Raw genomic sequence first — 70,294 nt, forward strand, 5'->3', positions numbered from 1 at the left:
ATCCTTAAATTCCTGGACTGAACCCTGCCTGGCGTCTTACCTTAATGCGTTGCTGGCTTTGACTTGCTAGTGTTTTATTTGAGATTAGTTCCATCTGTTTATATGAGATTGGCTGTAACTTGCTTAGGGTGTCTTTAACTGGGTTTTAAGTCAGGTTTGTGCTTATTTTAGAGAAGCTCAGCCATAGTAATAAGTAAGACCTTTCGACGGTATCTGTGACGAGGAGGCATAGAGGTAGGTGGCCGCTGCTGTGCCTCTGCGTCCCCTTGGCCGCCCAGCCTTGGGAGCAGCCGGCCCCCCCAGCTCCGGGCGCCAGGGCCCTGGCAAGGACAGCGGAGGAAGCACCGGATGACTGTCCGCGTTGACTGCGAACATATAAACACTTGCCCTGGGGCTCCCAGAAAATTTCTGCTTGTGTTTCGTTGACCAGAACGTCCTACGGGAACCTCCATCTTCAAAGGAAGAAGAGCAAGTGAGGAGTTCATCTTTCCAGCCCCTCTCGGTCGTTAGATGGGAAAGGAGGGGGCTCGGGACAGCACCCAGTCCGTCGGCCAGCGGACTCGGCGCGCTGCCCTGTTTCCGTGTTCCCCAATAAGGTGCATGAGGTGCTTGGGTAGAATCCAGCCACAGAACCAACCCGTCCTGGTGGTATTTCACACATAGGTCTTTGGTTACACTTTCAGTTTATGTGAAGCTGATTGAGCGCTTCAGATTGTCTGCTTTTTCTTGGGCTGATTTTTATTATTTACATTTTCCTAGAAAGTTGTCCATTTCATTAATCATCTAAAATGTAGTGATAGTAACTGTACAAGACATGTTCTTATGTTTTTTGAAAATCTCCTCTTTACCTGAAGTTAAATTCCATTTCTTCCTGAAATGGATTTACATTCCCCATATTCCCTCTTGCTTACAAAGACGGGCCAGGGGCCAATTTTGTGAGTCTCTTGAAAGCTTTGGTTTTATTGATAAATACCAATGAAATTTAAAAATACAAAAGTAATTTCCTCTCTTATTAATTTTTTCCTCCCCTTTTTGGCTATTTGCTGTTGCTGTTCATTTTCTAGAGTTTGGGGTTCATGACTTAGTTCATCTATTTTCTTCTTTATTGTGAAATATCTCAAAACACTGAAAAGTGAGGAGAACAAGATAGTGAGTATCCATGTACTTACCACTATAATTTGGCAAATTTAACAAGCTTTATTATTATGCCACAGTTTATTTGAGATTGTTAGAAGCTATTACACTTAAACTCTCTTTTTCCTCTTGAATCTGTTTCCTCCGTGTCTCCTTCACTGTTCTAACCGCCATTCAGTTTCTCCTTCCTTTTCTTACTGTGGTAAAATACACATAACGTAAAATTTACCACCTTATCCATTTTTTAAGTGTCCAGTTCAGTGGTAGTAGGTGCATTCACGTCACCGTGTAACCATCACCACAATGCTTTCTACCTTGTGAAACTGGAACCCTGTCCCCGTCAACACTCACTTCCCATCTCCCCCACAGCCCCTGGCCCCGCCATTTACTTTCTGCCTCTACGGATGTGACTCCTGTAGGGACCTCACGTAAACGGAACCATACGGTATTTGTCTTTCTCTGTTGGACTTATTTCACTAAGCGTAACAACCCCCAGGTCCATGGACGTACCACATTTTATCCGTCATCCACCCATGGACACGGGTTGCTTCCGTGTTTTATCTATTGTACATAATGCGTGTGGGGGCTTCCCTGGTGGCGCAGTGGTTGAGAATCCGCCTGCCAGTGCAGGGGACACGGGTTCGACCCCCGGTCCGGGAAGATCCCACATGCCGCGGAGCAACTAAGCCCGTGCGCCACAGCTACTGAGCCTGCACGTCTGGAGCCCGTGCTCCACAACTACTGAGCCCGCGTGCCACAACTACTGAAGCCCACTCACCTAGAGCCCGTGCTCCGCAACAAAGAGAAGCCACCGCAATGAGAAGCCCGCGCACCGCAACGAAGAGTAGCCCCCGCTCGCCGCAACTAGAGAAAGCCCGCGTGCAGCAATGAAGACCCAACGCAGCCAAAAATAAATAAATAAATAAATGATGCTGCTGTGAAAGTGGGTTGTACACGTATCTCAAGACCTTGCTTTCAGTTCTTTGGGTTATATACCCAGAAGTGGCATTTCTGAGTCATAGGGTATTTCTGTTTCATTTTCGAGGAAACGCCACACTGTTTTCCACAGTGGCTGCATCATTTTGCATTCCCACCAGCAGTGCCCTTGGGTGCCCGTTTCTTCACGTCCTCGCCAACACCTGTTATTTTCTGTTGTTACGATAGTATCCATCCGAATGGGTGTGAGGTGATATCTCATTGTGGTTTTGATTTGTATTTCCCTAATGTTGAGCATCTTTTCATGTGCTTTTTAACCATCTGTGTATTTCTTTGGAGAAATGGCTATTCAAGTCCTTTGCCTATTTTTGAATCAGGCTTGTTTGTTGTTGAGTTTTAGGAGTTCTCTATACCTCCTGGATATTACCCTCTAGTCAGGAAGTGATTTGCAAATGTTTTCTCTCCTTCTGTGAGTCATTCAGTTTTATACTTTTGCCAAATGCGTATGCGTCTTGTAAACAATGTATAGAACTGTTTTGCATCGTTGAAACTTTATATTATCGGGCTGCAAGTCTCGTTTCCTCGCCCGCTGTTCTTCACGGTATGCGGATGGCGATACACCGTCTGCTGTCTCTGCTGCGCGAAAGTGCACAGCTTGTGACACGTGTCTGCACTTTCCTGTTGATGAACACTTCGCTGGCTTCCGTTTTCTTACTATTGTTTTTTGCCATTACAAAGAGGGACCATCCTTGTCTATCTGTCCTTCTACACGCGCGTGAGGGGTTCTCTGGGCTGATACCCAGCAGTGGGGCGTCTGGGTCATGGGACGTGTGCACACCCGTGACCCTACGCGGCAACACCAAGGTGCTCTCAGTGCCTCGGTGCCAGCTTGCGCCCCCCCCGCCCCCCCCGCAGAGCCTGGCGGTCCCCGGTGCTCCAGACTCCCACCAGCACCGATTTATTGTCACGCTTCATATTTGCCACTAAGGTGATGGCTGTGGAAGGGCATCTTATTATGGTTTTAATATGCATTTCCTGAGTTTTCATGAGCTGTATTATGTTTTCGTGTTTATTTATTTAGATTGATTCTCCTCTGAATTCCCTGTTCATATTCTTTGCCCGTGTTCTATTCGGATTTTTGTCCTTTTCTTGCTGATTTGTGGGAGTTCTTTTTAAAGCTAGATATGAATTCTCCGTTAGTCATGTGCTTCGCACAGATCTTCTCCCTTCTGTTTGCTTTGTTGATGGTGTCTTTTATCATCTAAAACCTTCATTTATTGCAGTAAAATTAATTAATCTTATCCTTCGTGCCTTGTTCAAGCAGCTCTTCCCTTCCCCCAAACAATTAAAGATATCTTCTTAGTTTTTCCCTAATGTTAAGGATGCTTCTTTTCAGATTTACGCGTTTATTAGTCCATTTGGAATTTATTCTTGCACATGGCATGACATAGGGAATTCAGTGAAAATTTCCATGTGAACAACCAATTTCCCAGCACCATTTATGTCCTAGTCTGTTGTTTCACCAGCAATTTATTATGGCTTCTCTGTGGCGTCACACTTTTCCCTTAGAGGTTCAGGGCTGTTTTTGCATTGTCTGTTCTATTTCATTGTCTTCTGAAAAACTACTACTCTGATAACAAACTGTCTTTAATTACTCTCGTTTCCTAATAAGTCTACATGTTTGCCAGAGGGTGCGCTTTTGTGGACGTCCAGGTGAACTTCAGGGTTTGTTTCTGTTACATCCTCTCTGGCATTTTTTTGTTTTTGTGGTTGGAGGCCCATCTGTGTTATTTCCTTTCTTATTGCTGCTGGTGTTTAGGAAAGCTTTGGATTTTTGCCTATTGATTTTGTAACTGGTCACCTTGTTAAAAATATTTTAAGGCTTTTTAATCTCTTCTCTTGGGTTTTTAATAATTAGTGTGGGCTAAGGACAGCCGGGAACCTTCCCTTGAGTCTTGCAAGAACTCCAAGGCAGGGCCCGCCACACTCCCATTGTACAGATGACGACACAGAGGCAGAGCAGAGCTGAAGGACTTCCCAAGGTCACCAGTTAGCAAAGCGGGGACGATGGAAATCAGTTCTAGGCTTAATAATCAGACCACACTGTCTCTTCAAAGTTGGGATTTAATAGTCCACTGAACATTTACATCTTTCTTTTTAGATTATTGAACCATGTTTCCTCTCGGTAAATGACTTTATCTCTTACTCTGCAGAGAAAACACAAGCCTTTATAAGTCCTTGGAGGCTTTTTCCCTGATACTGGCTCTGGTTTTCTGACGCCAGCTGGGTGTCCAACAACCCGTTCGGACGCCGAAGATGAGAGTTGCTGTCAGGCCCCAGGGTTGGGGGTCGGTCACATAAGATGACCCCCCTCCCCACTCTTCAAAGGCAGCTGCAGGTGGGGAAGCCCGGCTGCCCACGCTTCCGCCTGGCTGACCGCGTGCTGGGGGCTCCCCCGACCCCCCGCCTGGGGACCTCAGGAAAGCAGTTGGCCTACTAGGTGACCGGTTTATCATAAAGGACACAACTGGAGAACAGCCTAACGGAAGAGACGCGCAGGGCGGTGCAGCCGGCTCGGGGCTCGGGGCTCCCACGCCCCTCTGCGTGCAGCTGCCCGCTTACCCTGCAGGCCTCAGGACCCGCCAGCCTCCAGAACCGCGTGAGGCCATTCCTTGTCATCATTTTCCGTCCCTCTGTCTGTCCGTCTGCACCCTATTGGCCGTGCTTCTCTGGAGAGCCCTGACTCATGCAGAACCTTCCCTTCCAGCCTTCTCTAAACTTCATTTGCATCCCTCCCGCTGCGCCCTTTTGGACCCGGACCTTGCCCCACACTACGGCAGAGAGAAGAGAAGGTGGCAGGGAAAAGATGTCACAGCACGAGACCCCTTAATCCCAGTATCCCCGCCGTTTTAACGGGATTGGCCTAAAACAGCTGAGCCATTCAACCAGTAAGTTTGGCTTTGTGCTATACAGAGATCTACACTCCACACAGACAGAGAACACACATCCTTTTTGAGCACACACAAAAGACCGGCCATTGGTTAGGCCGCAAAGGAGGCCTTGCTCCCCTGAAGTCACCTTCATAGAGGTTTTGTTTGGCAACACAGTGGAATAAAATCACAACTTAATGATGAAAAGAAGCCACCAAAGAATCCCGTGTGGCCAAAGACTAAATTACACATTACTAACTACCCCTCGGTTTAAAACAGAAAATCTGAAAACTATTAAATCTTCATAAATCAACAATCTGAAATTGTTGTGGTCACACACAATTTACTAGGAAATTTTTGGTTGTTTTTTTTTTAACATCTTTATTGCAGTATAAGTGCTTTACAATGGTGTGTTCGTTTCTGCTTTATAACAAAGTGAATCAGTTATACATATACATATGTTCCCATATCTCTTCCCTCTTGCATCTCCCTCCCACCCTCCCTATCCCACCCCTCTAGGTGGTCACAAACCACCCAGCTGATCTCCCTGTGCTCTGCAGCTGCTTCCCACTAGCTATCTGTTTTACGTTTGGTAGTGTATATGTGTCCATGCCACTCTCTCACTTTGTCCCAGCTTACCGTTCCCCCTCCCCGTGTCCTCAAGTCCATTCTCTAGTAGGTCTGTGTCTTTATTCCCGTCTTACCCCTAGGTTCTTCATGACCTTTTTTTTCCCCTTAGATTCCATAGATATGTGTTAGCATACAGTATTTGTTTTTCTCTTTCTGACTTACTTCACCGTGTATGACAGACTCTGGGTCCATCCACCTCACTACAAATATCTCAATTTCATTTCTTTTTATGGCTGAGTAATATTCCATTGTATATATGTGCCACATCTTCTTTATCCGTTCATCCGATGATGGACACTTAGGTTGCTTCCATGTCCTGGCTATCGTAAATAGAGCTGCAGTGAACATTTTGGTACATGACTCGTTTTGAATTATGGTTTTCTCAGGGTATATGCCCAGTAGTGGGATTGCTGGGTCGTATGGTAGCTCTCTTTTTAGTTTTTTTAAGGAACCTCCATACTGTTCTCCATAGTGGCTGTATCAATTTACTTTCCCACCAACAGTGCAGGAGGGTTCCCTTTTCTCCACACCCTCTCCAGCATTTATTGTTTCTAGAGTTTTTGTGTGTGTGTGGTACACGGGCCTCTCACTGTTGTGGCCCCTCCCATCGCAGAGCACAGGCTCCGGACGCGCAGGCTCAGCGGCCATGGCTCACGGGCCCAGCCGCTCCGTGGCACGTGGGATCCTCCCGGACCGGGGCACGAACCCGTTTCCCCTGCATCGGCAGGCGGGCTCTCGACCACTGCGCCGCCAGGGAAGCCCTCTAGATTTTTTGATGATGGCCAATCTGACCGGTGTGAGATGATCTCTCACTGTAGTTTTGATTTGCATTTCTCTAATGATTAATGATGTTGAGCATTCGTTCATGTGTCTGTTGGCAATCTGTATATCTTCTTTGGAGAAATGTCTATTTAGTTCTTCTGCCTATTTTTGGATTGGGTTGTTTGTTTTTTTGTTATTGAGCTGCATGAGTTGCTTGTAAATTTTGGACATTAATCCTTTGTCAGTTGCTTCATTTTCAAATATTTTCTCCCATTCTGAGGGTTCTCTTTTGGTCTTGTTTATGGTTTCCTTTGCTGTGCAAAAGCTTTTAAGTTTCATTAGGTCCCATTTGTTTATTTTTGTTTTTATTTCCATTTCTCTAGGAGGTGGGTCAAAAAGGATCTTGCTGTGATATATGTCATAGAGTGTTCTGCCTATGTTTTCCTCTAAGAGTTTGATAGTGTCTGGCCTTACATTTAGGTCCTTAATCCATTTTGAGTTTATTTTTGTGTATGGTGTTAGGGAGTGTTCTAATTTCATACTTTTACATATACCTGTCCAGTTTTCCCAGCACCACTTATTGAAGAGGCTGTCTTTTCTCCACTGTATATTCTTGCCTCCTTTATCAAAGATAAGGTGACCATATGTGCGTGGGTTTACCTCTGGGCTTTCTCTGCTGTTCCATTGATCTATATTTCTGTTTTTCTGCCAGTACCTTACTGTCTTGATTACTGTAGCTTTGTAGTATAGACTGAAGTCAGGGAGCCTGATTCCTCCAGCTCCATTTTTCGTTCTCAAGGTTGCTTTGGCTATTCGGGGTCTTTTGTGTTTCCATACAGATTGTGAAATTTTTTGTTCTAGTTCTGTGAAATATGCCAGTGGTAGTTTGATAGGGATTGCATTGAATCTGTAGATTGCTTTGGGTAGTAGAGTCATTTTCACAGTGTTGATTCTTCCAATCCAAGAACATGGTATATCTCTCCATCTATTTGTATTGTCTTTAATTTCTTTCATCAGTGTCTTATAATTTTTCTGCATACAGGTCTTTTGTCTCCTTAGGTAGGTTTATTCCTAGATATTTTATTCTTTTTGTTGCAGTGGTAAATGGGAGTGTTTTCTTAATTTCACTTTCAGATTTTTCATCTTTAGTGTATAGGAATGCCAGAGATTTCTGTGCATTAATTTTGTATCCTGCTACTTTACCAAATACTAGGAAATTTTTGGTTTTAAATAAAATGACTAGGAATAAAAAATGTAGAAAAAATGCACTAGACATTCAAAGAAAGATATTAGACAAAAATCAACATAGCAAACCCACAGCAAGAAGGAAGGAAATAATAAAGATCAGAATTCACTGAAGTAGAGATCAACAGAACTGACTATACTCAAAGCAGAGAGAGGGCAAGGGAGAGAGAAAAAATATAAAAATATATACTCACAGAATGAAAAAGGGAAATTAACTTTGGATACAACAGACTTTTTACAACAATAAAAAGGTATAATAAATAATTATTTGCTGATAGATTGGAAAGCCTAGTGATGTAGATAAGTTTCTAGGAATATAGAAAATGAAAAAAATGGTGCAAAAATAAATAGAAAATTTGAATAAACCAATGATTATTAAATAAATCAAAGTCTACTGTTTCCCTTCCCAATGAGCCCCCAACCCAGACTGTTTTATGGGGGATTTCTACCAAACTCTTAAGTGGTAGTTAATTCCTATCTTATCCAAGTCATTTTAGAATGTCCAAAAAGAGTAAAAACTGCTCAGCTCATTTTAGGAGGCTGGTGTAATCTTGATTCCTAAATTGAATTTTTAAAAAGGAAAAGAAAAGAAACTCGTATTACTTACAAAGTATAAATGCAAATGCCTTAATAGAGTATAAATGTATTTTAAAATATATGTTATAACCTGGTAGGGTTTATCTCAGGAATGCAAGGATGTTTTCACGTTAGAAAACATATTAATGTTTTCATGATTTATTAAAGGAGAAAATTCATGATTATTTCAATTGATTCTGAGAAATCATTGATAAAATTCAACATCTATTTATAATGAAAACATCAATTTCAACAACAACAACAACAACAGTAAGACTTCTTGATGAAGTAGGAATAGAAGGGAGCTTCCTTAGCTTAATAAAGGTAATACACCAAAACACTCTACTTAACGCAGGAGCTTTAGACACATTCTCTTAAAGGTTCTGTTAGAGGCAGAGGTGCCTTCATTCATTACTGGTGTTTAACATGGAACCGGAGGGCCAGGCTGACACCAGGAGGAAAGAAGCAGACCTCAGAGGGGTGAGGATTGTAAAGAGAAGAGATGAAACTGTTATTATGTCTTATGTAAATATACACGTCACTTCATTCATTATACTTGTATGTCATTTACATAGATGACGTTTTAGACATATGTCATATAAAAGAAGCATCACAATATAAATGTTACAATCTAATAACTGAGCACGGTTGGTGGATACAAGATCAACTTATGAAAATCAATAGCATTTCTCCACACCAGTTAGAAAATGTAATAAATATAATGAATTACATATTATTCATCACAACGACAAAAAGTATAATGTCTAGGGATTGCCTTAACAGAGAGCGTGTAAAACTCTGTGGGGAAGAAACTCCAAAGGCTAAAACACGCGGAAGGAGAAAGTCCTGTGTGTAAGAAAAATGCAAAATAAAGTGCAGGGGTTCACGTCTGCTCACCAGGTTGGTAAAAATAAAAAACTGGGTAACGCCTGCATTGGTGGTCCTTCTTGGCTGGGATGGTGGACCCGTTGCTGACCAAGGGGGTTTCTGCAAGGCAAGGGCAAGCCCACCCTGAAGACCCCATGTCCCCGGACGAGCTCCCATGCTGGAGACAGCCCGCAGGCCCGTCTGGAACAACCGGCTAAGGAAATGGGCAGGTGAACGCCGTGGAGTAGCTAATTCGCCAGTGAGATGCCTCGTGGAAGGACCCTAAAGCAGCAGGGGGTGAAGAAAGTTAGAGCCAGATGAGCCCTGGATAGTTCAGTGTGGCCCGCAGACAGGACATCACGGGGGCCTGTGAGAAAGTCGCCATCTCAGCCCTCACCCGGACATGCTGAGTCACAGTCTGTCTTTTAACGAGACCCCAGCGTTAAGAGAAGGCGCGGGGGTCCCGCGCCCGATCAGATGTCACCGCTTACTGGGGTCGGCGTAGGGCAGACAGATACCCGAGTGGCCGGGCTGCGAGGACCCGTGTGGGGCCTCACGGAAGTCAAGGCCAAAGCGGACCCCTGTTTGCCGTGAGATTCCGGGGAACTGGTCAGCTGCCCAGGACCCGGCTCGGAGGCATGCCTCCCGCTGCAGCTTAAGGATTGCTGGTGGGTTAAAAGCTGCTCTTCTCGCCTGGCCTCCAGACGTCTGCATCTGTTTCCTGGGTTTATGGGGCTGTGGGTGCGGAGGAGGCAAACGGCAAAGTCCCCCCCCACCCCCGCCGTGCCGGGATGGGGTGGGGCGGGGAGGGGCCGCAGGGAGGGGCCGTTTTTCTTCCTTCATCAGCGCCTTTCTCGTGCGCTGGTGCGAGTGGACGCGTTCCTAATTGTCGCGGTTCCCTCCGTGTGGGACGCGGGTGTCCTCACTGGGACACCTGGTGCCCACACGGATCCCGCACTTCAGAGATTCCCTGTCTCTGCCCCCCCGGACCAGGGCAGTCCTTCGCAGGTGTCTGGGGGCATCCTTTTTAGTGTGGGTTTCACTGTTCCTTACGTTTTTTTTGGAAACCATGTCGTTCAGATCCCCAAACAAACAGCGTTGAGTTTGCAAGTGGGAAGGTGTGAAATGCATGATCATTTGGGGGGATTCCTTTTACGGTAAGGAGGCTTCCCCGGCCCTGTCCTGGTCTCTGCACCCTTTCCCTGGGCAGGTGAATTCTCCCCTCAAAGCTCACGAGTACCCCTGACTTCACGCCCTCTCGCCGCCCGCACAACCCCGCCCCTCCCCGGGTCAAAGGTGAAGCCCCGGCCCTCCCCGCTCCCCGCCCAGACCAGTCCCTGCCCCTGACCAGCCCCGGACTTCCCTGTCCCCCTTCCTGGCCCTCTCCGTAGCTCAGGGAGTGTTCCTGGGACACAGCGTCGCTCCCCCTTCCCAGCCGCCCGGCCCCCTCGCGCTGCCCAGCCCGGCTCCGGCTGAGTCCGGCCAGCCTGCCAGTGACGAGAGGGCTGGGAGTGGGCGGCTGGGCCAGGCCTGATCTTGTTTTCATCTCAAAAAAATAAATCTTCCATTGGGGATTTAGTTACGAAAGTAAGGTACACAGAAGCGAGGGGAGTAAAAACGGACACTCCGCGTCCTCCTCCACTGTCTGTCCGCAGAGGCGACCTCGCCAGCCTGGGCGTGAAGCCTTCCATCAGCTCTCGCCTGGTGCGATGTGAAGGCCCCCTCGCCACCCTGGGCCCTCCCGGCCTGTCCCCCGCGCGCCCGCCCAGCGCCCGCCCCCTCACAGCCGAGCCCCTGGCGGCGCTCAGGGCCCCCGGTGGCCCCCACGGGCAGGCGTGGAGCTCGAGGGGCCCTGGGGGCTGGTTTGCAGCCCACCCACCAGTTCTGTTCCCCTAATAGGTCTCCAGGGACCCACTTCCACCACACAGACGCCTCCCCCTGGAGCTGAAATCGCCCCTTTCAGTTAACAGCTCGCCTTGGATGTGGAAGCAGAACAGCAGGGCCAAAGGGAATAGACGTCTCAAATGTGAGAGCAATTTCCAAGTCCCTCTCCCTGATGGAGAGTGCCCGAGCCGTGCAGGTGAATGCATCTTCCTTCACAGCCTCCAACCCCGCCTGGTAAAGTCTTTAATATGCCAATCGGACAGATGAAAAATATATCGCGTCCTAACATTTTTTTAAAGTTTCTGTAATTACTCTTGAAGCTTTCTCATGTGTTTATTGGCCTTTGAAAATCTTTCCCTGTGACTCAGCTGTCCGTAGCTTTTCTGTTTCTGGTGCTTTGCTTGTTTGGGGGTTTGGGGGTTTTGTGCAGAGAGATGTTTTAAAGTTTCTTTGTCATCACATCAATTTGCCTTTAGTGGTTTCTGCCTTTGGTGACTTGGCCAGGAAAGCCTTTTCTTTTTCAGATTGTTCGTTTATCACTCGTTCTGCGAAATGATCCAGCCACTGGATTGTGGATCTGTAGCGCGTTCACTTTTCCCAGAGACTCAGATGTGAAGGGTAATTCTGTCTCTTGGTCCTGAGCTGGATTCCACCCTCAGCCCTGGGCCGCGGGGGCTGCGAGCCTGGGGGGCGGGGCGTGTCGGAGTTTGCCCCGCCCTCCACCTGCTGGCACCCTTCCTTCCCATCCGGGTCCTTCTGCCCCGGCCCTTGTCCCTCTGCGGCGGCGCCCCGCCCTCCAGCGGCCCCCCTCCCCGTGGCCAGGCCCAGAAGTGGTGCTAGGCCCACGCGCCCCAGCAAGTTCAGACCCCGGGACTTCTTCCAGCCGAGCGGAGTCTTCAGTCTGTCGACCCTCCAGCCGCCCCCTGCCCCGTCCATCCGGGTGCTTCCCTGAGCGGCTGGCGTCGCCCTCTGGTCCCCGCTGTCCTTGGGCTCGAAAGCATCAAGCAGGGCCTCCTGGAGGGCCCGCCTCCGCCGAGCCTGTTCCAGCCCGCCGTACAGAGGCGACCTCCTGGGCTGGAACTGGCAGGGGGAGGCGACCCCCGAAGCCCCCGCGGACCTGCGCACGCGCTCCCGCCACTGCCGCGCTTGTGGGCTAGAGTGTGTTGGTCACGGGAGAGGATGCTGAGGCCGAGGGTCTGCAAGTTGCTGTGCACAGCCTGGGCTTCCAGAAGCTTGTACCCGTCGGCGTCCCCCGAGCCTGCGTGCTTACCGACCGCGACTGGGGGCTTTGCAAACCTAGTCGCTGAAAATGCTAGACCAGCCGTCTTTCCATTTGACTGAAAGGGTTAGCGAGGTGGGAGCTGTCATACGCCTGGCGGTTATGGTTCTCTGTTATTCGGGCCATGCAAGTTGAGGGTCCTGATACGCGTTCAGTGGGCCGTTCCTTTTCTTAACCCCTGCCTCCCTCCTAACCTTCACAGTACCTTGCTGGCCTAGGGTCCACTCTGATTGATGTAAACGTGACTGTGGTGGCTCAGATTCTAGGGGTGGGGCCCGGACCCCCAAGCTCCTAAGGCTCCAGGGTCTCTGTTGTGCGGCATGAGGACACGGGGGCGCCCCGTTCCCCCCAGCTGCACAGTCTTGATGAGTGGGCATCAGTCCGAGGAAGTGTCCTTCCCTGTTCCCCCCTCCCCTCCTTGACTGCACGTTCCGTTTCACACTGAGACGGGATTTCTCCACAAGTGTGACTCCTCACAGGTCTGCAGGCTGGTGCCCATGTGGTTGGGTTCTGGGGGGCCCCCCGTGGGCTGCAGGCACCCTCGGACCACCTCTTCCCGGTGCGCGCGCTGGGGCGGGGGGAGCCGGGCCCTCCCTACCTCCTCTTCTTCTTTTTTTAATACAAATTTATTTTTTTATTTTTGGCTATGTTGGGTCTTCCTTGCCATGCGCGGGCTTTTCTCTAGTCGCGGCGAGCGGGGGCTGCTCTTCGTTGCTGTGCACGGGCTTCTCACTGTGGTGGCTTCTCTTGTTGCGGAGCACGGGCTCTACGCACACGGGTTCAGTAGTTGTGGCACGCGGGCTCTAGAGCGCGGGTTCAGTAGCTGTGGCGCACGGGCTTAGTTGCTCCGCGGCACGTGGGATCTTCCCGGACCGGGGCTCGAACCCGTGTCCCCTGCGTCGGCAGGCGGACTCTCAACCACCGCACCACCAGAGAAGTCCCTCTCCCTACTACCTCTTCATCAGGCCCCACCCTGATGGCCTCGTGTAACCTCGATGGTCTCCTCAGAGGCCCCATCTCCAAATACGGCCACACTGGGAGTCAGGGCTTCCCGTGAATCTGGGGGTCCGGATGTTCGGCCCGTAGCGGTGCGTGCGCACGCTCCTGTGTCTTTCAGACAGGAAGGCCCGTCTGGCACCTCTCGTCACACCCGGATCACATCTGGCGGGTGACCAGGGCCTCCCAGGTGCCAGGGAAGTTTTCCTGGTTCCGGTGACGGGGGTGAGTTTCAGGGCCTGTGGTGCCCGCCAGGAGCAGCCAGTGTTCAGACAGTTAAGGGGCCGCCTGGCCCAGAGCCAGCCCGGCAGGGCAGGCAGGAGGGGGTCACCTGCCGGGCGCTGCTGGCCTTGGGAGCTCTGGCTGCCCAGCTGCCTAGGCTTCCACCTGGGTGGTCCTGTCCAGCCTTTAGGCCTGTGACCACCTGCTTCTGGCCATGAGCTTGTCCTGCACCCCGCCCAGGTGCAGTCACCCCAAAGCCCTCAGCTGCTCGGGCCCGTCAGGCACCAGGGCGCCCTGCCTCTCCAGCCAGCGCGCCTGGCCCTGAGCCCTGGCACGCCCATATCGTGGTGAGCCTGGCCCCGCGCCGCCAGCCAGGCCCCCAGCCGCGGCTGTGCCGCGTGTCTGCAGGCGCCCTGCCTCTCTGAGACGTGATCTCTTCGCCAGGAAAGTGGCGAGTGACCACCTCGGCCCCGGGGATGTGCCCTGCGCCTGAGTTGTGCCTGCAGAGGGCTCGGGGCCGGGGGTGCCAGCTCGTCCCTCGTCACTGGGCAGGGTTGATCTCCGGCCTCGCCTCTCCTCGGGCGAAGGGTCCCCCGGGGCCGGCAGCCTTCTGACCCTTGCTGAGGGAGTTGGACGGCCTCTGCCGGCCGAAGGTGATGACTCCGGCCAGGAAATTATCTTAACGAGTCCGACTCCCCCGCAGGCTGTGAGTCCTGGGCGGGGCTCCTGCGGCCGCAGGAGAGGGGGTGTGTCGCGGTGCAGGGCTGGGCACGCACTCCTGCCCCTCCTGGCGTTTCAGAGGGAAGGTTGGTTGTTAGTGAGGAGTCCTGTCGCCTGCGCCAGCTGGAGGGAACCCAGACAGCGGGGCGGCTGTGGCAGCAGAGCTGAGCCCCGCCTTCAGGGATCCGCCCCGGGCCGGCCCTGGCCGCTCGCCCCTCGGGAAGGGAGGCTCACGAGTGCGCAGGCGCGCGGGCGCGCGGAGCCCCTCCCCTCCGGGGTGTGAGGAGGAGCCCACCTCCTCGTGCACAGGAGTTGCTGCCGCTCAACTCGGAGGCCGTGAGCCTTCCTACCCGACCTGTGTCCCCCGGCCGCCCCGCGGCTTGAGTCCCGCAGGGACGAGGCGAGGCGACGTGCGTGCCGAGGGGTCTCGGACGTGACTGCCCCGGCGGGGATGCGGCAGGGCTCGCAGGCGTCCGGGGTGGCTCTGAAGACTGAAGAGGGTTTCCACGTTCCGCGCTGGGAAGCGTCCCGCGGGAGGGAAGCCCGGGGAGGGTGTAGGGAAGCGGACGGCCTCCTGGCAGCCGGCTGGCGCTCTCGGGCCAGCAGAGGCCGCATTGGGTCCCACGAGGCGTGGTGGCGCCTGAGCAGAGGGGCTGGGGTTGCTCTGCCCTGGAGGGGTCCTGGTGGCCCTGGGGTGGGGGTGCAAGGGGCCAGGGCCCGGAGCTGCCCTGGAGACCCCCTTCCTTCCTCTTTATGCCCCACCCAGCCCAGCAGCAGACCACCCCTGGGGCTCCCTGGGGGCCCCGTGCAGGTCACCTGGCCCTAGGGAACCCCCGCCCCGTCCCACTGAGCTCTCCACTCTTGGGCCGTGGGCAAAGGGGGGCTGGCCTGATGGGGCAGGTCGAGGGTCTGGTTCTCGCTGGGGTCAGCCTCATGACGGTGGCTGGCCACCCACTGACCCCTGACCTCAGCCGCACACTGACTCTTGACCCAGCCACACAACCACTCCGGAACCCAGGGGTGTTCCAGCCCCTGACCCAGTTACACGCTGACTTTGACCCCGGCCACACGCTGGCCTCTGGCAGCTGTGCCCTGACCCTTGACCCCAGCTCACGTGGCCCCTTTAACCGACGGGTAGGCAGGCCCCGGAGAGGACCGCACCCTGGTCTCTGCCTGAAACGTGGTGCCGCCAGAGCCTCGAACTGACCCTGGCCTTGTGCTCACAGCCTGGAGCCACGAGGGCACGGGGGGCGGTGGGGAGGGCAGCACCCACCGTGGAGAAAGGAGCGGGCGCCCGGCTCGGGAGGCGGGTGTCGGGCTGCACGGAGGATGGAGCCTCCCCCACCGCCGAGTTGCTAGGTGACCTTGGCCAGGCAGCCTCCGTCTCTGGAGCGCAACTAGCTCAAGCATAACAAGCGGAGTCTCGGGAATTCTGAAGAATCTTACAAGGAAACAAGTGCTGAGGGAGCTGCCGTGGGGTCAGTTGAGATAATGCGTGTAAAATGCTCAGCTCGGTGCCACGCACATCACAAGCAAGGCGTTCGATAGACGCCATTATGTTACCGGCGTTGCTGTTAACAACCCAGCTGCCGGCCCGTCGGGCGGGCGGGGGACCAGACGGGCTGCGGGCGCGGGAAGACGCCGCCCACGGGGCAGCCCGACGTTTCAGCAGGAGGGTGGGTGGGACGGCAGGGCGGGCTCGCCTGGGGGCTGGGAGCTGGCGTTCACCTCCACAGCGCTGGGGCGGGCCAGGCCCTCCTGGATGGAGACGCAGACACACTGCTGGTCCCCAGTGCTGGCTTCCGTCCGTCCTCACCCTGGCCACCCGCGCGGACGGGGGCGCCGGGAACGGCCGGGCTCAGGACCGGCCCAGTGCACGTGGCCGGCCCGGACCAGCTGTGTGTCCGGGTATGCGGGACCTTGATGCCATGGCCCCTGCCTCACAATGCTGGCAGTTGGCAAAGTGGGTGGGAGAGGGACAGGAAACAAGCTCTCCCTTCCTGGCGGCCCGGCCTGAGTAGGAGTCAGCGCGGGGCTGCCAGCTGGACCCCAGCCCCCTCTCTGGGCCCCTCCGTGGGCAGGGAGGCTGATGCCGTTCCCGCCTTTGCACACGTGAGGTCCCACCTGTCCCGGGGGCGCGCCTGCCGCCATCCCTGCCCCTCCGAGGTAGCCACCCGCCCGGCCAGCCTCAGTTTGGGCTCCTGAAAAGAGGGCTTCGCTGAGCGTGCTGTGGGGGCCGGTACCGAGCCGCACGCTACACCCTGCACCTGCTGCTGCTCCTTGCACCCGTGTCTTCTGCCGGGTCTTTCCAGGAGTGGTAGAGCTTCCGCCCGTGACTCGTGAGAGGATGTTAGACGTGCGCAGGCCAGGGGTTCAGTAACAGACTAGAGCTGTCAGGCCTCGGAAAGCGTGTCGGGGCCAGAGTGCCCAAGGAGGGGACAGCGGGAGGGGGACCGAGGAGCCAGCGCGGCCGGCGGGTCGGGCTCTTTACAGTCACCTCGAGAGCAGCGGCGAGAGGCCGTCAGAGGCCTCTAAGTGGGGTCGGGAGTGGGCGCTCTGCGCGTTTCGGAAAGGATCCTTCTCCCCGGAGATGGAGAGGATTGGGAGCGCGCACAGCCAGGACAAGGAGGGGGAGGGGGAGGGCTGTGGCCGCGGTCGGGAAGGAGGGGATGGCGCCCGAATCCGGGGCACTTGCTGGATGAGCAGAGGAAGGGAGAGGAGGGCGGAGCTACGGGTTTTTCTGAAAAGGTATTTTTGACGAGGACCATTTTTGAAGTCTTTATTGAATTTGTTACAACATTGCTTTTGTGCTGTGTTTTGGGTTTTTGGCTGCGAGGCATGTGGGGTCTTAGCTCCCCAACCAGGGAGCGAACCTGCACCCCCTGCGTCGGAAGGCGAAGTCTTTTTTTCTCTTTAATTTTTTTTAGTGGGGTATAAGTTGGTTTACAGTGTTGCGTTAGTTTCTACTGTACAGCGAAGTGAGGTAGAGTTCCCTGTGCTCTACAGCAGGTTCTCATTAGTTATCCATTTTATACATATCAGTGCGTACACGTCAATCCCAATCTCCCGATTAACCACTGGACCCACCTAAGATTTTCTCTGGAGGTAGAATGTGCTGGGTGTTGGTGACTCGAGGTGGGGGGTGTACACTTGAGTGTACACCAAGGCTCCGGGGTGTACAGGCGAGGCCCTTGTGGACAGAGGATGCAGCATGGGAAGCAGCTTCATCTTTGAACTCAGTGAGCAGAGAGCTGTGTGATGTCCCCGGGGCATCTTGATGGGGGGGGGGGGTTGGATGCTGGGCTCCGGGGCCAGGGGAGAGCTGGGATAAAAGGAGCTTGAGGAGCTGCTACGCTCAGCGACGTCACGCCCGTGGATGAGGCGTCCGGGGAAAAGGCACGGATGGTGAAGAGGATCCTATTTATGCATTTGCCGTAAAATCAGACAAAAGAACGAAAGCTCTCAGAGAGTGAAATAATTCAAGAAAAAGAAATGGAAGACATGGATTGGCAAGGGAAACATTAAAGCAGATATTTATTTTTTGCAGATGATATGATTTTCCATCTAGAAAATCAGAAACAATCTGGAAACAAATTACTAGCAATAGTAAGAGTTGAGCCATGTAGCTGAGTGTGAGCTCCGTGCGCACACTGCATATACAGATGTCAACTGTGTTTCTGTACATGCTCAAGAAACTTTAAAATGTTTCTACCATTTACATAGCAACAAAAACAACAAATATAACGAGATAAGTCTAACCAAAGTTGTAAAGCCCTGTATGCAGAAATTTGTAAAATTTTCCTGCAGGATATAAAAGAAAACCTAATAAATTTTTTTTTTTAGGGCTAAACTTTAATAGAATGTGAAAGTTTGAACTCTTACACTTTAAACAAACATAACCTAGAAATTACTGATTGGTTCAAGACGGTTTTATGGAAAAACTAATCTGTAACAAAAACTTGGCACTGAGTGCGAAGGCTCCACCGTTTGAGCAAAGCGTATAAAGGGTCCCGGGGCCCGGACATTCACGACAGCAGGCATTCTCTCTTCTTCTTCTTGACGCAGGGGGTGCGGGGGGTGGCGGGCAGAGAACCGCCCGGATAGCTTCATCACACACTGTCTTGAGGCCTCGCTGTGTGAGCACCGAGCGCTCAAGGCGTTTGACGGCACCGATCTTCCTGGCCATGGCCAAGCCGTGTGGGTAGGTGATGGGTGTCAGCTTCTTCTCCTTCCGTTTCTCCGTCGTGCCTTTATCATCCCTCAGGTCAAGTTTCGTCCCCACCAGGACGACAGAGTGTTGGGACAGCGGTGTCGCACTTCAGGGTACCACTTTGCGTGAACATTTTCAAATGATGCAGGACTGCCAGGAGAAAAGCAAATTAAGAATACATCTGTTTGTGGATAGGCATGGGGACGTAATTGGTCATAACCTTCCTGTCCAGCTATACCCCACAAGCCCAGATGCGCTGCTTTTCCATCCAGCACAACACGGGCAGCATAGCTGTCAGCGACAGTGGGGACGTGCCCCCCAGGAAAGGCATTGTTGCATAACTGATCGGGAGGCCACGTTTATGAATTGGAAAATTTAGTATCATAATATAATCTCCCCCAAGTTATCTAATGGTTTAATACAACTCCAACCAAAACTCAACAAGAGCCTTTAAGAACTTGTCCATTTGCTTCTAAAATTGGAATTCATTAGAATTGTCTTCTAAAGAAGGAAGGTAGGCTTGCTCTGCCAGGTAGCAAGACATTATAAAACTTTAGTAAGGGATGCTGTGTGGTATTAGTTCAGGGGTAAAAAAAAAAAAAAAAAAATGACCAGTAGAACAAATAGAATGTTCCTAAACATATCTGTGCACATATGGACCTTCTATGAATGACTCGGGTCACATGGCAAACCAGCAGGGAAAGAAGTGAGTTTTCAATGTGTACCTGGAATATAATTGGTTATCCATATGGAAAAAATTAAATTATACACACAAAATTAAATTATCCTCTCCAGATGGATTAAGAACTTGTGTCAAAGCAAATATCTAAAGCAAAATTTTAAAATCTTTAGAAGAAAATATAGGTGAGGATTTCTGATTTCAAAGTAGGGGAGGATTTCTTAAAGTACAAAAAAGTGCTACCATGAAAGAAAAAGACTGATACATTTTAATTCATTATTAAGATTAAGAGCTTCTGTAAGTCAAAAGACAATTTAAATCAGGTAAAAAAAAAGTCACAGTATGAGACTATACTTGCAAAACATGACTGACAAAAAATTGATGTCAAGATTAAATAAAGAACACCTCAAATCAGTAAGAAGAAAGGAAAAAAAAAAAAACAATGGGCAAAAGATAAAGCAGCTGTTGCACAAAAGAGAAAGCACCTGCAGAGATACTGAGTGACACTGGTGATTCAGACATGCATACAGGCTACAGCAAACTACAAGATTGTTTCATTGGCCAAAAGCAAGAAGTCTGATGATACTAAGTATCAGCTTACACAGGCTGAAGGGCACGTAATGTAGAACGATCACTGTCGTGTAATCTTATAAACGAGCATTTACGTGCCCTCTGACTCAGCAATTCCACTCCTTAATGTGTACCCAAGACAGAAACCTGGGCGTGTCTACCAGAAGAAATGCACAGAAATGTTCACACTGGAAGAGACACTGGAGACAACCCCAGAGCCCACCTACAGGAGACCGGGTGAAAAAAATGAAGCACACTCACCTATCGGACACCACACAGCGGTGAAAATTAACGATCTGCGGTCGCGCGTAAAAGCCACGTTGGAAGCGGGTCAGTTGTCGACATCCCAGCCGTTGCCGCGTGGGTCAGGGTGACCTGCCCAGCAGAGCCTTTCCTGAATTCCTGACCTACTACGTTGTGAGCGAAATAAAACAAAACGCAGGTTCTAAGACTCTGAGTTTTGGGGTGTTTCGTCACACAACACTAGAAAACCAGAACTACATTTTTTACTCTTTCCATAACCTGTGCAAAAGCATCTGCTTATTTTTTCCCCTACGTTTGAATGCCATTCCTTCCAACAAAGTGATTAAACACCCCACCCGCCAAAATAGAGCCAGAGCTCTGAAAAACTGGGGTCACACAGGTTACACATAAACAACAAGCAGGAAAGATTAAGTGGGGGACACAGGAAGCCTGAGCAGCACGTAGGGTGCTGGGTGACACAGAACCACGCCACCAGCTTTGAAATAATAGCAGGTCGTGTCTGTTGGGTGTGCACCGTGTTTTGGAAGCAGTGCTGAGCACCTAGAGTCTGTGAGCTCAGCTGAGAGTCCCAGGAGGCTGGACTCTCCTTATGTGCGTGTGACGGCCAGGAAGACTGAGAGCCGTGAGGTTAGGGAACTCATCTGTGCTGCAGCCAGGGTCGGAACCCAAGCAGCCTGGCCCAGAGGCGGTGCCTTTAGCTTTTCTTCCGTGCTGGCGTAGACGGCAAGCCAGGAGGCAACGTGTCCGGGTGTGAGAGCAGGGCGGGAAGTGAGAGAGAGTGGGGGCATCGGGCTCGTGGACAGGCAGCTCTGGCCAGTTCGGGCCCACCGGTGGGGAGCTTGGGTCTTGTGCACACACCTGGCCTACAGGAGGGGAAGAACTGGAGCTGAGGTGACTCCTACACCCTGTGGGGAAAAGGATGCACTTCACACACCTGCTCGGGGAAGGAAGCCTGACCCTTCTGTGATTGGGAGAGGGGGCCGTAATCCTCAAGGAAAAACCAGGGTCCTGGGCTTTCCCTCCCTGAGGACCCGGAATCTGGCTTTAAACGCTGCCTCCTGTTGTGGGGACCAGAAGCTGAGAAACTATCACGGAGTCTGTTCCTGGGGTGGTGGCACACCCACCCCACCCCCAAAACCTGGCATAAGTGAAAAGAAAGCCACCATGGAATGTCACTTTAACAGTCCAAGCACCATGAAGTTCCACAGTAAATGTAAACCTTGCTTGGGATCAGCTAAATATGCACACAGACAGGTACACAGACACCAAAAGAGAGACGATTTCACTGTGAGTTAAATTTTGCTGGCAAAAAATAAAAAGGAAGGAAGGAAGGAAGGAAGGAAACCAGGAAGATTTGTTCCCTGAAAACTTTAGTTAACTGAAAAATCTGAGAGCAATTATAAAACAGTGTTCAAAATGAGGAAAGAAATAAAATAAGTCATATAAAAATCAGAAATAAAGAGCAGATAACCAATCACAGTAGATTTAGAAAAGAACAAAATGGAACATTAGGAATCCGTTAAATCCAGATGAAAGAGCTGACGGAATAGAGTAGAAAAACTAGAAAAGCAGAAGACAGATCTACGGAGAACCGGCGGAACATGGTACAGAATACGCAGCACGGTTACGAGACACACAGGTTAGAAGGACATGACCCAGTATGTACCAACCCGGGGTTCCAGGGGAGAAAAGACAGAAAATGAAAGGGATAAGAGCTTAGAATCTTCCACTTGCTATTAAAAGTATTCTCAGATAGAAGATGCTCAATGAATCTGGAGAAAGGTTTTAAAAACATGTAGGTATGGACGTCTCCTAGGGAAACTTGAGAACATCAAAGGCAAAAAGGATGTTGTAAAAGGGCCCGAGAGGAACAGAATTTTACCCCCCGAGCACAGTGTTTGGGCTACGAGAAGTTTCAGAACAGCAGCAAGAGCAGCCTGAAACAACAGGGAAACATCCGCAAGGCAATGAGAGAAAACATACAGCTGTCAAAGTAGAATTCTTTATCCAGCTAAACTATTATTCAAGAGTGTGCACGCTGTAAAGACGTTTCAGACAGAGCTTACCATGAACCGCTCTTTACTGAAAATCCCTCAGGAAGGTACTTCAGGAAGAAGGGCACTGAACACCAGACAAAGGAGGAAATGCTTGAAGACAGCAGGCGGGTTGGTGACTCGCGGAAATAGAGTGAAATAAGCATCGACGATAAACACCAATTGTGTTAACAATGATTATTTTGGTGATGACAAAATGGAACTGAAATATAAGACAATAGTACCGTGTAAAATGGCACTGGTAGTGATCAGGGTAGACATACGCAAAGGTCCTTATAGGGTAGAGAAAGAGATCAACTAGCATTAGACTTTAAGTATGTGTGTTAAAAAAATTAAGCGTATTCAGTTGAACCATAAGCAACGGCTGACGTTTGACCAACATGATGGCAATTTCACACGGGTCAACCCAGCACACTGTATAACCTCCACAGGAGAGTAGAGACAGTGGAGAAAACTCACCACACCGCTGGAGAGCAGCAGAGATAGTGGGCGTCCCTACCCACGCGAAGGCCGAGGGCCGTCCACGGTTCTCCTGTGCAGACTCGAATCATCGGGGTGAAGAAAGGGTGAGCAGCGAGGCGAGGCCCCCAGCCCCCAGCCCGGCGCCTCGTGGCATCTGCTGCGAGTCTTCCTGCAGGTGCACTTCTGGGTCCTGACACACGTCCCAACTGTCAGATGACCCAGGTGCGCGCCGGGCTCTTGGGTGCCTTCTTGGGTGGCCCGAAGGTGTAAACACGCATGTCCTCAGGGAGAGGAAAGGCACCTAGATTGTACTGTCTTGATGTAGATTTATTATTGAAACGATGTCTGCTTCCTGTATATGAAATAGAGACCAGTGGTCTTCAAGTTGGAGGACACACATCCCATTGATAAAGGCTGAACATGTGTCTCCGAATCGGTTAGTCACCGCCCTAACATGCAGATTATGAAACTAAAGAAACTAAAGGTGCCTAAAAGTGAAAGAAAGAAAAAGCCTCCCGACACCTGGACGTGGGCAAGTCTTCGGGAATGTGGGTGAAAAAGCACCCGAAGAGGGAGGAACGGGGGAACACTGAGCTATTCCTGGAAACCCCGCATTGGCAGGTTGACCCCAGACAATGTCTGAACAGTGAAGTGACTGAGGAAACAGTTCCATGCTGCTTGGAAGGTGGGCCGTGCATGGCAGACGTGGGCCTCTGGCGCTGGGGAGGGAGCAGGGCCCGGGGGCTGGGTGGGCACAGGGAAAGCTGGGCTGTAAGCTGAGGCTGCACCCAGTGCGCCCAAGAAGCCCCCGCGGACGAGAAAGTATCACTGTTTCCAGTATCCAGGAAGTTCCTACAAATCGATAAGAAAAGGATTTAAAACCCAATAGAAAACCGTGCAAAAGATATATATTGGCTATTAACAGAGAAAGAAATAGACATGTCAATAAATGTATAAAAAGATACTAAACCTTATTAGTAGGCAAGACAAATCAAATTGGAACAATAATGACAAATTTTTATTCAAGAGATTGGCAAAAGTTATGGCGTCCCAGCATTTATTGCTGCGAAGACTGGGGGGGGGGGGAAACCGGCGCCTTCGCATCCCGCTGATGGGAATTGATACGGATACAACCTAACTGAATGCAATTTCTTAATACCTATTAAGATAAAATACGGCCCTACTGTTTGACATGGGGATCTCACTTTGACGATTTATTTCATACAATTAAAAGAGCCAGTACTGAAGAGTCCACGTACAAGTGTCTTCCAAAGCGTCCTGGTGGTGGAAACAGCCCGTCAGCAGAGGGTTTTTCCCTGCAGAGCGTGAAGTGTGCGCCTTGCAGAGGGATCTCCAGCTCACGCGCGGTTGAGCACAGGGCGCCCAGGTTGACGGCAAGAAGCGGCTCCCACCGCAGACGAGCTTGGGTGTCTGCGTGGCGCCTGCTGCACACGGAGAATAGGTCCCAGCACTGCCCCCAGCACACCTGCCACACCTGCCTGGACCCTGAATCACGCCGGGCGACCCCAGGAGGATCGCATGCCCCATTTTTGTAAAATAAAACCCCGAAGATGCCTTTAAGTACACATGTGTTCGTATAGGCCTGTACGGCTGGAGGTAAAGCACACAGTGGCAGGGGGCGGCGGCAGCAGACACTTGTTCTCTGTCTTTCTGTGTGTTTCTTTTTCTGGTTACAGTAAACTCATCTGACATTGGTAAGACGAAAACTGTGAAGTTTTAATAAAAGACGCACTCCAGTAAAAGCCAGAGAGAAGGGTTTATTTAAGGGGATGGTTGGATACACAAGAAAAAAAAAAAAACCTTTCATGGGAAGAATTCTCTTCATTTACCTTGGACGTTTTCTCTTACAAATGAATCAGAATCAGGTGGTCAAAGCCTACTTAATAAAATACAAAATGCAATTCATAATAAACCTCTTATCAAACTCAGAAGATGGGAGTGATCTAGGCTTGATCAATCACGTCTATGAGAAAAGTTCAGGGAACCCCTGCTCAATGACCACTGTGTAAAATATCCCCTTTGAAGCCAGGAGCACGGAGGCCGCCATCCACTTACTTGCTCCTTACTTTGCGTTTTAAACGTGCCCTGCGTTCTCCTTGTTTCCGTTACCCCCTCCGCCTTTTGTCTGATTCGTCAGATTTCCTTGGATCCACGGGTTCCTCAGCCTGTTTGGAATTACTCTTCCTCCTCCGCCTCCTGTGGAAGTTACCTGTGTGGCCACCTGCTTACAGATGCCCGGGGTTCCTGTGCTGCCTCAGGTGGAGCATCTATAGGACCCCAGGACAAGACCAGAATTTCAGTTAAGTTTTAGCTCCTTTGAACTCCTACATCCCCCAAATTTCGATGTCAGTGCCTTCTGGAATTTTTTTTTTTTTAAATTTTATCTGTTGGCTGCGTTGGGTCTCCGTTGCTGCACGCGGGCTTTCTCTAGTCGCGGCGAGCGGGGGCTGCTCTTCGTTGCGGTGCGCGGGCTTCTCACTGCGGTGGCTTCTCTTGTTGCGGAGCACGGGCTCTGGGCGCGCGGGCTTCTTGCTCCGCGGCATGTGGGATCTTCCCAGGCCAGGGAACGCACCCGTGTCCCCTGCATTGGCAGGCGGATTCTTATCCACTGTGCCACCAGGGAAGTCCCCTTCTGGAATTTCAATTCCAGGTTATTCATCTTTCTCAAGGATCATACTTATTCAGACTTAATAATACGGTTTTTACCCATTTCCTTGCTTTCTGGTCCTTCTTGCATCCTACTTCCTCCTCTTTTCTTCCCACTGTTTTTTTTTTTTTTCCCCTGGCTGAAAAGCGTTATCTGTGCTTTCAGGGCAGGCAGCAGCAGAACAACTGCCAGGAGGCGGCTTTCACAGGAAGGGTCTTTGTTATCAGCCTGTGAGCTCGCGAGCTCAGAGCTCCCGCTTCGGCCCGGTCTGATTAGGATTCAGGCCCCTTTCCTGCGCCTCGACGGCGCCCCAGCCCCTCCTGTCTGCACGCCACCTGGTCCGGGTTATGGAATTCGAGACTCAGGGTCGTACGCTCTCCAGGATCCGAGGGGGTCTCCTCATGGCTTTCTCGGAATCACCGATGCTTCTGAGGGAGTGTTGATGTCAGGCCAGTTCTGCTTTCCCTGTAGGTCTCACCTCACAGGCAGCTCTTGGAATTTCCTCTTTAACCAAGCCTCATCCACGTGTGTCACTCTCACACCCACTCAGGACAGGTGCTTTTCTTCAGAGGGGGACCACTGGCCACGTTTCACAGGCTGCGGCGGGACCGCCGTCAGTATCCTGACCGTGCAGCCGCTCGCTGGGAGGCTCCGATCACAGCTTCCCCGTCTCGTGGGCATCCTGGGGGAGCTTGCAGGCTCAGTCTGGGCCATACAGGTAGCGGGGGAGACAGTGGGGACGGGAGTGGGACTCCAGTTGGGGGAGGGTCTCCTGGGGTATTTAGCACATACCCAGGTCAGAGAGAGAGGGGCTGGCTGTGGTGGGGGCTGGGCGCCGCCACCGAATACAGATAGGTGCCGGAGGGTGTCTGCATGACTATCAAAGCCGAGCCCGAGGGTATGAAGCCAACGTAGGAGCAGGCGGAAGGCTGGAGCTCCCTGAGACCCCAGAACCCGGTGTAGGCGTTGGGCAGCCCCTGGGGGCTCATCCCAAGTGCGTCACTGCCGGGGCCGGGGTCCTGCAGCACGTGGCCGTGTGCCGCGGCCGCCGTGGCTGCCCTGGCGAGAGGGCTCTCCCTGGCTTCTGGCTCCGCGGGCTGTTCGGGCAGCTCTCCGCCGTCCAGCTCCAAATGCAGATCTGGCCCCAGCAGGCGTCCCGGCCCCTCCTGCAGGCGGGGGTCCCGGCCCCGGCGTCTTTCAGCCCTCTGGCTCTCTCCCCTGCGGCGGCCTCGGCCTCTCTGTGCCAGGCGAGCCGAGTCCACGAAAGCTGGGGTCTCACATCTCAAGGGGTTCACATAGGCAAAGGGTCTCGAGGGCTGGCCTGGCTGCGGGGGTCCGGCTGCCCCCCCAGGGTCTCCGCCTTCCGCGCCAGGGCAGCGTGTCTCCTGGGCATGAACACCTGAGGTGGAGAGACATGCAGAGACTCAGCAGGCGGAGCCTTGGGGGCGGGGGGGCCCTGGACGGCCACAGGCCTCCCCCAGGCTGGGCACCCCCCACGGGCCGTGGCGTTCGGCCCTCACAGCTGCCTGGCCAGTAGGAGAGACAGACAGAAGCAAACACAACCACGTAGCGGCGCTGACGGCGCAGGGGCAGGGAGGGCAGAGAGGCCGCGCGCCGGGCTCTCTGAGTCGAAGGACAGCACCACGCGAGGGGCGGCTCACCGGGGCCTCCTTCAGCTCGGCCAGGCTTGAGTTTACCCTGCGGTCCAGGGAGAGCCACTGAAAGAAAGGCAGCAAGGGCGTCACAGCTGGACTTGGGGGTCAGGGAAGAGGTGTGCCTGGAGCAGGGGTGCCGGGAAGGAGGGGCTGCAGCCTCGGGGCAGGCGTGAAGGGGTCGGTGGCTGGGGGCGACCGGCTGACCCCTCTGTCTGCAGGCGGCCCCCTGCCCATCCCTTATGAGCTCCTCCCCCACCCTTTCCCCAGCGGGGGGCAGGAGGCCCTTCCCGAGGAAGCAGGTGCAGGTTGGGACGACAGAGGATGAGCCTGATGATGCGAAGGCGTTTGGGTCGTCCAGGTGGGGGCCTGGGCTGGAGCTGGCTTGGGGGTCACCACCAGATGGGTTAATTCTCTTCCTCAGCTCTTGGCTAGGAAAACTGGGAGGTGAGGGTTCAGAGCTGGGGGCTCCCGTGAGAAAAAAGAAGCCAAGAGAGAAAAGGACACCAGAGAAAAGAAACAGGGCATGGAATTCCAGAGGGGGATGGGATTCTCCAGCCGATGTGGAGCCGACGTCGATGGGAGGCGGGGGTCGCAGGGTGACGCTGGGGTGAGGCTGCCTGTCTAGGCTGGAGCAGGTTGGAAGGGGGTGAAGTTGGTGGAGCACTTGATTGGGTGTGGATTTAAACAATCAGGGAAGAGTTTGAGAGCCCTGAATTTGCAAACAATAGCCCGACTACTAAATCCTGGAAAATTCAGAAGGGGGGAATTAACCCTGGGGCACAGGACGCCTGCGCTCAGAGTGACGGGCCCTTGGGGGCCCTGGAAGGCGGGCGGGCGGTGGGGCCCGGGGCTCCAGCGTGGAAAGCGAGGGTGCGCACGGCACCACGCTGAGAGCTCGTGACCGTGACCGTGACCGACAACTCCACACCCCTCTGCTGGGAGGGAGGGCCCTGCGTACAGTCTAACTGGGGAAAGCGGGCAGGAGCGGAGGCCTTCAGAGGACAGGAAGTAGCGCCGCGAAACAGAGGAAGAGGGTCGTGTCCGGAGGGGAAACTGAGGCGAGGGCCGCTGTTCTCCACCAAACGCCTTCTGTGTCATACAAGTAAACACCAAACGTAGAGTCAAGACTGGGGAGCCCTGGAAAGGGGGTGCGGGCGTCTCACGTACCTTCATTGGGGGCCGTTGGGCGGAAGCGCTTGGAGGGTCTCTGCTCCTGCATGAGGGACCTGCCCGAGAGAGGAAGGCGGGTCAGCCCGGGGGCTCCACCCCCCCCGCAGCCCCGCGTCCGCTGCACGCAGGCGGGAGCTCGCTGGGCCGGGCGGTGTCTGCAGGGACGGGCCTTTCGGAGAGGAGCCAGGAGCGCTCGGCCTGCACGAGGGTTCACTAATTCGCCCCAAGTGCGGGACGAGGTGGGAGAGGCGAGATTGCCTCGGGCCGGTTGGAGGAGCCTCCCGGCCGGCGGGGGGCAGACGTGGAGGGCGAGGCTGGCTGGGGAGCGGGCCCTGGCCCCCCCCGGGCGCCGGAGGCTCTGTCCCCCCCACCCCCCACCCCCCGCTGGTCGTGCGAGGCGTGCCCAGCCCCCAGGGACGCCCGCACGAACCGAGGCGCGAACCGAGGCACGAACCGAGTCTCGCCGGCGTGGCTCCGCGGCTGCCGCTGGGCGTCTGGAGACCCTTCGGGGAAGAGGGCGTGAGGCGCTGGAGCCCGGGGGTGCCGCAGTCCCGACCGAGGGCAGCCTTCAGAAGTACCTCCCGCGGAGCAGGCCTGGCCTCGCAGGGGCCCGACGGGAAACTCGCTGCTCCGGAGCCGCGCAGGCCCCCCTTATAAGCCCGTCGGGAGCGCCCGTGTGATTGGGTAGACGGAGGGCGGGCCAGCCAGCCTGAGCCGAGAAGAGTCGATTGGGTTCCAGTTTCCTGCTGCCGTGAAGGAAAGGGTTCTAGCCGCAAGGCTCCGGTGACGGGTTGATCTCATCATTACAGAAAAGGGCAGGGTTGTGGTCGTGTCACGTGACCGACGGGAGGTTTGATTCGGTTTGCAGGGCGCGGCAGGCGGGCAAGGAAAGCACCCAGGGTGGGTGTTCGGGCTGGACCTGGCAGGATTAATGGACCCCAGCCAGGCCGAGGGGCGAGGGGGAACAGCACGCACCTAAGCTCGAGCTACCGGGGAGCCCCACCTCCACGCCGGCCCAGGCGGGCTTAGACAGACGGGGGGACGGAGCCCGCCCGGGTTCCAAGCGCAGTGGAGATGCCGCCGTGGGACTAGACCACCCTGGCCGTGAAAGGGGAACCAAGTGAGCGTGTCGGGGGGCCAGGAGGCTGCGCTGACTTCTGGGATGGAGATGGTGTCTTATGAGGTGGGGGGCAGGGGCTGACAAAGGGGGACAGTCCACAGGTAGAGAGACGTTTACCGGGGAGAAAAGAACCAGAGTCGGGTGGTCCGGACACACCCTTAGGGAAGGAGTGGGCTTATCTGGACGGAACTCCTATCAGGAGTCCGTGCTCAGCGGGAAGGCTGCGGCCTTGCTTCCTGCACGTGGCGCTGAGAGAGACTGGAGCCGCCACGTGCAAGGAGGTCGGGCGGCAGCTCTGGGCTCGGGAGCTCAGAGACAAGGCGGAGGCTGGAGACCTGTGCAGGCGGCTCCCTCCACAGGCGTTAAACGGCGGGTGTGAACACGGGAGTCCCGGAAGAGAGCCTTGAGGGCACGGGATGGGAACCGCAGTGTTGCTGTAAAACGCCTTCCAAAATTACTGTATAAATAATGCAGTCCCGCTGAATCCCAATGTTATGTTTGTTTCCTTTCTCTTTTTAAAAACAATCAGCTTTTTTGAAGTGCAGTTTAGACTCGATGAAATACATCCTCTTTACACACACGGTCCAGTGAATTGTGGTAAACGTACCACCCTTGGGTAAGCATCACCACAGTTGAGACATGGAATGTCTTCATCACCTCAGAAAGTTCCCTCGGGCCCCTTTGCAGTCAGCCTGTCCCCCAGCCGCAGGCTGCCCGGGCCAGCTCTCCATCCCTGGCGACCATCTGCCCGCCCTGGAATCCCGCTGAGCGGGGTGCCGCGGCCGGGACTTTGCCCCGCTCGCGTTCGCTCCGCTGCAGGGTGACTCGGGGGCCCTCCCTCCGGATCGCTGCCTCTTACCCCGTCGCACGAGCGTCCGCTCGCCAGCTGGTGGACATTTGGGTTGTTTCCAGTTTGGGGATGTTACGAAGAAGCTGCCGTGGACATTCATGTACAAGTCTTTGTGTGGACATGTGGCTTCATTTCACCTGAGTAAATACCTAGATGTGGAATTTCTGGGTGACCTGTCCCGTGTTTGTTTAACTTTGTGAAAACCATCGAACTCTTTTCCGAAGCGGTGGTTGCACCCTTTTATATTCCCTCCAGCGGTGTGTGAGGGGTCTGGTGGTTCCACGTCCTTGCTAGCGCTCGGCGTTGCCATCTTGTTGATTTCAGCTATTCTAGGGTCTGCGGACTGGTGTTTTGTACTTCTTCGTATGAATATCCAGTTTGTTCCGATACCATTTGTGAAATCAGTGCTAGTTGTTTTCTTTCATGCAACTGTATGAAAAGCTTTAAACTGTATATGGAGAATTAGTCATTATGTAATTAACCAATGATGAAGGAAAACAAGAGTGCGTTGACCCTTTCCCACCCATCAGAACAGTGCGGTGTTGGCAAAGGAACAGGCCAATCCGTGGCTGGAAAGATGAGAAAGATACCACCAGTGGCAGCAATAACTGACACTGTTGAGGGCTTGCCACGTGCCTGGTTCCCAGGACAGCCGTGTTCATATGTAAGTCCTCCCAACGAGGCCGCTTACCTTTCCGGCGCTATTGTCGTTCCCGTCTGACAAGTGAAGAAATGGAGACACAGGACAGTTAGGTGGCCTGCTGTGGGCCGACTGGGATGTGAGCCAGACGCTCCTGTCGAGAGGCCAAGGTCTGAACCTCTTCCTTGTTTGCTGACAGCTCTAAGGGAAGTTTACAGCCAACTGAGGCCCTGTTTCTGTTCAGCTGGAACATGTGTGTATTAGTTTCTGATGGCTGCTGTAAAACTTTACTACAAGCTTAGTGACTTAGATGAACACGAGTTTATTATCTTTGTATCGCTGTGAAATTGTACTTCACGCGCTCACTCACCCTCTTCCGATCTGCGCGTTGTAGGTGCGGTGCCTGTGCGTCTTCGCCTGTCCGTCTCCAGGCAGTGGAGTTACTGACACTTCTCAGCAGCTTTGGGATTTGACATAGTGTTACTTCACTCCAGCTTTTTAAAACATGTTCTGTAACTCGTTGGTTGTACTTAACTGTACAACTTCTACTGCGATGCTTTACCGCGTGGTGAACGCCTCGATCGTGTGACTGGGGCCGTGTAAACCACTAAATGTGGACTTAGAGGCTGGGAAAAAAGTACTGCATGTCAGAAGTTCAGAGCAGGTCCCACTGAGCTAAAATCCAGGTGTTGATGGGGCTGCAGTTCTGTTCTGGAGGCTCCAGGAGGGAATCGTCTCCTCAGCTTTTCCAGCCCCTAGCGGCGCCTGAGTACTTGGCTCTCAGCCGCTCCCCCGTCTTCAAAGTCGGCAGTGAAACAAAAATACTCCCGGGTCCCCATTTCTTTTTTTTTTTTTTTTTTTTCCCGGTACGTGGACCTCTCACTGTTGTGGCCTCTCCCATTGCGGAGCACAGGCTCCGGATGCGCAGGCTCAGCGGCCATGGCTCACAGGCCCAGCCACTCCGCGGCATGTGGGATCCTCCCGGACCGGGACACGAACCCGCGTCCCCTGCATCGGCAGGCGGACTCTCAACCACTGCGCCACCAGGGAAGCCCACCGGGTCCCCATTTCTGATTAACTGGGGGAGGGTGAGATGGAGAGGGACTAGAGGCGTGCGTCTTTCATAGGTTGCAATAAACACATTTTCTTCTCCAATTTTCAAAAAATACTTTCGTAAGAAAGTTTTTCTTCTTCTGTTAATTAGTATATATCATTTTAAGAAAAACTGTGCATTGTAAAAAATTTCAAGTATATCTACAGAAAAGTAAATGGAAGAGTGTGATGACTCCCCGTGTAGCCCTCACCCAGCTTCGGTAGTTGCTGGCTCACGACCAGTCTTATTTCATCTCTACCCACTACTCCCCCCATGCTGGGTTGTTTTGCAGCAAGTCCCGGGCGCCTTGCCTCTTAAACCGTAAATATTGCATATTCTGTGTCTCTAAAAGGTAAGGGCTCTTTCTATAAACATAACCACGACGAGGATGTTTAAATGACATGAAAGAAATGAGGAGGACCCAGCTAAGGGAAGGGGATTGAGTACACGAGAGAGAGGTGAGATCATCAGCGTCGGAGATCAAGGCGAGTGTGTGTGTTTGCTCACTGGAGCCGTCCTCGGCGGTGTTTGCTTCCTCTGCAGAGCAGCAGGGAAAAGCATTGCTGGAACTGGGGCAAGTGGCGGGAACCGGCACCAGCCGCCACGACGGAAGCCCCCTCCCCGGAGCCAGGGCCTTATCCAGCCCAGGTTTACCTCCCACGTGAAGGTCAGCGTGAGGTGGCTGCCTGCCCACCTGAAACAGGTGTCTCCACGTCACCTCCACTCCCGTCTCGTGGGCCAGCTCCAGTCGCGTGGCTCAAGCCACGTGCCGGTGGTACGGAGAGGACCGGCCACTGGGCGTGGGCCGTCTTCCTGCCCCACGGGACGTGTGCACTGGAAGTTTATTCTGGAACTTTAGCCGCTTCACTCACACGCACGTTTTTACAACAGCAGATGCATCGATTGTGTCAGGAGTGCTAGAGGGTGGGATCGGCCGTGCAGACCCCGAGGCGGGTGCCCGGCCTGCAGCCCCAGCTCCACACGCCCTGTGTGGCCTTGAGTGACCTGGGGCACGTCGTCTGACTGCTCTGAGACCCGAGTTATCCGTGCGCACAGCAGAGATTGCTGATGGCATCCTTGGTACAGAGGTTTTTCACTGAGGACAGTTTGGAATCATGGATGATATTGTTTGTAGGCAAACAAGTATTAACTATTATTCTTATTTGCATATTCAGATGATATATTATCGACCTAAGGAACCCAAGAATAAGAAAATAAGAGAACTCCTCAGTTACACATTTAAATGCAAGAAGGTAAATTATTTCCTATATGCCGTTGATAACCAGCAACACGGCAGAATGAGCCAGCGTGGGCGCTTCCCCCCGCCCCACGCGCACTGAATAGATGTGGGCGCTTCCCCCAGCCCCACGCGCGCAGAACAGATGTGGGCGCTCCCCCCCGCCCCACGCGCGCAGAACAGATGTGGGCGCTTCCCCCAGCCCCACGCGCGCAGAACAGATGTGGGCGCTCCCCCCAGCCCCACGCGCGCAGAACAGATGTGGGCGCTTCCCCCAGCCCCACGCGCGCAGAACAGATGTGGGCGCTCCCCCCAGCCCCACGCGTGCAGAACAGATGTGGGCGCTCCCCCCCGCCCCACGCGCGCAGAACAGATGTGGGCGCTCCCCCCCGCCCCACGCGCGCAGAACAGATGTGGGCGCTCCCCCCAGCCCCACGCGCGCAGAACAGATGTGGGCGCTCCCCCCCGCCCCACGCGCGCAGAACAGATGTGGGCGCTCCCCCCAGCCCCACGTGCGCAGAACAGATGTGGGCGCTCCCCCCCGCCCCACGCGCGCAGAACAGATGTGGGCGCTTCCCCCAGCCCCACGCGCGCAGAACAGATGTGGGCGCTCCCCCCCGCCCCACGCGCGCAGAACAGATGTGGGCGCTCCCCCCCGCCCCACGCGCGCAGAACAGATGTGGGCGCTCCCCCCAGCCCCACGCGCGCAGAACAGATGTGGGCGCTCCCCCCCGCCCCACGCGCGCAGAACAGATGTGGGCGCTTCCCCCAGCCCCACGCGCGCAGAACAGATGTGGGCGCTTCCCCCAGCCCCACGCGCGCAGAACAGATGTGGGCGCTCCCCCCCGCCCCACGCGCGCAGAACAGATGTGGGCGCTCCCCCCCGCCCCACGCGCGCAGAACAGATGTGGGCGCTCCCCCCAGCCCCACGCGCGCAGAACAGATGTGGGCGCTCCCCCCCGCCCCACGCGCACAGAACAGATGTGGGCGCTTCCCCCAGCCCCACGCGCGCAGAACAGATGTGGGCGCTTCCCCCAGCCCCACGCGCACAGAACAGATGTGGGCGCTCCCCCCCGCCCCACGCGCGCAGAACAGATGTGGGCGCTCCCCCCCGCCCCACGCGCGCAGAACAGATGTGGGCGCTCCCCCCAGCCCCACGCGCGCAGAACAGATGTGGGCGCTTCCCCCAGCCCCACGCGCGCAGAACAGATGTGGGCGCTTCCCCCAGCCCCACGCGCGCAGAACAGATGTGGGCGCTTCCCCCAGCCCCACGCGCGCAGAACAGATGTGGGCGCTTCCCCCAGCCCCACGCGCACAGAACAGATCTGTTGGAAATGTGCAGGCACAGGGCCTGAGAGACAAAAAGGGAATTTTGCTGTGTGTCGCTGATAAAGTAGTAGATGTCATCAGTACTGGCTGAGAAATAAACCCCAGAGGATGCAGGGAGGGGTTTGAATGCTCCCTCCGGAATGGAGACTTGCCCTGGTGCCCCCGCATTTGAGAGCCAGGAGCCAGACCTCAGCTGAAACCTGGGATCCTGGAGAAACTGCCCTTCAGCGACGGGGGCACCAAGATGAATCCGCCCAGCAGCTGGAGAAGCAAGAGGCAGCTTAGGTCTCCGAGGCTCTAGCCCAAAGATTCCAGGCTCCTCAGCCTGGTACAAGGTCCCAGTTTATACGGAGCACACGTTGCAGAAATCCTAGAGGCAAGTTAACAGTCTTTAAAAAGTCTTATCGTGAACTCAATGAGGCCAACTGGCCAAAGAAGACAGAAATGTGCTCTCTAGCAGTATTTCCACAACGCAGAGCACGAGAGTCCCCAAAAGGAAGAAAAAATCCTCCGTGAAGATGAACCCATGCGTGAAAACTACAGCCCAGGAGGCCAGTCTCAGTCTGTCTGCGCTCGTGGTCACTTCCTCCACACTCGATTCTTTTGAAGCAAAGCCTAGCCATCAAACCCTAGGGCAGGTTGCTGAGTCACGGGGCTCCAAATGCTCCATTCCGCGAAGGACAGCCAGCTGGCCCTCCAGAAGAGCCGCACCGGCTCACATCCCAGCTGGCGGTGCGTGCGTTTCCCCTTACCCACATTCCCATTTCAGTCGTAAATATTTCAATATAGATCTCTAAAAGATAAGGACGCCTATCTCAGAGATAACGAAGTGAGTCTCTGAGTGGTGGAGCAGGAGGAGAAATAGGAAGGACTAGCCTACCAAGAAAGTGAAATAACAGATCAGTCTGAAGTATAAAGGAAATGTGCTTAAAATTATTAATGAGACAAAATAAGGGCTAGAAAACATAAGCAAAAACAGGGAAATATGGAAGCAAACAAAGCACGTCGATTTAAAAATGAAGCAAATGCAACTTCTAGAAATAAGCATAATCATCGCAATGTGAAATTAAGTGATTATGACATAGTTTTAAAGGTAAAAAATGCAAGCACACTGCAGGTGGAGCAGGCAAGGGCGGGAAGATACGCAAGAGAGGTTAAGAGACGCGGAAGCAGGGGCACAGAGGATGCAGCGCGCGCGGCCGGGAGGAGAAGGGGCGGCGGCCGCCAGCAGCTCCCTGGGGCGGAGCAAAGACTCGGGCGCTCGGAGGGAAGAATCGGAAATGGCAGAGGCGGGAAGAACGTCGACGTGCGCCCAAGCGCTACGCGAGCGAAACTGCCGAAAGCAAAAGCAGAGGCAAAGAGCATAAAGGCAAGCAGACCCCACAGGAGGCAACGTCCTCTAAAAACAGCTCATGGGCTGACAAAGGCTTCTTCTCGGCCGCAGCAGAGAAGTCGAGGTGGGGAAAGCATGTGGAGAAATCCAGTTAAGGCCCCAGCCCCGAAGAATGACCGAGTGTCGGAGGACAGGGCGCTTAGGCGCCTGGCAGGAGTGAACTAGGGGCACAGTGGCTGCAGCCGGTGCGGGACGGCTGACCCTCCTGAAGGCGGGGCCCTTGAACCTTGCGCAGCGCGTCTGAGTCACCGGAGAAGCACGTACACGTCCTCACGCGCAGGCTGCGATCCGCACCAACTTCGCCAGAACCTCCGCACGTGGGACCGGGAATCGTCTTTTTTGTTTTGCGGTGCGCGGGCCTCTCACCGCCGGGGCCTCTCCCGTCGCAGGGCACGGGCTCCGGACGCGCAGGCGCAGCGGCCACGGCTCACGGGCCCAGCCGCTCCGCGGCACGTGGGATCCTCCCGGGCCGGGGCACGAACCCGCGTCCCCCGCATCGGCGGGCGGGCTCCCAACCACCGCGCCCCCAGGGACGCCCCCAGGAATCTTTCGTCGTCTCTCCGGTGGTGCGGGGTGCTGCCGGGTGTGAAAGCCAGTGGTCTGAGTCGACGCTGGTCCTCAGCCTCGGCTGTCCTTGGCGTCACCTGAAGAGTTCTGAGCAGCTCTGATGTCCGGGTCCACCCCCACCGAGAGTCGGATGGAGCACGGCCATGGAAGCCCCCGCAAGAAAGACACAAGCTCCAATTCCTGGTGGACGGCTCTTTCCACAAAAGTAATGAGCTACAGGACAGCCGGGGCACAGAGCTGACGTTATTCCGTAACCATCCAGATTTAAATCTGTCACTTCCACAGCCCCGTGGTACAAAAGCACGCGAGTTGTTGCTGTGACACTGGGTTCTGTTGAATGTTGCAGGCATCAGGCGAGGGCTGCTGAGTGGTAATTTGGTCTGCCACCAACCAAGAAAATGACAAGGACTTGGAGAAAACAAGAAGAGCAGCTTTCAGCTGCTCGATGTGGCAAACACAATAATTATATGTTTTCCCTTAAAAACACTTTAATATACTTTCAATACTCACATATAAAGAATACTTAAATGTTTTTCTCCCCAATTTTTTCTCTGTAAAATTGGCACGTGACACGCTGTCTTCTGGCTCTAGAGAAGGTGTCAAATTAGCATGGGGCCACTGCCCCCCAAACAGTGTTGGAGGTGCCACCAAAGCTAGAGGGAGGTCAGTGGTTGTGTCCAAGAAAGGCCGGGAACGGAGAGAACTCCCAGAGCCGCTGAGTGTGGCTCACAGCTGAGTGGGGCGAGTGGGCGGGGAGATGGGGCAGCAGCTCCCCTCGCCAGGGGAGGGGGCAGGAGGGCTGCTGTGGCCGTGACTCTAGTCTCCCGCGTTGTTTTGAGTAAACCAGAGTCTGCCGAGCGATCCGCAGGCGGGGAGACAGCGCTCAGCCAAGGGGCTGATCTGGAGCATGCATGGAGCCTGGAGTCGCCGAGGAAAAGGTGGGAAATTGCACAGAACACTGAGGCGGGGGGCTGGAACACAGCGCAAGGGGCGCTGCCGCTCAGTCCTTCCGGTTATCGTATGAAACCATCACGTCCAGTGTGATGGGAGGGAGAATGTGGGTAAGGGGACACGCACGCCCCGCCAGCTGGGATGTGAGCCGGTGCGGCTCTTCTGCAGGGCAAGCTGGCTGTCCTTCGCGGAGTGGAGCATTCGGAGCCCCGTGACTCAGCAGCCCGGCCTCCCGAGGCTCAGTCCTGGTGAAGGTCACGCTGAACGACAGGCATAAACAAGAAGGTTCCTTCATCCCAGCACTACGGAAGGCCTGGGAAGGTCGAGGCAGCCCCCGGGCTCGCTGCTGGGGAAGAGGACAGAGACACAGAGGGCGGGCGCGTGCTGGGGACCACGGGTCCAGAGCATCGGGCACAGAGTGCGGACAGATCCCAGAACGTATGCTGTCGTGGAAAAGGGGAAAAGTACAGTTAGACCTGTCGGACGTTACCACTTAGGTACGTGGAAAACACATACAAAAAGCAATACTACCTATTTTTCAAAAGTACTTTTATTTCTAAAGCCATAAAGCAGACACGTTAGATGGGGCGCTGCTCGGGGAGGGGAGGAGGGGGACATCATCGAGGCTGAAGGGAAGGCGCGTGGGGTGGTCAGAGCAGCTGTGATCTGAGGAACGTGTCAACTTGCGCTCTTGCCCCTGAGGTCAAACTAGACATTAAATAAAGCAGGGTGCTTTTTGCGCAACCGTATGCCTGGTGCAAATAGGCAAATGCGGCAAACTTTTCTTTTCCAGTCCATCAGAGGCCACCTTTGTACAGGTTACATATTTATAAGCTCTCGGGTCTGTTTCTGGGTCAGATTCCATTTCATCAATCTGTTTTTGCATCAGAACCATGTTCTTTTAAGATTGTGGCTTTGTGGGTTTTGGTTATCAGTTGTAGAAATTCACCCCCTTCTTACCTTCTCCAGAATGTACTCGGCTGTTCCTCCTCTTTCACCCGTGTTCCTTCGGGGTCAATTTTTCATTTGGGAAAAAACATCCTCCTGAAAATTTTGAATTACACTAAAATTAGTCCATTGGTTGAAGAAGAGTTCCTACGTATTTTTTTTTTTTTTTGGAGTATAATTGCTTTACAATGTTGTGTTAGTTTCTGCTGCACAGTGAAGTGAATCGGCTATTTGTGTACCTCTATCCCCTCCCTCTTGGACCTCCCTTCCACCGCCACCCCCATCGCACCCATCCAGGTCGTTATAAACTTTTAACTTCAGAACAGTTTTAGATTTACAGAAAAATTACAAAGAGAGTACAGAGGATGTCCCCGCACCCCGCACAAGTTCCCCGTGACTTACGCACACCTTACCTTGGTTCCAGTTAATGGACATTTGTTACAGTGAATGCACCAGCACTGATACCTTATGGTTAACTGAAGTCCGTGCTTGGTTTGGATTTCCCTAGTTTTTACACGGAGACCTTTTTCTGTCGCAGGATCCCACGCCACGCCCCGCCGTCACGTCTCCTCGGAGTCCCCTCGGCCGGGACGAGCTCCCAGACTCCCTTCTTTGTGTTGACCTTGGCGGTTTTGAGGGGGACTGGTCAGGGGTTCCGCACGTCCCACCCAGGGTGCGTCCAGCAGGGCTTCACCGTCGGCGCTGGCCTCGACCGCCTGGCCGAGGCCCCGGGGGTCCGCTCTCTCCAGCACACAGTTACGCCTTTCCCCCTTTCTTCACCGCCCTCCTCGCCAGCGGTCACTAGGCGCAGCCCCCTCTTAGGGCTGGGGCGTCCGCTGCGCGCGCCCGAGGCCGCAGTGTCGGCGTAAACTCCTCGGCGTTCCTCTGCGTGGGAGACTAGTCTCTTCTCCCTGTGTGTTTATTCGGCCAGTCACTCCTTTATCTCAGGATGGACTCGTGGATATTGACTTTGGCCCTTGGGTCGTGGCTCCCGTGCCCTTTTACAGCGCCCCCATCTTTCTGCCTTTGAGCGCTTCCTCGGTCTGGCCTCGCCTTCCGTCGTTCCCGCTCCGTCCTGGAATCCGCCATTTCTCCGGCGAGCCCTGGTTCCTTTTACTGGAGACGGTGTGAGACCTCGAGGTCTGGACTTCGGGTGCGCTTGTTGCTGCTAGTGGGGTGTCGTCGCTTCAGCTGACGTTGCGGACAGTGACCCCGCTCGGCTGGCAGGCCCGGGAAATAAAGTGTGCGTAGACACACCTGTCTGTCCCCTCTCTTCCCGTGCTTCCGTATCGAGCCATAAACCTCTAGGTCAGGTTAGATTAGGCACGAGTCTGCTCTGACGCCTCCACTCTGCCGCGTAGGTCGCCCCGGCCTCCTCCCTTCGCTTCTCTGCAAGCTCCCACCAGCCGCGTGTGTGCACCCCCACCCGTGTGCTTCCCCGTGGGCGCTCGTGCCCGGGGCGGCGCCTCGGAGCCGCCATCCCGCACCCGCGGGAAGCAACCTTGTCGACTAGAGTCTCCGCTTGGGTGAAGCTTCTTTAGCCAGCAGTTGTTCCGTTGTCACTCATTTCCGAAGTTACTTAGGCAGCTCCTTCGTCTCCATCCCCTCTGATGGGGTTCTTTCGTACATTCGTAGCGCGGTTAAATCGTTTTGTCACGCTCTGCATTCCACGTTGGGATCCCTCTACATCCTAAATGACTTTGAAATTTATACACGTGAAGGGCATTCTTTATGCTGTAGGGGTCTATGAGTTTTAACAACTCTGTATTTTCACGTACCCACCGTTACACTATCATACAGAATCATTGCACCGCACTAAAAACATCTGTTTCACCAATTCAGTCCCCCCCCCAACTCCTGATATTTTAATCGTCTCTGTACATTCGCCTTTTCTAGAATGTCATATAATTGGAGTCGTGCGCTGTGTAGCTTTTTCAGATTGGCTTCTTTCACTTAGCAAATGAGTGTTTAAGGTTCTTCCATGTCCCTTTGTGCCTTGATAGCTCATTTCTTTATTTTTTTCTTTTAATTGACAGACTTTATTTGCAGAGAAGTTTTAGGTTTAAAGAAAACTTGAGCAGAAAGTACAGGGTTCCCAGATACCCCCCTCGCAGAGCCCCACATGCCCCCCCACTATTAACAGCATGCATTAGCATGGTAGACTTGTCATAACTGATGCATGAATGGCGATATAATTAACTAAAGTCCATAGTTCACGTTTGGGTTTGCTCTGCGCTGTACATTCTGTGGATTTTAACAAATGTATAATGTCATGTCTCCCCGTCACAGCATCCGAGAGAACAGCTTCGCTGCCCTAAAAACCCCCTGTGCTCCACTTCCTCGCCCCTCCCTCCCCGCAGCCCCTGGCAAGCGCGGATCTCTCCACGGTTTCCATGCTTTCGCCATTTCCGGAATGTCATGTAGTTGGAATCATACAGGATGTAACCTTTTCAGCCTGGCTTCTTTCGCTTAGCGATATGCGTTTAAGTATTTAAGACATTCATCCGTGTGTTTTCATGATTTGATAGCTGATTTCTTCTTAGTGCTGACAATCCCCCATTTCACGGAGGGACCCCGGTCCAGTTATCCGTCACCTACTGAAGGACGTCTTGGTTGCTTCCAAGATTGGTCGCTTATGAACGAAGCTGCTATAAGCATTCATGAGCAAGTTTCTGGGTAGATACAAGTTTTTAAGTACTTTGGGTGGATACCCAGGAATGGGATTGCTGGATCGTACAGTAACGACGGTCTTCAGCTTTTGTCAGAAGTCGCTGAACTGTCGTCCGAAGCGCTGCACCATTTTGCACTCAGCCCCGAATGGCAGCTCCCGTTGCTTCACATTCTCTCCAGCGTTGGGTGTCGTGAGTGTTCCAGATTTTAGCTCTTCAAACAGGCGTGGAGTGGTGTCTCATCGCTGTTTTAATTTAGAGTTCCCTAATGACAAGCGACGGCGAGCATCTTTTCACATGCTTAAAAAAATGCTAGGTGTTCTTACGCAGAAATACATTTCTCCCTTGGTTTTTTATTTTTCCTGAAAAATACAGTAAATTTTACTCACGTTCTTCAAATTTGGGGGAAATGTTATTTTAAAAAATTTTAATACTTTCTGTCCCCGTTATGAGTGGGGTCTCTTTTGATGGTACTACCCAGGAAGTTGCTTACGGTACATAGAAAATCCATACGCTTGAGTAGTTGTCTTGTGTTTGAACTGAAGCCTCTTGATTAATTCCATTTATTTTTTTAAACTCTCGGGAAACATAAGTATATGTAAACATATTGTTGGCAAATAATTATAATTTTGTTTCTTCACGTGTAAGCATCAAACCTCTTATTTATGGTTCATGTGTCATTGAAGTAGCTAGAAACTGCAGGAAAACGTTCAATAAAAATGACGGAGGCCAATAGCCACGTTTGATTCCTAATTTCTGTTAGACCGTGGTGTGCTGGCTGCTGATTTAAGATCGAGTTTCTAAGGCTGGATAAAAAAGAATCCTTCCACGTACCCAGTTTCTCCCAGGTAATTAAATAAATTACTCAGTCAGGCACTGACCATGAAGTTGTAGAAATTTTTGTATGGCAAGGTGTTCACAACATAGTGTCGAGAGCTAAATGCAAGCTCCAGAACACAGGGCCTCGCCTGGGGTGCGGGAAGAGGCCGTCGCGGGCGTGACTCCACCAGCAGCACGCGGGGAGCTGCGATGTCACTCCCCCACCCCTGGCCGCATCTGGTCACTTTCCGGAATGAGGGAAGTCTCATCTTCAAGTGTGAAAAAATCCAGCCAGTCGAAATCAAAACCTAACCTCACATCCAGAGTAAAGCTGTCCCCCTCCCCGCCCCCTCTGGCACGACACTTGGCCCCCGATGGGCCCTGCGACACAGGAGGACGCAGTCTGCTGTCACCCCTTTGCTGCGTCACCCGGTCCGTGGTTCTGGCCGCTTGTGGTCCTCTCCTGACCCTCACCGGCAGCTCCCTTGTGGGACCTTCAGGGACACCCCACAGGGCCTCCCCAGTGCTTCGCCCCTGACGTGGGCGAGGCCCCCCCTCTTGCTCTCAGCCCGTCCCCGGCCCCCTTGGTGGGGACGCGTCTGCCTGGCAGGCCGTCCTTCCGAGGAGGCTCACGACTGGATCTACTCCCAGCGTCCAGCGACGAGAGGGACATCAGACACGCCTGCCCTGACCAGCTGTGCCTGCGGGCTGCTTTCAGACGTCCCTGCCCTGCCTGCCCCGAGGGCGTTGCCAGCAGGCCTCCCGGTGAGCCAGTGCCCAAGGGCCAGCTCGTGCTTCAGCCTAGCAGCTCGAGTTTCCACGGCCAGGGGGTGTCAGCCACAGAGGAGGACCCGGGTTCCCTACCGCACACATCCCCAGTGCTCACGGAGACTCTTGGGGCCCGTCCCACCTGGCCTGAAGGACGGATGCGCCACGCCCTCTGCGTCTAAGCAGGTCGCCTGTGCTCCGTTGAACCACCAGCCCCGGTGCGCCCGGAGGTGACGGACGTCGGCGAGGGGCCCGGTTTGGTGTGAAATCCTCTGCGCTGACAGGACGCGCGCGGTCTTTGGAGCAAGGGGGCCTCCAAGACAGCAGAAGTGTCGTCGCCGCCCCAGAACCCAGTCGGAAAGACCCCCCCCCAACAAGAGTGGTACCTCTGAAAAGCAGATTGTATCTCCTTCTTTATGCTCGTCTCTCACCTGGCGGTCTCCACCACTGGGATGCCATCCCTCTCTGCCAGCCGAGCTCCCTGCTTCCTCGGCTTGCAGCGGGACAGAAATGCCAGCACACCCGGAGGCAGACCCAGCCAGGGCGCTGCACACCCCCTCCTCCCTTTGACATCTCAAATTCTGTCACTAAGCACGCTCGTGGGACTCGACGGGGCAGGTAGAAAGCAGCTTCCCCCCCTCGCGCCAGTCCTACCCCTCGGTGGAGTTTCAGGCTGAGCCTCATAGAGAAGGTCTGGTACCGAAACTCCAGGCTCTTGTCTGGGTTAAAGCTTCTGCTCCATCAGGCCCTGGGCCGGTGTCCCCTCTCTCTCCCCTCCCTGGCTGCCCCATCCCAAGGCCTCACCTGGCGCGGGGAGAGGGCAGGGTCCTCCCAGCTCTCCAGGCCCCCCACCGCTTCCTTCTGTGGCCTTGGCAAGACCACTGGAGCTCCCCGAGCCACGGCCTGAACACATCACAATCCAAGGACAGGAATTCGGGGCCAGCCCGGTGCCCCCCTCGGTGACCCACCTTGTCACGCACTCAGGACGGTCACCGGGACCCCCGCTTTGTTCCGTGTTGCAAACAGGAAAAGGAGAAAACGGACAGGCCAGTGGAACCAGCCTCCTCTCGCTGCGCTTACGTCTTACTGTGTTGCACGACCACTGCCCTGCGAGGGACACCGGGGAATGTCTTTGGAGCACACCACGCCCAGATAAAGTGGGAGAAAGGGAAGCAGACGTCAGAGGGCCCGTGCGTCCTGGCCACAGAGAACCGTGCACCTGGCCTGAGGAGGTCCTCACGGCAGCAGCCCGGGCCTGGGCTGAGCCCACCGGGAGCCATGTTCACGTCCCGTTCTAATGCCACGCGGATGCTTCCCAGACTCCGAGCCTGCGCCGCTGCAGGATGGGTTCTCGCGTGGCGGGTAGGAGACCAAGACCTCGGCAGCTCCTCCAGGCTGAGGGCAGGCGGAGCCGTGCGCTGATGTTCCGTCCCTTTTTATCTTTTCTCTTGAGGCACAAATAAGAACCCAAGCGAACACCTAATCAAAATATTCTTCTTACCTGAGTTGTCGATGTCAATAAACACAATTTCCCGTAACTCTTTGGATACACCGAAAGGAAAAGCAAGCAAAACGAGAGACAGACTGTTGAGATACAGCACAATTATGAGAGGAAAGAAAGAAAGTCGGCGCACGCGGCTCTGCGGTCTCTGCAGGCGCCCTTTGCCACAGAAAGCGTGTGGATGCGAGGATCCTGTTACAGGACGCGGTCCTGCCTGCGGGCTCCTCCTGCCCCCGCGAGAAGGGGCGCTCCTCGGAAGGACGCCGTCTCCAAGGACTTTCTCCACTGCCCTCTTGTTCATCTTTTAAAAAACTCAAGCTTTGTCTAGATTTCTAAGCCCGTATCCCTTTATTTCCTCAAAGTAAAAACATTCTCAAAATAAAGTTATTTCCTTGAGTGTGTGAATTCAATGAAGGTTCTTTTACAATTTTTTCAATGCTGTCACAAAGTTTAATATCTTTTTCTGTGTGTGGTAAGAACACTTAAGATGAGATCTACCCTCTTAAATGTTTAAGCCCACAATACCACATTGTGAACCACCAGCAGAATACTATACAGCAGATCTCGAGAACCGAGCACTTTTATGTTTTCCCCTTATTTTCTCATAATGATAACGCACTCCTTGTGTGTTACACGTTTTTAAAAGAAACTGGTTCATAAGGATTCCATTATGAAATGTGTGTGCTCTAAGCCGGGGTTGGAGGGCCGCCTCCTGAAGAATAAGACCCCATGTGGAGGGACTTCCCTGGTGGTGCAGTGGTTGAGAATCCGCCTGCCGATGCGGGGGACACGGGTTCGAGCCGTGGTCCGGGAAGATCCCACATGCCGCGGAGCAACTAAGCCCGTGCGCCACAACTACTGAGCCTGTGCTCTAGAGCCTGCGAGCCACAACTACTGAGCCCACATGCCACATCTACTGAAGCCCGTGCTCCTAGAGCCTGTGCTCCACAACAAGAGAAGCCACCGCAATGAGAAGCCCGCGCACTGCAACAGAGAGGGGCGCCGGCTCGCCGCGACTGGAGAAAGTCCACGCGCAGCAACAAAGACCCAAGGTAGCCAAAAAGAAAAAAAAAAAAAAAAAAAAAAACCCTGTGTGGAGCGTGAGCAGCCCCACAGCCCTGCCTGGGACAGAAAGCAAACCAATGGAGTTGGCGACAGAGGAGATGAATCCAAACCAAACACGGCAAGAAATGGTTCCTGGAGCCAACCTCAGTGAGAGATTTCACGGCAGGTTCACACAGCCAAGAATCCGCCCATTCTGTCCACGTTTGGGAGAAAAATTTTAAAACCTAACCTGCCAAAACATCAGAGCTGTCATCGGAGGTCATTTTTCTTTTCTATGAATTTTTCATCTTCTTTCACAGTTCCGAGTGTATTCCATCTTGCTGCCTTTTCTTGAGTCAGTTTTGACTATTCATATTTTTTAAAAGAAATCTTCCAGTTTTTCAGGGTTTCAAATCTATCGCCCTCCCAGCCCACACTGCGTTTGGCAGCCAGGAAGACCCGCGGGGCCTCGTTGCCAGAGTTTTTATCAGGGTTCCCTTAGGGAGGCATGGCTGAGTCAGTCATGGGCCACAGGCTTGATTCCGTCTCAGTCCCCCTCCCCTCCCAAGGGCTGGGCAGCTCAAAGCTCCAGCCTCTGGTCACGGGCTGGACCTTCCCGGTGACCAGCCCTGACCCTGGAGCATTCTAGGGGCCCATCAGGAATCACCTCATTAGCAAACAAAGGCGCTCCTGTCACTCAAGGGCTTGCGAAGCCCTTTGCCAAGAACCGGGGTAAAGACCAGGTGTATGTATTATATCACAACTTAACTTCTCATCCTGGGCAGCTCACTTGTTTATGATGAACAGATATTCATGGAGCACCAAGTGCCTTCCGGGTTGTTCTAGGCGTTTGGAGCGCAGCCGTGAGCAACACCAACGGGAATCCTTGCTCTCGTGGGGCTTATGTTCCAACGGGAGATATTGAAATCCTGTTTTATTGTCCAAAAATATTTATTTATTTGGCGGCACCAGGTCTTTAGTTGTGGCACAGAGGATCTTCGCTGGGGCACGTGGGCTCTTTTTGCTGCGGCGTGCAGGATCTGGTTCCCCGGCCAGGGATCAAACCTGGGACCCCCCTGCATTGGGAGCGTGGAGTCTTAACCAATGGACCGCCAGGGAAGTCCCAGGAGATACTGAAATTTTAGAAAGTGCGGTTTAGAAAGATCAAGAAATCTTGAGATAACGAAGTAAGGAGTAGAGAAGCAATACGACTGCTTTGTGTGATAAAGGCCTTTTAATTAAATTTAAAAGACAGTGTAAAATTAAAAAATCACAACAGTGCGTGATAAAACAGGACAACAGCAAGTAAGGGATTCTGTTCTGTAATGAGGGTGCTGAGGGCAAAAGGAAGGATATAACTTGTGAGCAAAAGCCATCGAGGAAATAACTTTACCAGCGAAACGTAGGTATTTACAACTACCCACTCATGCTTACATTAAAATGCCCTTGTTGTTAAAATCCTTGCAGGAAAAATAACTTTGTCATTGTGAATCTGTAAGTCTCTAGGCTCTACCTCCTTTTCACCTACCGGGAGGGGGAAACTCTTCCTAAAACCAGGTTTTCCCAAATTGCACAAATATACTGTTCTGTTCATTTATTTTTAATTTTTTGTTTTCTTTCGCTTTGGTTTGGCCAGAGGTTTGGATTATTTTTCTGGTACATTTAAATAACTAGATCTTGCCCAACTAAGTGTCGTCTATGAGAAATCTGCATTAAATATAATGACATAGAGAGGATGAAAGGAAAAAGGTATACCATAAAATGCTCATCGAAACCTAGAGGGGCCAGATTAACATGTGACAACATAGGCTTCAAAACACAGAATAGGAATACCATTAGTAGAAAAAGGGACATTCTGCACAAGTCTCCAGGAAGACGTGAGCAATCCTAAATGTATATGCACCCAACAACAGAACTTCAAAACACTGGGGCAGAAATTGGGAGGGCTAGAAGAAGAAACACATAAGTCTGTTAAAGGTGGAGGATAAATAACTGGATCTTGGATTCATGCATCAATTCTCCTGGTTTTCTGTTGTGGTGGTGGTTTTGTTTTCTTTTACAGTTCTGTGCCAATCTCTGCTGTACAGCAAAGTGACTCAGTTATACACCGGTAGACATTCTTTTTTATATTCTTTCCCATTATGGCTTATCCCGGGAGATTGGATATAGTTCCCTGTGCTGTACATTAGGACCTTGTTGTTTATCCATTCTAACTGTAATAGTTTGCATCTACCAACCCCAAACTCCCACTCCATCCCTCTCCCTCCCCCCGCCCCCTCGGCAACCACCAGTCTGTTCTCTGTGTCTGTGAGTCTGTTTCTGTTTCATAGACAGATTCCTTTGTATCATACTTTAGATTCCACATATAAGTGATGTCATATGGTATTTGTCTTTCTATTTCTGACTTACTTCACTTAGTATGATAATCTCTAGTTGCATCCATGTTGCTGCAAATGGCATTATTTCGTTCTTTTTCATGGCTGAGCAATATTCCACTGTATACATGTACCACATCTCCTTTATCCATTCATCTGTCAATGAACATTTAGGTTGTTTCCATATCTTGGCTGTTGTGAATAGTGCTGCTATGAACATTAGGGTACATATATATTTTTGAATTATAGTTTTGCCAGGTATATTCCCAGGAGTGGGATTGCTGGATCATATGGTAGTTCTATTTTTAGTTTTCTGAGGAACCTCCATACTGTTTTCCATAGTGGCCGCACCAACTTACATTCATTCCCACCAACAGTGTGCAAGGGTTCCCTTTTCTCCAAACCCTCTCCATCGTTTGTTTTTTTGTAGACTTTTTAATGATGGCCGTTCTGACCGGTGTGAGGTCGTACCTCGTTGTAGTTTTGATTTGCATTTCTCTAATAATTAGCAATGATGAGCATCTTTTCACTTGCCTACTAGCCACCTGTATGTCTTCTTTGGAGAAATGTCTATTAAGTTGTTCTGCCCATTTTTAAAAATTTTATTTATTTATTTTTATTTTTGGCTATGTTGGGTCTTAGTTGTGGCACACGGGATCTTTTGTTGCGGCGTGCAGGCTCTCTGTTGTGGCACGCGGGCTTCTCTCTAGTTGTAGCATGCAAGCTTCTCTCTAGTTGTGGCACGGGCTCCAGAGCCCATGGACTCTGTGGTTGTGGCACATGGGTTCCAGAGCACGTGGGCTCTGTAGTTGTGGCACATGGGCTATCTAGTTGTGGCATGTGGGCTCAGTAGTTGTGGTGCGCAGTCTTAGGTGCCCCACGGCATGTGGGATCTTAGTTCCCTGACCAGGGATTGAACCCACGTCCCCCGCATTGTAAGGCGGATTCTTAACCACTGGACTGCCAGGGAAGTCCCGTTCTGCCCATTTTTCTTAGATTGTTTGGTATTCTTTGTTGTTGAGTTGTATGAGCCCTTGTCAGTTGCATCATTTGCAAATATTTTCTCCCATTCTGTAGGTTTTCTTTTTTTAAAAAATATGGTTTCCTTTGCTGTACAAAGCTTGTAAGTTTGATTAGGTCCCATTTGTTTATTTTTGTTTTTATTTCTATTGCTGTGGGAGACTGACCTAAGAAAACATTGGTACGATTTGGTTTTCTGTTTTTAATTCCACTTCTAGTGCTATTATTTCCTTCCTCCTATTTTCTTTACTGCCTTAGTTTCCATTTTTCTTATGTACCATTGGATTCTAAGTTTCAGTTTTTCTTATTTACATTAAAAGAATTAAGGCTTTGACTGTTCCTCTGAGAACAGCTTTAGTTGTCTCTGTTTAAATATGTAGCGCTTCCATTTGATAGGTTTTTTTTTTTTTTTTGGCGGTACACAGGCCTCTAACTGTCGTGGCCTCTCCCGTTGCGGAGCACAGGCTCCGGACGCACAGGCTCAGCGGCCACGGCTCACGGGCCTAGCCGCTCCGCGGCACGTGGGATCTTCCTGGACTGGGCCACTAACCCGTGTCCCCCTGCATCAGCAGGTGGACTCTCAACCACTGTGCCACCAGGGAAGCCCCATTTTATTACTTTTTAAACAAACTTTAACTAGATTGATTAATTTTTCTTTGGTCAAGGATGTTTCTTAGAAGACTGCATGTACTGGTCAAAGGAAAAAAAAAAACGTTAAGATGATGACAGACGTTAAAGAAGGCAAACGTGTGTAGAAACATCCAGGTCCCTGAATGGAAGCCTAACTGGTTCAAATATGCAAATTCTTCTTAAATCACTGTAACGTATGATTCAAAATGGACAGGGTGATAACTCCAGAGTTTGTGTGGAAGAACACACATAGAGGGATAAGGAGGGTGATCTCATGCTTCCAGATAACCATGCAAAATGAGAAGGTGCCAGACCGCCACCAGAACAGCTGAGCAGAGGAGTGGAGAAGGAGGAATGCCCCCAAAACTGACCCTTGCAGGCATTGTAACTGTATTTGTGGCACAGGTGACATGGAGTTGGGGAGCAGGAAAAGAGAAAGAAAGGCTAAGACGCCAGACAAACAGGCCGGGTTGTTCAGGGAATGCTGCTGGGACTTGGGCTAAACATTCTGAAAAAGCACAGGCAGATCCTCAACTTGCACCAAAGTAAATTATAGACGATGAAAGATTTCAATGTTCAGGGGAAACTATAAAAGAACGCGAAGTAAATAGAAATGATAATTTACCTTATGCCAGTACAGAAAAAGACTTCTAAAAATTTTCTTGTTGTTTTTATTAAAGTAATACATATTCTGTGTAAAAACTATAATATATGTTAGTTAAACTAAAAATTACCCACAGTTCCATAACCCAAAGATTTCTCTATTAATATTTTAATGTAGCTCTTTCCAGGTGTTATATATGAATATTTGTGTGATGCTATTGTATATCCCTTTTACTTTACCCCATGGACAGCACAAGAGGGTAATTTGCTGCATTTTTCTCACCTCCCCCCCTTACTGTCCTGTGTGGTCAGGCTAGGAGTTGGTGCATAACCAGGCCTGAGTCTCCGCTCCGCCCTCACAGATGTGGTTTCTCCTAACCTAATTCCTAAGCCCTGGGAATTCTGTGCCCCACCCCTCAGCCTATGAATGCCAGGACCTTCCTCTCGCCCTGCCACCCCCCCCCCCGCCGCCCCCGGCAGGCCCTGTCCCTGCTCTGTCCCCGCAGACAACAGGGGTAGCGATGGTTGTTATAGTTATGATGGCAACACAGGGTCCTCTGGCCACTCTGAGCCACAAACTGTGTCTCAACCCCAGGACCCGGACGTCTGCTCCGTGGAGGCCGTCAGACCAGATTGGAACCAGGCTCTGGTCCCTTCGTTCTTTTGCTCCTCCACCACCCCGTCAACCTGGGCCGACTCCAGGGTTGGAGCGGAGAAGGGGAAGCAGGAAGGCCTTTCCTTGACTGGGACATGGTTGTTCTCTGGTTTCTGGAACTTTCCAGATGTTTCAAGCCAACCCTTCCTCTTACAGGTGCTTTCATGGGCTTCAGCCCCCAGGCGTCCGGGGACCCACCTCCAGCTCTATCCGCAGGGTCCCCTCGGGCCTCCGGGCAGCTGGGAGACGTCCTTCCAGCCCACGGGAAACGCTCGTCCGCCCCCCACGCCCGCACATCCCCCTGACCCGAGCCCCTCAGCCTAGCCGCTCGGGCCACCTCTCACTTGTCCCGTGTGCTGGTCCCTCCGGTCGCTTTCTCAGGTCACAGGCCAACAGCCGGCCCCCCGCTTGGCAAGTGGGGCTCACGGCACGGACCCCCCCCAAGTCACCCCATTCAGCATATTGTCTCTCCTCCGTCATCAATACAGACGGGGTCAAGGGCTGCAAAAGTGGTTTTTACCCCTTGGATCGCTTTCCCTGTAAACCACCTGGGGGTCTCCTCACAGTGCAGAGTCTGAGCCGCTCCTGGGTCATTGCCTTTGGGTCTGCAGAGCAAAAGGTCCTCAGCTGGTGTTCGAGCCCACCTGGAGAGGTTTTAAAAGTGCTGAGGCCGAGCCAATCCAGAGTCTGGTGTCACTGGTCAGGGGCTTGGGGGAGGGGCTTCAGGAATTTTGAAAGCAGCCGGGGGAGAAGCAGGTGCACCCCCTGCCCCCCAGGGAGGGCGGTCTTGGCCCTCTTGGTGCCTCTGAGAGCTTCTCCTGCGAGGTTCCCACACTGGCTTCACGTCCTGAGGCGTTTAGGGTTTTGCTCTTGAGAAACAGAAAATAATGAAACTTAGCAGTCAACCCAGGAGAAGAGAAAAAAGGGAAGAAGTGGAAATGATCTCATTTTAAATCTCAAGTGACTGAATTTCCCTGGAAAAGACTAGACCAAAATTACTGCCATCTGAGGAAGGGGCGTGAAGTGGAATTAAGTAGAGAAATAAATAAATGCAAAATGCTACCGTCGTCTGTCTACATAAACATGTGACACAGAACATCACATCTGCGAGAATTACATCACTAGAGTGATAAAAACGAGTCACACCCCTAATACGAAATATCGTCGAGGCATTCAGAATGTGCTTTCAAAGAACATGTGGTAAAGGGTGGGGGAAATGTTAAATAAAAATGTATGTTAAAAACCTTACAAATAATGTAATTCCAAGTTGTTTATAATATGTGTATGTATATCCGTAGAAAGAAAGGCTGCAAGGAAGTACTCCAGCATATTAACAGCAGTAATGGGCTTGTCAATGATTTTAATTTTGCTCTTTCCACTTCTCTGCATGTTCAGGGATTTTCATTCTTTTTGTTTTTTCACCATGAACATATATTAATTCTGTAATCAGAAAATAATAAACACCGAGAAACAAAACAAGCAAACGAGATGAAGGAAGCACCAAGGCGGCTGGGCCTGGCTCTGGGCTGAGGTCCGCGTCGGCATCCGTCCGTCCTGCCTCGTTAGCCCTTCCTATCGAGGCAGGTGGGAGGGAGGTGCAGACTGTTCCGGAGAAACAGTGGCCACCTCGACCTTGCTGGCCGTACTGCTGCTCGTTGGGAAAGGCAGTCACACCCAGCTCGTAGGTGGGAAGAGATCGTGCCGGACCTGGAACAGTCCTTCTGTGGAGGGGAGCCTGGCACACCTCTTAGTTTGGGAATATCTTTCCCTGTCGGGCTCATATGTGTGTCACGTGGCCCCTGTCCAGCCCCGTCACTGCATCTGTTCCCAACGTGGAGGGACCGGGTCCTTTGCCTGCAGCACAAGAGGGCTGCATGCAGGCCATCGCCCTGCGCGGCTGGGGCTCTGGGCCAAGCCTGCTGCTCCCGGGAGACCAGCGCCCGCTGCCGTAGCCAGTCCTGCCGCTCTCTTCTCTGAGTGAAGCATCGGTCATGCCGTGCCTGTGGGCCGCGTCTTTGGTGGTGACCGTGCCACCCACGCCACGCCGTAAGTTGACAGCCGGGGCCACTGCTCCTACTGGAGGGTAGCTGGTGGTGTCACTTGCTCCACAAAGCTCATGGCTGCGTAGGCACCTTCTCAGTGCCGAGTGGGTGCAGAATGTCAAGTCATCTCATGCCCTGATGAGGCTGCACCCTCACTTATCCCTATTTCACAGCTGAGGAAACAACTCTAGGGGCTGAGTCAGGGCCACACAGCTCCTAAGTGCAATGCAAATTTGTCTCATTTTAGATCCCCACACTGGAGATTGTCTAGGCAGCCGGGCTGCCTCTCCTGCCCTCAAGGGCGAGCAGAGACCTGCAGGGTCGGTTGGACAGACTCCCCGCTCCTTCTGTCACATTGTCCAGGTCTGGGCAGGGTTATGTGTTAGGCAGCCTCTGGCGCCAAGTGAGGCTGTGTAAGACTTTGGTTAAATTGGTTCCCAACAGATTGCCTTCCTCCTGGCCCTGATGCTAGTGATTCATCTCTTGAATTTAAGGCATTTTGCTCTCCCAGGAGGCCTAAATTCCTGTCAACCTTGAAGATGAAATAATGAGGTCTCTAGCTAGCCAAAATGAGTTTATATAGGAATAGCAGAGGAATTGCAATTCGGGACAAGCAAACTATGGCAAACAACAGGCAAGTCTAAGGAGACTTCCCCTATGGGGAAGGTGAGCTTGTATTAGGTTTTGGGAGAAGTTGGGGAGGGATATGGCAGTTTTTCATTGGCTGCAAGTGGTGGGCAGCTTGTTGCTGGGTCAGAAGGAAACGTCCTTTCTTTCTTCCTGCTGGGTATGTGAGCTGTGGTGAGGGAGGTGTGCGTGAGAGAGCACCCCCATGGCTCTCCAGCTCCACTTTGATTTAGGTTTCCTTGGTTCGTTTTCACATTTCCCCCTTTTGATCAAGATCTTTCCTTGAAAGCATCACTGATCAAGGGTCAGGTTATCCAATTTTAGCAGAATTGGCTTTTGTCCCTTGGTGCCAAGAAGAATCTTTCCTGGATGTCATGTCCCACACCAGAGGTGAAAGTGCATAGTGATCATAAATCTTGTGAGGCCACATTTGAGTAACACGGAAGGTAGAAGAGGGAAATCTCAAGCATTATCACTCTTAGGATCGTATCTTGTGAAGTTTATCAGCATCAGCAATCATCTCAAAGTGTTAAGCCAGCATCTTTCTATTCAGGACATCATTTCTGCAGGGTGTTGACAGGCATCAAGTTCAAAGTTTTCAAATAATTACGCAAAGCAGAATTAAAAGTAATATGACAGGGACTTCCCTGGTGGCGCAGTGGTTAGGACTCCGCGCTCCCAATGTGGGGGGCTGGGGTTGGATCCCTGGTCAGGGAACTGGATCCCACATGCATGCCGCAACTAAGATTTCGCGTGCCACAGCTGAGGAGCACGTGTGCCGCAAATAAGGAGCCAGCGAGTTGCAACTCAGGAGCCTGCCTACTGTAACTAAGGAGCCCACCTGCCACAACTAAGACCTGGTGCGACCAAATAAATAAATAAATATTTTTATAAAAATGTGATATTGACAAATTCAGAGTGTATGGCGGTTCTCTGAACGAATAACCAGTATGCTTGTTCCTTGATCGAGTGTGATTGTCTAGTTCTCCAGAGGTGTTTATACAGCTGCAACAGTTGGTATTTGCCTGCTTGTTGAGCTATGCAATTGTCTAGAACTACTTTAGCCAATGAATCAAACGATTGTTGTTGGGCTGCTGTTGCCTTGGCTGTGGAATTGGCCAGCTCTCTTGATATTAGGGGTAAGTTTCTGATCATATATTTGCTCATTGGCACTTACTCCAAATCAAGGGGAAAGGCTCTCTCTATGGAGGCAAACTCAGAGTCATGTGTTCAAGACACTTGTGAAGGTTTAGTGGGGAAGACTCATGGGAAGCCTCAGATTTACCATGGATGCTAACAGGGACAGTTAAGTGTCTCTCCCATTTGCCAGCTCTCCGAACACTCAAGGGCTCATGGGGAGCCATGCTCACCACAGACAAAGATAAATCCAGGTGGCGCACGTAAGATTCTTGCTACGGTTTCTTGCAAACCCCTTGCTAGGGTTTGATCATTAACAGTGCCTTTCACCGGGATTTGTTGCTTTGCCCTTTGGAGCCCAGGGTCAGTGGCATTTGGGGAATATTCAGGGAGAGACCATCGTTCTGTGGACGTTGTCCCCAAAGTCTGCACAGAGAGAGGTTCTTTGGTTACGGCAAGCGTACTTAAGATACGACTAGAGAGTCACCACTGTCATGGACAGGTGAGGGTTTCTGGTGGCAAATCCAGTAATCAAAAGGGTTTCTCCCTTTGGCAGTAGATTGGGAAATACAGACAAGAGCGTTGTCTTTCTAAGAAAGAAAGGGAGAAAATAAGGTGAGAATTAGTGGTGGGGAAAAGATGCACAGCTCTGGTCCAGTCCTCTTGGGAAAGCTGTCTCCGTCAGCTATCGTCTGCTTCAATTCCCGGAGATCTTTGCCTCTAGCTGTAAGTAAACTTTCCACTTGGTATTCAGGTCCAGTCGGGGTTTGGTGATTTCTTTAGATGTGACACCTGGATCCAAGAGTGTATTCCTCGGAATGTAGCGGCACGAGGGCTGGTCAGCAGCACCTGATGGGGGCCTTTCCAGTGGGGCTGAAGAGAGTCTTTCTGGAGGCAAGAGGAGGATTTATTGGAGGATTTCCAATGGACGAAATCTCTGGGTTGTCAGGTGCGACGCTTCAGGTCTTCAGCTCCTGGGAACGCACTGTGGACACGTCGTTCCACTAACGTACGGTTGCTGTCAACGGATGCAGTTAGGCCCTTACAACATTAGAGTATGTCTCCTTTTACCAGCTGTGGTCAGAAGAGGGAGGGGCCACACAGTTTGCGGGTCCCAAGGAGCGGGAACCAGGGCATTTGGAGGGTCGCTACAAATTCTGCCCATTGGGTTTTGATGATGCTGTTGGTACATTCGCCTCATCCTGGGGACGGACAACCACGGTGAAAATGCTGCAGAACTGGCCGAACGGCACCGGCTTGTAGCTCTTGACCAGTAGAGCAGGTTCCCCGATCACTGTGAAGTTCACGAGGGGCTCCCCAGGTAGGAACAGTCCTGTAGGACCGTAGCCTCGGGGGAGGCAGCGGCCTGTCTACGTGGAGAAGCTTCAGTCCGGTGAGAAAACATGCAAATCATCACCAAGACGTATTTGTGCCCACAAGACGGGGGCGGCTCTGTGAAATCCACTGGCCACACCTCGAACGGTCCATCAGGCAGACGGAGCACCTGGGAGGGCGCGGCGTGGACCGTTCGCCCTGACTGTGGTTTGGGAACACGCCACCAACCCCAGGTGCAACATCTCCCCGTATAATGCCGCATACCATTTACCTGATACCGCCTGCTGAGAATTCATCACTGGGAAAAGCATCACGGCAGCCTGCGCACTGGCGTGAAAATCCACAACATGCCGCGCTTCCAGCAGCGTTGTCAACCTGCCCCTTCACTTTGTCACCACCGGTCCGGACGGAAAGGCGCGCCTCCTGCACGTCCGCTGGAAGGGCGCTAAGCGTCCTTTTTCACGGCTTGCTGAGGTTTACGGGAGACCCCACACCTGGGCTCGTCGGAGCGCCCTGAGGGAGGCCGTTCGGCAGTAGTGGCTGGGGCACTGGCAGAGCCCCCCGTTCCAGTCGGTTCTCCTCAGCGGGAGGGGGTGTCCTGGCTTGGCCCGTGCACGGGCGCAGAGCTGAAGGCCTCCCAGGTGGACTCAGCAGCCTTGGGAGGCAGCAGTTCTTCTTTCGAACAGTCAGGAGCCGACTGTCACAGTCGCACACGGACCCCCCGGACCTCTGAGCGCCGCCTTCCGTCCCGTTTCGGCCGGCAGCTTTGGGGACAGCCTGAGGGCTGCCCTGAGGGCTCAGTTAGGGGCTGCCAGGCCTGATCCTGTAACAAGGCAGGGCTTGGTCCCATTTGCAGCTCGAGAGATTTTTCAGGATCTTTCCAAGCAGCTGTTTTCGCAGCTACCGTGTCGGCGTGGCCTTCGTCACCGAGGGTGAACTAGCTGGTCTAGGTCTGGGAGACACGGCTCGTCGGCCTGGGTGACCGGGTTCAGTTCCTCGGTGAGTCTGTGAGCGTCGCCGGGAACTCGAGGAGCATCTCGGACTGCGCGGCCGGGAGATGGGAAACGAGGGGCGTAGCGTTAGGACCCTCAGAGGGTCTGAGGCAAAGGGGCGGGTTCCAACAGGTTTGGGGCAGGAGTGAGCAGGGAGAGGTTAAGGGAAAAGGGGAGTTCGGGAGAGGGCTGGGGTGAGGAAGAGGGTTCCCAAAGCCGGTGCAGCAGGGGAGGAGGAAGTTGGGGCTTGGTGATGGGGGTGAAGAGGCCCCCTGTGCCTTTTTATCCTGTCTCGTTTGTTGACCTGCCTTGGTCAAGTTAGAAGCAGCATTTTGTAAAGAGGCCGTTGTAGAGCCCTGAATGTCCTTGGACTCCTCACGGTGCCGGTCGAAATGGGCATCTTACTCGGTTTGTTTTGCTTTGCAGCTGTGGTCTTCAAGGTGAGTTCCGAGAAGCACACATTTGGGGAGATCAGAGGCCCCCACAGTGGCCCCTGCAGGTGGGGGGAGGGCAGCGGTGCCAGCTTGCCGCTGGGTCAGAGGGAGACGTCCTTTCTTGTTCCTGCTGGCCTGTGGGCCCTGGTGGCGGGGTGTGCGTGGGACCCGCCCCCTTCGTGGCTCCCCGGCTCCAGCGTGGTTCACGTTTCCTGGGTTCGTTTTCACAGTCCACACGCACCTGCTGTTTGAAATTCACTCATCGCCCCGTCTGTTCACCAGTTTGCCGCACAGCCAGTACGTCCTGCACTGTGCTGAGCGCTGCGAAGGTCTGGACTGGTACGCAGCTAGTTGACCAGGCAGCAGTTAACAGTGGCACTTGCGGGTCCAGCTCAAGTGGCAGCCCGCCCCCGTGCACCCCAAGCGTGCGGAGGTGCTCAAGTGCCCTCTGTTGTAAGAGCCTAGCTCAGCTCGAAAGCAAACCCTGAGACCTGCCGGTGGCAGATGCAGAGGCCACTCAGTACGCGTGAGTGAAATGGAAAGTGCGTGGTCCACGGGGGCCTGGGCTCTGGCGACCGGGGCTTCACGCCTGAGCTGGGTCGCAGACAGCAAGGGGCTGCAGCCTCTGTCTGGGGCAGGATCAGACGTGGGCTTCCTGAGCCCGGGAGCCAGGCCCCCCTGCCCCTCCCTGAACAAAGATTAAGCGTTGGGTTTAAAAGTCCATACGTTAGGGGTCATTGAGCTGTCCTTGCAAATACATTTCACGTGCAAATGTGCCTTCATTCAGCTGTGCTCCCGGTAGTGAGGAATCCGCGTTGTCTGATACACCTGAGCTGACTGCGGTTTGGAGGGTGAGTGAGGGAAGCAGTGGGTTAATCATCGTCAAGGCAAATGCAAAACTTTGCGTGAATGCTTCCCTCCTACAGACATTTTAACAGATGCAGCTTTTTCTAATAAACATGTTTAATCTCAGGGTTACAAGTCAACACTCTTTGAAACTATTATGACAAAATTTCAATATTACAGGAAAATAGATCTTCTTAGCAAACAGATGTAGACAGAAACTCAACTTTCTGAAGGCAAGACATAAAATAAGGATAGATTGAACTTAAATTTCCTGGTAATTGGTATGCAAATATTCCCCAGCACTCTCCCAATCCATCTAACAAGATGTAATGGCTAACTTATTGCTTGTCTTCTCAAAGCATCTGAGTCAACAGATTCACATTTTTTTCAAGGTTCTTCATTAAGTGCTAGGCAAAGCCCGTAGTTGCTGCTTCAGTTTCACTTTCCAGCCAAGGCTGAATTAAAGAGTACGGGCTTATACCTATCCTCTTACACACGCAGGACCTGAATATTTATGCCCAGCGGCGGCCCCAGCCTCTGCAGGAGCTCTCCGTGGTGCTGACCGCGGCCCCGGTTATGGGACCGAGGACCCTCCCTCTAGCCTTGATCCTACCTTTGACCCGCTTTATGCCTCAGATGCTGGCTTAATCCTCGGGGCTTTGAGCCCAGCGCCGGCCTTTGCCCCTCGCCTGCCCTTCTCTCTGAAGTACACTGAGTGTCTTTCTGCCCCTCTGGGCCCCTTCACTCAGTCTAGCCACCCCCCCCCACTTTGCAGCCCCTCCCTGAAGTTCACCGGAAGCGCCGGGGCTCCTCATAGCAAGGGCCGTTCTCTTCCTTTTTCGGGTCCCATCAGAAGGTGGGTCCATCCTCTCATATCATGGCCCGGGGCCAAAGCCTGAGGCCGCTTTGCCCTGTGTTGTTGCTGAGCGTCGTGCGTAAGTCTCGCTGAGGTCGCTGAAGGCAGGAGTCACAGACCCTCCGCCTGGCGCCCTCTTGCTGTGCTGAGCGCGCAGCTAGACGCCCGGGGCCTGGGGCTGTACCAGCTATTGGAGGACCAGTCGCTGAGGGCTGACCCCGGCCAGGTGTGCGCGGCCGAGCAGGTGCGGCGCCCCTTCCACCTCCTTGCGCCCTGCCAGGGGTCTCCGTCTGTGGGGCGCCGATACCGTGCTGCCCGGGTGTGTAAATTAAGGAATAATAGAGCTGCAGAAGCGTAAGCCCTCCGTGATGGGGAACGTGTCTGTCTGCCGAGAAGCAATTTCAGCAGAAATTAACTCCGTTTCAACGGAAAGAGTGAGGCTTGGCATAAGCTGGCCAATCCCAGAGGACGATAAAATTACTTCGTCAAAGCTCTGCTTGCTTAAATTAACCAAGCGCGCACTGCAGGATCCCGGCTAGATGCGGCAGGTAACTAGGTTTTAATGAACAGAAATAGCTCCTTGATAAATAAGAAAAATAAACGGCGGCCCGCGGCCCGCGGACGTGCGCCCTGGCGCTCGTGTCAAGGACGAGGGTACGAAGGCGGTGAGCCTCCTGCACGGCGCTGGCACTGTTGGCGTCGGCCCTGCGTCCCCGAGACTTGCTCCCGGCCGGTGGTGTCCCGTGCTCACTGTCCACGTTGGCTTTGCCCTCAAGGCCTGCGTTCCTGACCATGGCGTCCTGGACAGTAACTCCCCTCTGGCTTTGTCCTCGTGGCTACGGACTGGCCACCCAGGCCCTGGGAAGCTGTGGACACCGCCCTCTTCCTTGTGACCGTCTCCTTGAGCAGCCGTATTCGGGACAAGTGTCCATCCTCATCTCCTGTTCTGCGCTCTGTCTTTGCCCGTCACGGGCTGGTCGCCTGGGTCCCGCACGACTGTTGTACCGACCGTGCCATCCAGACCAAGGGCCTTGCCAACTTCGCCCAAGCCGCAGGTGGCTGTGCCCAGGCACGTCTTGGAAAGTTTTCTGTACCAACTGGAGCAAAATGTGCTTATAGTCCCGTCTCCGAGTGAGATTTTTCCTGACTCGTCATCTGTGTTAGCCAGGATTCCACCAGAGGGACGGAGCCGGTCGTAGAGAGCGAGAGAGACGTCGACGTGGGTGCACACACAGCTACAGAGACAGCGCTGCTCACCGCAGGCGGCTGTGCGGCGGCCGGCGCACCCGAGACCTGCAGGGCGTGCCGTTGGAAAGGCAGCTGCAAAGGCCCTTCCTTCGCGCCCGCCCCTGCCCCGGCCTCCAAGTCCAGCTTCCTGCTGCTCTGAACTGTGCGTCCAGGCGTGCCGTGCGGGTGCTGACGGGACATGCCTGTCAGCTCCGTGAATCCCCAGCACAGGGAGCCCTGCGGCTTTGAGGCCCGGCTGCCTCGAGCCAAGTGGGAAACAGAGAGGGAAGCAGGGGTTGTGGGGCGAGAGGGGCAGCAGGGCTGGGCCGGGGGGCTCCACCGACACCCGAGACCCGAGACCCAGCTGTGCCGAGTGAGGTGGGACCCGGGCTCTCAGTCCCCACCTGGCAGAGGGCTGAGCCCCTGCAGGAGCTGCCTCTGCGAAGACCCCCGCACCTTCCCAAATGTGGGGGTGAGAAGGCCCAGCCCTCTCACCTCAGTCTGGGACAAGTCTGAAGCCCCTTCCAGCCCTGGAGCCCTGGGAGCTCAGCGAGGCTGCACTGCCTCCTCTTGCCTCCCTCCTCCCCCTCCCCTCCTCCCTCCTCCCCTTCCCCTCCTCCCTTCTCCCTCCCTCCCTCCTCCCTCCCTCCCTCCCTCCCTCCCTCCTTCCTTCCTCCCCCTCCCACCTCCCTCCTCCTCCTCCTCCCTCCTCCCCCTCCTCCCCCAGCCTCCCTCTTCCCCCTCCCCTCCTCCCCACTCCTCCTCATTCCCCCCGCCCCCTCCCCCCCTCCCCACCAGCTGCTGTCCCCACCAGATCACCTCCAAGCACATTTTTGCCTCCGAGTCTGAGTCTGAGTCTGGAGTCTGGTCCCCGGAGGAGGCAGCATGAGCGGAAGAGGCTAACCCCTTGGACGGGGCACGGCCTTCCTGTGCTCAAGCAGGGCGCCTCCTCCGGGCTGGGCTTCCTCTCACGGGGGGAGGAAGCACCTCTGTGACTTCAGCACCCCCGCCCCCCAACTCTGCACCCAGAGGGCGTGGGTGCCCCTGCTCCTGGTGTGAAGACGCGGTGTCCCTGGCCTTGGGTGCCTCCGGGTGTTGGTGCTGAGCTCCCCACCCAAGACCAGCTGCCCGCGGGGCTGCGTGAGAGCTGGTGCTCCTCCCCGTGGGGGGAACAGGTGGATTCAAAACAGGAATGACTGGTCCCCCCGTGAGGACTTCCTGTGGCCCCCACGCACCCCCCCCTCCTCCAGCAGCAGCCTAACCTGCGCCGTACCCGTGTCTCGGCTGTCAATCAGAAGTGCCACGGGCGTCCCGCTAAAGCCGTGGGCTGTGATGTGCGGCACGGTGGCTGTGGCTCCCACGGCGGCTGTACCGCCTGTAGGACACTCGTAGGACAGTCAGTCCTGAGAGTTCTCATCACACGGGAAAAGACATTTTCTTCTCCTTTGTATCTATATAAGGTGACAGGTGTTAACTAGACTTGTCTGGTCCTCATGTCACAACGTATGTAAGTCACATCATTATGCCGTATACCCCTTAAACTCATACAGGGCTGCATGGCAATTATATCTCAGTGCGACTGGGAAGAAAAGGCCACAGAGCTTCCGGTTGGAGACGAGCCTGCCGCCTCCCACAGCAGCCTCCACCGTGCTGCTCTCCCCGGAGAGGTCTATCCCGAGTGTCCAGCACATCACAGTAATGGGAAAAGATAAGCAAGCAAACAGGAAATGGCTGAAGGATTTGAGTTCAACGAAGAGGAAATAGATGGGCCAACTGACAGCGAGACGATGCTAGACCTGACCGGCCATCGGGGAAATGCAAATTGAATCAACTCGAGATACCATCTTATTCACCCACGGCTGGCGAAACTGGCTGAAGCTGAAGGAAACGGCCACGCGAGAGCCCTGAGAAGCACGTGCACCTCGGGACACAGCAACTCCACTTGGGGGCGGGGGGTGGAAGCTCCCAGGACGCTGGAGCAGCCACGCGCTGGTCACCCGCGGGGTGGCTGGGACGGTCCGTGACCCTGCAGTGGAATCTGCGTGCTCACGTGAAAGCTGGGTCTGGCTCTGCACGGATCGACCTGGAAGCATGCTCTAACGGAGGAGGGAGACCCGTCCTGGCGTCTTTTCGTTGTTTTAAAAGAGAGCTCGCAGCGTTTCTTGTGTGATGAGAACGCATGGCAGGCGTCTGCCCTGGGGGAGGGGCACCCCTTTCCCGTCCGTCCCGGTCCCAGGGAGCACCTCTGCGCCCTCGCCCGTGGGGGCCGGTCTTCTCAGGGCCCCAGGGGCCTCCCACTTCCCTTCAGGGTCCTTCAAGCCGCATCCTGCCAACCCCCGGGCTCGCAGAGAAAACGGTAGCTGCCGCAGGAGCGAGGGCTGCTGCGTCCGCCTTTCAGCCGACACCCGGGCTGGGGTGCCTTCTGCTCCGTAGCCGGTCTCGGGTCTCGTCTCGCCACCCCTCGCCCCACGCGTGGACCCTCCCGGGCTGAAGGTTAGAGGCCTCGCCCGAGCGACGGGGGGACCTTCTGCCGACAGAGGGTCCGATGTCAGGGCCCTGTGGCCCCAGCACCCCTACCGTGCTGTGTGTCCTGTCGCCGGGCCGAGCCCCAGCCCCCCGGCCGGGTGAGGGGGCTGGACACGTGGTCCAGGAGGGCTGGCCTGCAGCTTCACCTTTGTTGGTAGCTCTCCCGGAAGGACCTGGGCTGTGTTCCCCAGCCAGCCCTGGAGTCGCCCTGGCTGCTGGGGGACAGCCACAGAGAAGCGAGGCGGCAGGGCCAGGGAGGGCGGCCACGCTGCGGCTTCTCTAAGGGGTCCACAGCTGGTTCCGGTCCTAGTGCCCCGAGTCCCCCCCCCCAACCCCCGTCCATCTCAGCTGAGCCACCTGCCTGGGTTTTGAGCTCCAGTTCACCCCTCCCTCTCTCCCGCTGCCCCAACTTTATCCCATTTACTGAAACACCTGGAGTTACTCTGGGCTCCATTCACCGCCACCCACAGACTGACCCCTACCCCCCGGCCCCCAGAGCAGCCGTGGAATTTGGGTGGGGGTCTGAGGGTCCAGCCCAGCAAGTGAGAACCAAGGGCTGCCTCTCAGCCTTTCCGGGGACAAGCTCTGCCCAGCCACTCGTGGTTAAGGCCTGACCCTGTGGGTCACATCTGAAAGGGACAGGCAGGGTCCCTCTGGTCTGGCCAGGGAGGGTGCCTGGGTCTGGAAGTCCCGCCTGCCCCATCTCGGTCACCCGTGTGCCACACGTGAGACCACTGGAGTCTGGCAAACAGGCCCCCGGCCTAGGCAGCCATCTTGGGCGCGGGAGGCCTGAGCCCTGTGCCTGGAGCCAGCACTGGGGTTCAAACCCCAGCACCACCTGTTGGCTGTGTGACCTTTAGCAACTATTTTTACCTCTCTGAACCTGATAGGACTGCTGTGAGTGGAGCGTGCCCGGTGAATATCTGCTTCCTCTAAATATAACCATAAAGTTTCCATTTGCCATGAGTTCTTTTAAGGAAAGGTTCCGTGACTTCCAAAAGTTTGGGAATCCCTGGTGTAATCCCATAGTTTCTTTTTATAAATTCTTGCCCTGCTTATTGTTTCAAGCATGAATTGCAGAAAGGAAAGGTGAGGAGAGAAATAGCCCAGAGGATAAAAAATCTGCAGCGTTAGGGCAAACTGGAGGGTGACAGCTTTGAAATGAAGCCACCGGGCTGTTAATTGCACTCGCTTTGCCCCCCGGGCGGGTGCTCGCCGTTTGGGATCCGTGTGAGGGGAGATGAGCAGCGTTAGAGGAGGCAGACTTTGATTAGCCAGCAGACGGGTACAAAGGTATCGAGCCGGCTGCCGGTGGCTCGTCACTGGGCTCAGTTAACTGGTGCCGTTCTGCCGCGGCCGTCTCTGCCGCCCTGTCCCCTCCCCCCGTTTCCGGGACCCCAACGCATCCCACTTGGTGAAGTGTGCGCCTGTGCACCGGGAGTGCTTGGGGCTCCCGGGAGGGGTCCAGCTCACGAGGAGTGACCGAAGTTCCGCCGTGGTGGACCGTGCGGACCTTATTTACTGAAGACCTACCGTGTGCCGTGAATCCTACAGCCGCTGGGTACGGGGCAGAGAGCAAACGCCTCCTGGCGCCCAAACGGGCAGCCGACACACAGGTGGTAAACATGGCGTGATGAGCACTGGTGAGAGGGTGGAGGGTGCGGGGAACCTTGCAGATGAGGCGTCTTGCCGGCCTGCAGTGTACTTACCAGTAGGCGTTGATCAAGCGCCTGCAGCGTGTCTGGCCCTGAGCTGGAGAGGACACACATGGACCCTCCTCTCCAGCCCGGCGGGGAGCAGAGCCCCGGTTCCAGAGAGGGTGGAGACTCCCGGACTGGGCGTGGGCATTGCTGCAGAGGCCGGAGAGGAGAGGGACGTCCACGTGCGTCGTCCAGGGTGGACAGCGGGGGAATGAGGGCAGGGCTGCCCGGGTAGGGCTGGTGGAGAGGGAGCCCGGGGGAGGGGAGGAGGTGCTGGGCTTGAACACGTAGAGCCGGAGGTGAAGGGGGTTCGCAGCTGCTGGCTTGGAGCTCAGATTCCGACCCAGACCTGGGGGCTGCGGGCTTCTCATTATGTTCCTTTAGCTCAAGCCTGAGAAAACTGGGACGGAATCAAGCGGTGATTATTGACAAGCAGCGTAAATTCGTGGGTTTTGCACTTAAGTGTACCTGAGCGTTGCATTTCTTTAAGTCTTGCTCTAAAGAGTGACAACCATTCCCGATTTATTTATTTATTTTTTTGCGGTACGCGGGCCTCTCACTGTCGCGGCCTCTCCCGTTGCCGAGCACAGGCTCCGGACGCGCAGGCTCAGCGGCCACGGCTCACGGGCCCAGCCGCTCCGCGGCACGTGGGATCCTCCCGGACCGGGGCACGAACCCGCGTCCCCTGCATCGGCAGGCGGACTCTCAACCACCGCGCCGCCAGGGAAGCCCCATTCCCGATTTTGACCAAAAAAAGCCACACCTTGTGTCAGGCACTTACCTGCATGATCTTTTTTAATCCTCATAATGACAGCGGGCGTACTGTTATTACTATCGTCCCCATTTGATAGAGAAGGGCTCTGAGCCTCTGCGAGATGGTGTGACTTGCCCATGTTCTGTCCCTTAGTTAAATAAGAAGCTATTGTACAATTTCAGACATGGCTAGTGAAATATGGAGTAAAACAGAGGCCCCGAACTCGGACCCCAGTCGGTCTGGCTGAAAACCTTCATCTGGTCTGATCCACGGCTCTGACCCATTTTTTCATAACTAGGCTCCACTTTTTTTTACAGTAAGAGCTCATGCTGAGCTACGCTTACGGAGTCCTATTTTGCTTCACAATAAGTAAGAACACGTAGAAAATTGTTCCATTAGTCAGAGCTAGTGGTCCATGGCACAGGGAACGTGGCAGGTGGTCTATTGTGTAATGACACATGGCCTTCGTCCCCTGCAGGCCGCAAAGGGGTGGTAGACTGTTCCCCTGCTTTGCTGAACCAGGCAGCATTCCTAGGGGTTGTGAGAGGGTGGCTTGCTCAGGAGGGGGCCGCGGAGCTGAAATCGGGGTAAAAATGCTAACACGAAGCAGGATCTCAGAATTTTCTACCCCAATGCCTAGTGAAACAGATAAAAAATAGTAAAAACGAAGGGGGAGAAAACAGTTTTTTTTAACACTCAAAAATTGACGAGTAGTGGGCTTCCCGGGTGGCTCAGTGGTTAGGAACCCACCTGCCCACGCAGGGGACACGGGATGGAGCCCCGGTCCGGGAAGATCCCACAGGCCGCGGGGCAACTAAGCCCGTGCGCCACAGCTACTGAGCCTGCGCTCCGGAGTCCACAAGCCACAACTACTGAACCCATGCGACACAAATACTGAGGCCCGCGCACCTAGAGCCCGTGCTCCACAACAAGAGAAGCCACCGCAATGAGAAGCCTGCACACCGCAACGAGGAGTAGCCCCCGCTCGCCGCGGCTAGAGAAAGCCCGCACGTAGCAACGAAGACCCAACACAGTTAAAAATGAATAAACAGAATAAAATAAAAAGAAAATAATGGATGAGTAGTAACCTACAAGGAAATAGAAAAACCTTGTGCCATAAAACCACTATTAAAAATAGGCACTGTCAAAGAAACGTTCAGGTCTGGGGGTGTCCTGCTCTTGCCTTCTCTGCTCATGGCAGAGAAGTCACGGGGTGAGAGAGTATGGTAGCGGGTACCCGATGGGGGCGCCCAAGCTTCCCAGCTGTGCAGGAGCCCGCTGACCCCTGGGGCCACGTCCTGGGCAGGGGCTGGCCCTGATCTCAACGTTTACTGGGATCCCAGGAGAGAGAATGGTTCCCAGGCCTCCCCTGACCAGACAAGCTTCCTACACCCACCCTCACACCCTCAGGCTATAGACGAGCAGACAGAGGGAACGGGTGTTGGCATCCGGTTCCTGAGGCTGCGGCTCCCCCGACCCCTGCCCAGCACCCACCCTGTGTGTATCCCCTGGGCTGCTTTTTGGCTGCAAGGGGCAGAAAACCCAACCAGTGTGCCTTGGATTAAAGACTTGATTATCCCGCCCAGTGAGAAGTCCGAGGACCCAGAGCCTTCTGTCTTTCTCCTTGTCGTTCTCAGCACAGTCCCTTCAGGCTAGTGTTCCTCCTGAGCCTAGGATGGCTGCCAAGATGCCAGGCATCACAGAGGCAACCTCACGTCCCAGTGGCCAGAATCGGGCCACCCGCGTCTTCCTAAGCCAATCACTGGCTAGGGGAATGGAGTGACTGTGATTGGCTTAGACTTATTAAGACCCACCCCCGTCCGGGACTTCCTGGAGGAGAGTGGCCACCCAGACAGGAGCACAGCAGGGATGGAAGGGATGGTTATCTCGGTGAGGGAGCGAGCTCACTCCACCCTGGTTAGATCGGCCACCCCAGTACTTTGCTCCAAGCGCCCCAAAGAGTCCTGACGGACCCAGGCCTGAGGGAGGGTACGGGCGCCGTGGAGGAGTCTGGACCGGGCGCACGTTGCGGAGCACGGTTATCAGGATTCTAACTGAGGAGTGGGCTAGGCAGGCTGGGCGGCGTGCCAGGACCACAGCCTCTGCCTCCAGGGTCCAGAGACAGTGGACAGTTGCCCGGAGCTGGGCTTCGGCCCGGCCATCCCCCGGCCACGGCAGGCGGCCCCCAGCCACAGGTGCGGCTCGGAGGTCCCGGGAAACCAGCCACCGCCAGGTCCCCACCCTCCGGCCGGGCGTGTCCACTCCAGGGGTGCCGTTCAGGGAAGGGGGCAGGTGCGGGGCTGGCTGGCACCGTGGGCGTGGTCCGGGACACCCACCTGCTGTCCTGCTCCCGGGAGGAGGTGGGCGCGGCCCTGCAGCACCCACATCCTCCCGGTTTTGGCCCCCCTGCCAAGTCCCCCTCAGCTTCTCCCTTCGCTCTGATTTCAGACTTTCTCAAATGTGTTTTCTTAGAAATCGGTTACTTGTAATTCATACCTAAATCTTCTTTTATTTTTCCATTTCCTTCATTTATATTTAGTGTATACCTAGCAGGAAGCTTTATACCACTTCATAAGTGGAAAAGAGTCTCATTTTCCGTAACACGAGTACAAGAAAACACAGTGACATCAGAATAACGTTAATTAAATCCTCATTCGATGCCGCTGCCTGGCAGGATGCTGGCCCGGGCCTGCTCCCTCTCAGCTGAAGGAAGAGAGAGTAGCAGGTGTTACAAAGGTGTTAAAACATTGTAGCACCGAATCGAGTCTTTCTCCTTGAAGCCATGGAAGACTAGAAAGACAATTTGTAGGGAAGTGACTTCTCCCTGCGGAACTTGATGGTGCCGGATGCGGGGCTCGGGGCTCCCTTCCACGCCATGTCTCGAGCGCCGTCACCCTTCGGGGGACCCCAGCGGCGTCACAGGGAGCTGAGCTCAGCTGGTGCGCTGAGGACGGGCAGGTCATGTGGCCTGTTTCCTTCTCTGACAAAGAGGGTCTGTCTGCGTGCTGGGAGGGTGCAGGGAGCAACCGCGTGGAAGGCACCGGACCCAGACCCCCCTGCCTTGCAGCCCGCCATGGCCAGGGCAGTGGTGGAGAGAGCCCCCCCCCCCCCGCCAGGCCCCCCAGCCCAGCGCGTGCGCTGCAGCCACATGGCAGGAGGCCACCGGGAGGGAGGACAGCCACAGGGGGTCTGAGTGAGAGCCCCTGGGCAGGTTGGGGATAGGCAGTGGCTTCAGCAGCAGCATCCCCGGGCAGCTCTGGAAACGCCCACGCTTCCTCCCCGTCCTGGGGCCACTACGTCAGTGGCCATAGCATATTGGGTATCTGTGGGCACACAGTCAGCCCCGGGTCAGATGCCGGTGGGCACAGACAATACACCTACACCCGGAGGTCGGGTCTGGGGGGACTCGCCCAGCCACGGGGGTCCAGCGAAGCCCAGGGGAGGGCGACACAGGGGCCCGGCAGCCTGGGTCCTGTCCCCGCCGGCGGGGTGGGGGGTGGGCAGGCGGCCCAGCAGGTGCGGCCCGACTGGGACCAGAGACGAGAGTGGGGAGGTGGTGGGGGAACCGGGAGGCTGGCAGCGTCCCTGCTGGGCTCAGCGGCTCCGTCCCCGCCTCCGCCCCGGGTCGGGGCAGCGGGTGGGCACAGGGGGCGTCGGGGGGCGTCAGGGGTTCCGTGGACAGCTCCCCACATACACATCCTGGGCACGGGGTGGGCTGCCTTTCCTGTGGTTTCCTTCTGGGAATCCAGGCACCTCTGCCTCCTGTCTTTTCACACACACACACACACACCATAATGCACATCTACATCCTGAGTCTCGATGTCAATGCTTTACTTCCGTGGGTCACAAAGAAGTGGAAAAACGTTGCTCCAAACCATCCTCACGGCAGCGTGTGGAAGGTGAGTGAGCGCTGATGTGGGATCCAGACCCGGCCCGGATGCCCACCGGCCAAGGATCCAGGCAGGCCCCTCTCCTCCCTGACTCCACCCATGAAACGGGGTCAACATCTCCCCCGCCTCAAGCCCAGTTCCTGGAGAGTGAGAACTGGACCCACACGTCCGCGAGCGCCATTTCTAAGCAGTTGAGTCCTGGACGAACGCGCTCCATTAAGACGTTTAACGTCAGGTCCCAGCCCTGAGCCCACTGGAGCCTCGGTCCAGGCAGCCGAAGCCGGGTTCTTCCACGGCATCTGCTGAGACAGAACTTGGTTCCCATGTGCTCCCTCCCCTCCCGGGCCCTCCGCCGCCAGCTGGAACACGAGATGAAAAACACCATCTGGGCCCCAGTCCCTCGTTCCTGGCCCAGGACGTCTCGAGGCCGGGGATGAATTCCCACCTTCTTCTGGCTCTCTTCCCCACTGGCAGCCTGTGTTGGCATGGCTCTCCCCCAACCATGTGCCAGAAGGCCCGGGCCGCCGGCCCCCCACGCTGGCCGTCCTGCGGGGAGGCTCCTCACCTCTGCACCGTTCGTGGCTGCGCCGGGCCCGCCCTCCACTGGGTTGAGCAGTGCCTCCCTCCCCAAGGGCTGCGTGGACGGGGGGCCCCACAGGGCAAAGCAGTGACCTCTGGCCCCAGCCAGCGGCAGCTGTAGGTTTTCCCCAGGGTTCCCAACCACCAGTTACAAGATGTGGTGGCTGGATGTGAGCCTGGCCCCAGCTCTCCATCCTCCCTGTGTCCGTGCCCGTTGCACTGTGGCTTTGCAGCTCTTCCCATCAAGACGTGGGGTCCATTTCCCCAGCGACCTGGGCTGGCTGGTGACTTGCTGTGCCCACAGAGCAGGGCGCAGTTCTGAGGTGGGGACTCAGCCTCCACTCCATCTTCTGGAGCCTGAACTGCTATGTGAACAAGTTCGGGTAACCTGCTGGAGGACCCGGGAGAGAGGTTCCAGGCACCCTAGGGCAGCCTGTACCCAGCCAACCCTCAACATGTGAGATCCCCACCTAGATCAGCAGAGCTTCCCTTGGAGCCCCACGGCCCCAGATGAAAGAGTAAGCCCACCCGAGATCAGCAGAGCTGCCCAGCCGGTCCAGGGACTCGTGAGAAATGTGTGTTGTTCCAAGCCACTGGGTTGTGGCGGGACTTGTTACACAGCAGTAGCTAACTGATACATGCCTTCCTCCCCCAGAGGAACGAGGAGAGAAGGGTGACAGCGGTGAAGGGAGAAGGGTGATGAGATGCCCCGGCCCCGCTCAACCCTCCCCCTCTCCCACCCTTGCTCCCTATCTCAGCTCCTTTCCATTCTGGGTGTCCCCCACCCTCCTTCACAGCCTGCTAGAGAAGCCTCAGCATCCTTCTTGCTTAATTGCATTGAGCAATTTAGTCCTCTGCTCCCAGCCAGCCAGGCACCAGCAGGTGCACGTCTACACAGAGCCTCACATCAGTGGTCTGCAAACCCTGTTGTTCCCAAAGGATGTCACCACTGGTGACGCTGGCAGTGATTGCGGTGGTAGATGGCCAAGCATTTTACTTTTTAAAATTCTATCTTTATTTTATTTTATTTTTTCTTTTTACCCTTTGACCTCCTTCACCCATTTCTCCTACCCCCACCCCCGGTCTTTGGCAACCACCGATCTGTTCTCTGTATCTATAAGCTTGGGAAGGTTGTTTCGGCTTTGTTTTTCTCTTTATGTTCCACATATAAGTGAGATCGTATGATATTTGTCTTTTTCTGTCTGGCTTATTTCACTTGACATA

General features: G+C 54.1%; 1 protein-coding gene and 1 pseudogene across 1 annotated transcript; both read right to left on the minus strand.

Annotated features, from left to right (window-relative positions):
- Positions 1–18,206: 18,206 nt before the first annotated feature.
- Positions 18,207–25,491, minus strand: LOC131763606 (ras-related C3 botulinum toxin substrate 1 pseudogene; annotated as a pseudogene).
- Positions 25,492–25,885: 394 nt separating this feature from the next.
- Positions 25,886–27,962, minus strand: PRR20G (proline rich 20G). The gene is made up of 2 exons (XM_059075951.1): positions 27,911–27,962; positions 25,886–26,487 (listed from the first exon to the last, which is right to left on the minus strand). Exons 1-2 carry the CDS (start codon positions 27,960–27,962, stop codon positions 25,886–25,888), a joined length of 654 nt encoding a protein of 217 aa, XP_058931934.1.
- Between the last annotated feature and the right edge of the window lie 42,332 nt (positions 27,963–70,294).

Source organism: Kogia breviceps, chromosome 10, assembly GCF_026419965.1.
Source record: "Kogia breviceps isolate mKogBre1 chromosome 10, mKogBre1 haplotype 1, whole genome shotgun sequence".
In the NCBI taxonomy this organism is placed as follows: Eukaryota; Metazoa; Chordata; class Mammalia; order Artiodactyla; family Physeteridae; genus Kogia; species Kogia breviceps.

Coding starts and splice junctions, on each gene's coding strand:
- PRR20G (XM_059075951.1), bottom strand. CDS start 27,962: ATGCAGGAGCAGAGACCCTCCAAGCGCTTCCGCCCAACGGCCCCCAAT. Junction 26,488..27,910: donor CCCAACGGCCCCCAATGAAG/GTACGTGAGACG, acceptor TCTCCACCTCAG/GTGTTCATGCCCAGGAGACA.